The sequence below is a fragment of the Wolffia australiana genome, chromosome 8 (assembly GCF_029677425.1).
Source record: "Wolffia australiana isolate 7733 chromosome 8, ASM2967742v1".
In the NCBI taxonomy this organism is placed as follows: Eukaryota; Viridiplantae; Streptophyta; class Magnoliopsida; order Alismatales; family Araceae; genus Wolffia; species Wolffia australiana.
Window position 1 is genome coordinate 17,371,462 of NC_135842.1, and position 72,089 is coordinate 17,443,550.

General features: G+C 39.2%; 4 protein-coding genes and 1 long non-coding RNA gene across 8 annotated transcripts; all 5 read right to left on the reverse strand.

Moving 5' to 3' along the window:
* Positions 1 to 3,502: 3,502 nt before the first annotated feature.
* LOC144706379 (uncharacterized) lies at positions 3,503 to 6,535 on the reverse strand. The gene is made up of 3 exons (XR_013582247.1): positions 4,797 to 6,535; positions 4,651 to 4,721; positions 3,503 to 3,783 (listed from the first exon to the last, which is right to left on the reverse strand). It is a non-coding gene; the product is annotated as an uncharacterized LOC144706379 (long non-coding RNA).
* Positions 6,536 to 8,491: 1,956 nt separating this feature from the next.
* RIK (RS2-interacting KH protein) lies at positions 8,492 to 15,955 on the reverse strand. 3 transcript variants are annotated; one of them, XR_013582246.1, is made up of 13 exons: positions 15,800 to 15,955; positions 15,218 to 15,347; positions 14,898 to 14,996; positions 14,794 to 14,828; positions 14,631 to 14,706; positions 11,965 to 12,093; positions 11,801 to 11,887; positions 11,513 to 11,606; positions 11,326 to 11,443; positions 10,177 to 10,588; positions 9,901 to 9,943; positions 8,947 to 9,145; positions 8,492 to 8,855 (listed from the first exon to the last, which is right to left on the reverse strand). XR_013582246.1 is itself a non-coding variant. In XM_078579295.1 (12 exons), the coding sequence occupies exons 1-12, from the start codon at positions 15,862 to 15,864 to the stop codon at positions 8,788 to 8,790; spliced, it is 1,512 nt and encodes a 503-aa protein (XP_078435421.1). In that variant the 5' UTR covers positions 15,865 to 15,955; the 3' UTR covers positions 8,492 to 8,787. The 3 variants fall into 3 exon arrangements, 2 of the variants coding, with proteins under 2 accessions (XP_078435421.1, XP_078435422.1); XM_078579295.1 differs by lacking the exon at positions 9,901 to 9,943; XM_078579296.1 differs by lacking the exons at positions 8,492 to 8,855; positions 9,901 to 9,943 and having other exon boundaries at positions 8,953 to 9,162.
* Positions 15,956 to 33,314: 17,359 nt separating this feature from the next.
* LOC144706725 (flavonoid 3'-monooxygenase CYP75B137-like) lies at positions 33,315 to 35,963 on the reverse strand. Of its 2 annotated transcripts, XM_078579731.1 has the most exons (3): positions 35,046 to 35,963; positions 34,889 to 34,970; positions 33,315 to 34,110 (listed from the first exon to the last, which is right to left on the reverse strand). In XM_078579731.1, exons 1-3 carry the CDS (start codon positions 35,798 to 35,800, stop codon positions 33,463 to 33,465), a joined length of 1,485 nt encoding a protein of 494 aa, XP_078435857.1. In that variant the 5' UTR covers positions 35,801 to 35,963; the 3' UTR covers positions 33,315 to 33,462. The 2 variants fall into 2 exon arrangements, with proteins under 2 accessions (XP_078435857.1, XP_078435856.1); XM_078579730.1 differs by having other exon boundaries at positions 34,889 to 35,963.
* Positions 35,964 to 45,420: 9,457 nt separating this feature from the next.
* On the reverse strand, positions 45,421 to 47,953 carry LOC144707175 (uncharacterized). The gene is made up of 6 exons (XM_078580288.1): positions 47,720 to 47,953; positions 47,576 to 47,635; positions 46,952 to 47,440; positions 46,580 to 46,633; positions 46,140 to 46,266; positions 45,421 to 46,049 (listed from the first exon to the last, which is right to left on the reverse strand). The coding sequence occupies exons 1-6, from the start codon at positions 47,951 to 47,953 to the stop codon at positions 45,421 to 45,423; spliced, it is 1,593 nt and encodes a 530-aa protein (XP_078436414.1).
* Positions 47,954 to 48,088: 135 nt separating this feature from the next.
* Positions 48,089 to 48,865, reverse strand: LOC144707176 (uncharacterized). Its single transcript, XM_078580289.1, has one exon. It carries the CDS (start codon positions 48,863 to 48,865, stop codon positions 48,089 to 48,091), a length of 777 nt encoding a protein of 258 aa, XP_078436415.1.
* Positions 48,866 to 72,089: the final 23,224 nt, after the last annotated feature.

Consider the following 72,089-nt stretch of genomic DNA (forward strand, 5'->3'; position numbering starts at 1 on the left):
TCCATGGATGCACCGTCTGCACGTTGCCACAAACCACGACCCAGCGGCTGTGCGTGCTGGTGCCGCCACTGACTCGGTTGTCGCTGCCGTGTGACGTGCTCCGCCATAGCTGCGCCACCGCTGGCCGCCTGCACTGCTCATTTGGTCGCCTGCCTGCTCAGTTGATTGAATGCGTTGATCGGCAGTTGATCACTGCACAACGACTCCCGACCGCAGGCTATGTCACCTGGTTGCCTTCGTTACCCGCCAACTACCCGTACTTTCACCATTGCCAGAGCGCCAGTGAACCCACCAGTCACTCATGATGCCGCTGAACGACGGCATTGTGCCACCTCGGCTGCTTGCGATACCTTCCAACCATGCTTGACGCCCTCGGTCGCCCGCGATGGCACCTGCACTCTGCCGCTGCACCACTGCTTGCCACCGCGCCAGATCTGTCCTTCGTGTGGCCGCGTGATCGTTGCACCTCCGCCAGCCACCTGTGTGAACTGCCCATCTGCCATGTCGCTCGCTCGCTTGCCGCACAGGCTGCCAGGTCACTCGCCGCACTTGCCCAAACCGCAGCCAACATCGTGTCGCGCTGCTTGCATTGTGCTGCAACGGCCCATGCTGTGCTATCCCAAATCCTTGTTTCACTTCCTCCTTCCTACGTCATGACTCCTAACCGCGCCAGCACTGCCAGTTGAATGACGCCATGCCCCTCTTTGGCATGCATCCACCGCACCTGCCCGCCCTGGCAATTGCACCAACGAGTACACTGACGACATGTGACACCACCGGCAAGGTACGTTGTTCCCCTTGCTTGTCAGTTACATTATATTCTTCAGTATATTTAGCGGTTGTGCTCTACCGTGCTCGGGTTAGATTAGGTGAGAGGAGTTTATATCCTGAAATTTAAATCTTGAGTGAATTTTTAGGTATGGGGTGAGCCCGTCCATTCGTGTGAGCCCAACGAAATCATTCTACTCAGTGCCGTAGTCGCTGTCCTCACTCCAACGAGGGTCAGAAGGTTACCGTCATCGTCACCTTACGCTCGCCTGGGGGCTTGGAGCTCAATGAAACCCCATGAGTCGGGGCATGCATGTACATCCGTTTAGGACACTGCATCGCTTTGTTTCATATCCGTTGGAATTTACCCGTCGGATGACATCATCGACGACACCCACCATTAATTACAATATACTAATGATTTTCATTGTGTTGAGGAATAAAATAAGGGAAATTATTAAATAGAACTATTGAACCAAGAGATTGACAGACTAGTTGGTTGATGAAAACTAAATTATAATTCATTTCAGAAGTTCTTATTTGAACATTCAATCAACTTAAAGATTTATTTGAGAATTAATGTAGGCTTACAAAGGCACATGCATGCGCATAAAGGTGCATGTGGGTGCTCCAAGACATGTGACATGAAAATTAGCGATGCCGTGTCAATAATCGGTGATGTGGCAACATGTAATGACTTGGCAATAGCTGCTCACAAGGTAACAAAAGATGGCATAAAAGTACCGGGTGATGTGGCAATAGCCAATGACATGGTAGCAAAGGTGATGTGACAGTAGCCACTGATGTTGCATGAATGAGAGACATGACATTATGTGATGTCATGATGGCATGGCAGGTAGGAGCGATGTGGCAATAGGAGATGATGAGGAAACAATTGATGAAGTGGAAATAGCTATGGAGTCTTAGCTAGAGACGTCATGGAAGATATGAGGGACATTGCTATAACGTATGACATAGTAGGCATGAGTGAAATCTCAATAGGTGATGATATTAAAGAGGAATGACGTGGTAACAAATGGTGACATGATACATAAGAATGAACTGGAAATAGGATGAAGTTGTGGCATGTTGGAGTGACTGGTCAACATGAACGATATGAGGGATATGCCAACATGAGTTGTGGGGGTTGACATGAATGACATAGCAACCAAGTGACATGGACAAAAGACAACATGAAATTTGTAATTTTCTGGTTAATGATTGTGTGCAGAGATCGGCAAACATCAGCCATCACGACACACGCCACCGTGACAGACACGTGATGGTGACGTGACGGTGACGAAGTCTATGGGGCCTGACGGCGACGTGACGTATGAGGGGTTGTACGTGACAGTGACGTGACGGTGACGAGGTGGTCCAAACGCTTGATGTGACGAAAGGTCCATCACGAATGATGTCTATGACGGATTACTAATAAAATTTAATTATGAATTTGGGGATAGATAAAGTGAATTTTTTTATTAAATACATTTTAAGAATTAACTTTTTGTCGGGATATGTGAAAAAAATGAACGATTTTGTGACGTATGGTTTAATATGTTCTGATAATCAAATTATTGGCTTAAAATTGGGAATATAGATAAATTATTAAATAAGTTCTTCATTGAAAAATTGAAGAATATAGCAATTAATTTGTTGACAGAAAAGTGAAAACATTTATTTGTTTTTTATATACAGTTAAGTAATTAATTTGCTGGCAGGGTATGTAAGAAATTATTGTAGTAATTAATTTATTGACCGAGAAAGTAAGGATTTATTGACACAGACTTTAATAGAATTGAAATTTTTTTTTTACGGAATAAAAATTAATAGTTATATTTTTAATAATGCAAATTATGAGTATAAGAATGTAATAAATTAATATCCTGTTGGAAAAATGTAGTGTTTACTGTCTCATGGTTTGATATGTTGTGATAAGAAAATTGTTGATGTAAATTTGGGAATATAAGTAATTTAAGATTTAAGTTCTTGATTAGAAATTTTAATATTTAGCTAAATGCAATAATTAAATTTTTGACGCAGTCTTTCATAGAATTGAATAATCTTTTCATGGATTTAAAAGTCATCGTTTCATTTGATAATGAATAATATTAATATAGTCATTTGTCTTTTGATGATGATATACAATAAGGATGGCGATTCTACTGAAGATGACGACACTGATACTGAATATTAATGCTCCCACTTTTTGTAAGAAATTAATATTACCACTAAAACTGGCAAAAATTATGACTATGCTAATTATGTTGATGAGCATGTTGTTGATTCTAACTGAAAAGATGATGAAGATGAATAGGATTATGATGATAAAATACAGGACTAACATCAAAATTAAGGACCTATACATCACACCAAAATTATCCACATGAGCCAGTTCTGCCATTGACCCCAAAACATGGATACATCTGATGATCATATTTATGATGATGATGATTACTATTATTCGGATAATGATGATGGAATCGAGGATCAAAAAGAGGTGAATGGCCTTCAATATAAATACATGATCTACCGATTGCATCTAAACTATTAATAATTATTCAACATGAAATATGCCAGGAAAATGAAAAAATCAAGTTCAAAAGTTTCCAGCTTGTTCTTTGTCTGATATAGATGATGATGATGGTAATGATCTAACCAATGTCGATGTGAATGAGGTGAATGGCCTTCAATGATAATGAAATTGGGGATTCCAAAGACGCAGATGACGGTCAAAATGAAGCAAGGACCTTTACATCACATCTAAATTATCAACAAACATCTTACATAAAACTTACAGAAACATGAAAAATCAAGCTCAAAAGCTTGGTGCTGGTTCGGCCATTGAAGCCAAAAACATTAGTCCCCATCAACCCTGTTACCTGCCATTGAAGATGATCCAACGTGATGGCACTCACCCACATCAGGGTTGTCGCTCTTCTCTGTGTCCGAGTTCTCCGTTTGCGAAACTGTATTTGCGTTTCCACCTTGGGTTTGCCGAAATCGCCTATGATCCTAAATAAACCCAATGATAATTATCAGTCTGGAAGGATAATTTTGAACACGATGTTGATAATGTTAATAATGAAAAATGATGAAGATTATACTGATAACAAAGATGTTTGATATTCAAATAATGATGATCCTATTGGTAGTGATGATCCACCGATCTTGGATAAACAAGACAAAACCATAAAAGATGAAAAAGTCAGAGTGGGAAATCAGTCATCAAACAAAATTAGGAGAGCGAAGATTGGGATAAAACATAAATTTTGAATTCTGCCAATTAGAATTCATCTTGAGTCATCATCCACGTGATTGGGAGATTGTGCCTCATGCAGAACAAGGCTATAAATTCATCATCATAACCATATTTATCATTATCACCATTATCATTATCATAAATGACTATCATAATCAGTACCAACGTCCTCATTATCATAATCAGTATCAGCATCATCATTAGAACCATCATTGATATCAAAATAACCATTCTGCAGAAGGAATTACACTGAAAAATAATCCATAGGAATCATGGGAAGTGAAGCTTGGGAACATCAGAAAATCTTTTTATTGTGTCAGCAGAAAAGTAGGCATGAATTGAAGACAAAAATGGGTTTCAGGTATAGTTCTTTAATAATTTAATGAATGATTTAGTGACTCACCAGTCACCAAATGTCTTTCATTTAGTTTACTAGTCACAACTTTCATCAATAAAAGATATAATAAATTAATATAATGATAGAGAAAATGCCCAAAATTTTCTCATTCAAGAAGAATGTCCGCGTTGAGGAAGCAAAATGAAGATGTACTGTCCAACTTGAAAATAAAAAAATGGTCCAGGCCAGGGATTTTGAGATTGCGAGTGAAAAAATAAAATACTTGTGCTCGGGAAGACACCGATTGGGGAGGAAGAATGGACGAGTCGATTTTTCCCTCCAAGAATGCGACTGCTGAAAAAAATTGTCCATTGAAATTACGTTAGAACATTGGATCGATCGAATTACATTAAGAGTGAAGACTTATACTTGTCTTTGTCGTCAAAAATGTCATTTGCATTGTCTCCATCGCACATCAGAGCATTCTCGGCACGTAACCGACACTTGATTGTGACCAGGAGCTCGATGCTTTCAGCATTAAGACGTGCCCGCTTCAAAATGACGACTGCACGTCCCGCAGAGAATAAATGTTCTGCTGGGGCATTGGCTGTACATATTGAGAGAAACTCTTGCGCAAGCGTAGAAGGTCGCAGGTAGGTTCGTGCGCCTATGCGTGGCCACCATCCCAACGTTGTCTCGTTGCCCTTCCTCTCTGTTGATTGTAGATACGCCTCCAATTCCTCAAATGAAGTTGGTACTCGTTGTTTCTTCTCCCTAGGGGGCTCTATGCCATCAATAAGTTCTGCAATCCAATTGTCATCTCCGGGGTCGCTATAAATTATGTCTTGCTCACCATTTTAGGGTATATGTAGGTGGACAAATGCCAGCGCATCCTGAATGCCACTAGGATCAAGTGATGCTCCCTTGTTGAAAGGGTCAAGAATTGCAACTGTTTTTGTCGCTCGGTTTGTCAAAATCATCTTCTCATACTTCAGCATCTTCGACTTCATGCTCTCGCAAGCTTTGCGGATCAATATAATTTGAGTAGCGGTCATCCTTCTTCCCGATGTGAATATGGTAGCCATATCAAACTTCAGCAAGGCTGTTTCGATATGTTGCATGAGTGCCTTCAAGATGCGGATAACTTCCACGACTCTCACTGTCTTCGAGCCACTAACATATTTTGTCATCCTATAAAAAGGCCCTAAAATATCGCGAAAGTCTACCAATATTTCCCACTATTCACGTGAGATTCTCATGTCCTTATCTGTCACCGACATGATTTTTAACACCATAAAATCCACGACTTCTTGCTTCTCCAACGCGGCATGCCACATGCCATGCGTACTTTTCCACCGCGTTGGGTAATCTAATTGGAGTTGGTTGTGATTCTTCTGCATATCTCTATCCGTCTTTACGTACTGTTGTCGTCGTTGTGTCGATGCTCAGATGCTTGTCTCTAATCGCTGGAGACGGGCTATCACTTCCCCCAGGACGAGGTCGCTATCATGCATGACCATTTCTGCATGACTTGCCGCAGCCTTCCGCATGGCATCCAAATCGTCTGTATCAGCGTCGTAATCAAGGTCATAAGATGCTTCAGTTGTGCTGCTGTCAACATCATCGGAGGAGGTGTGGTCACCACTACACGTAATGATTGCAATGCAGCTTGGACGATGATGTTCAACACGTGGGCAACACACATGACATGTCGGTCCTCTATGAAATGGTCATTAATCACCTTGAGTTCCTTTGCAAGCAGTGGTATCATCTGCCCGTTACTTGATGCATTGTCCGTAGTGATAAATCCAACCTGCATGCTAAAAATGTTGGATTTGAAATAAGGTACTATGAATGGCAAAATAAGCCAGAGTGGATGTCGCCGACCTTCGTCTTCAACTTGAAGTCCTCCAACGCTTGGATCACTACTGCGCTCATATTCTCGCCATTGTGTTTACCCACTAGCTTGCGTATAGCAAGTACACATTTGCATAGTTCCCACCGGTTGTTCACCCAATGAACCGTGATGCCGAGAAGACCACATGAATTCTCGGCGGTCCACGCATCAACCATCAGGGAAACCCTGGGGACATTTACCAATAACTCTACGAGCTTCCATTTCATGGTCCCGTACAGCTTATGCGTCACATCCTTTATTGCCTTCGAACTTGGCGGGTCAATTTTCTCTCCCATTTACCTGTAAAAGTTCTCCTTAAGTTCACCAATGTCCGTACATTCAAATAAAATCCAAAGAATCCATAGGCTCAAAATATATATGATTTAAGGACTTTAGTGGTTATTTCATTTCAATAACAACATGTGAAATAAAAGCGCATTAATGAAATCATTAATTTGTGATTGTCACCCTTACAAAGATCTCAAGTTTTAAGTTGTGAGTTATCTCATTCCTACCCCATCTTCTATTCCTCTCCTTGTGATGGTGCATAATATCTTACAACTGGAACACTACCTCCCCCACTCTTTCTACTTTCTATAATACTTCTCCTTATTATTTCTTTATCTCAATCCATAATCACCTTTCAAAAACTTTGATCACATCTTTGATGTTAATTTGAATAACTGAGGTCTATTTCTTGGACATTACATTGAGTGAGCTACCATTATCGCCATTATGCACCAAAATAAATTTCTCTGATCTGCCTCATGGTGATCCATATCACAACTTTTGATGACCATGGCCAAATGTTGGATCTTCTAAAGTTGCACTCGGATAATGCTAAATCCTTGATGAAGGAACAAGCGACAAACATTGAAGGAACTTTGAGTTCCAGGTGGGGGCGGGGACGTGTCTTTGAAATTATGCTGTTATCTCATGAAGCCTCTCTCTCAAAGTTACCAAAGTAAAAGTTGGGACCAAATATTTTTGGACCTTACTGCATCCTCAGGCATATTGGTCCAGTTGTTGAGGTATGTATTCATAATCTTTTCCTAGATTTTCAGCTTTGCTAAGTGTGCGCGCATATAAGATAGTTTTTTTTTTTTAAAACAATGTGCATATAAGAGAGCACTGCAGCGATTCTATACTGCATCAATGAAGACACAGATCCAACAGACGGCCCAACAGGAGAAGACCAACATTAGGAACTATAAATAAATCTCATCTTTTCTCTCTGAAATAGGCAGCAGGCTGCAAATTTTGAGTTACCTCCTTGACATAACCCTCTCTTGTGATAGTGTAGAAGATCTTACCTGCACATTGCTAACATCTACCATCTTACCAGGGGTGTCATCTTCCAAACACTCTTAATATACATTTGAAGTTTACTTGAAGAATTGAGGTCATATTGGAGATCATATAAGTAAATCTTTGGTACGACTGGGGATCACTCATGCTTCGACATTATACCTTTTTGAAAACCATGCATGCCATATTGATAAACATTTCCCTGCAGATTTTCTTCACGATTCTGCTTCTAAAGTAAGATCTTGAAAATCAGTTCTGAAAGCATATAATTAGAAAATTTTCATGCAAAGGAACATGCTAACAGTGCTGACTTCTTGAAATAGAAGACAGTAAAACTTCATGAGGATATATACATGATACAAGAAACAGTGATAAGGATATACGGGCATTTTTTCATCTGTATGAACTCTGCTTAATATGCATAACTAATCAAGCTTGAACTTGTTCATATGTACTTGGGCTTTGATTACCAAGAAACAAGGAATTAAAAGATAGGTCCATAATAATAGGATTCCACTACTGTCATTTTTCGAGTTAATGATTACAGCTGCGTTGTCAGTGTGCCTTGAAATTCGAAAGACAGAACCCAATATTGGGTAATAGCAGACTAAAACTCAATATTACTGTATTTGAAAAATGATAATATTTACTAGGGAATCAAGAAAAAACGTTGATTTTATTTTTCAAAGAATGGAATAGAAAGTTACTCATGAGAAGCACCCCTAATGAAAATGTGAGCAAAAAATCAGCTTCTACTATTTCACCTCTACATAGCTTGAATATTAGGATGGTGAATATAGTTATGATTCAACCAGTAAGGTACAGTTCTTTATTTACTTGAAATAATTACTGGAGGCACTTTCCTGCACTTCAAAACCCAATAATAACAATCAACAAATAATTCAAGTGCGCAACAGTCTAAAACAAGGCCAGTTTCTCATTATCATGAATCAGCAAAAGTAGCAGATTCCAAAGTAGTTTCGCGTTAAATAATCACAGCAAACACCGATCATTTATTGATTGGTATTGACCCCTTATCCTTAGCTGGCCCACATTCTGTGCTGACCAATCATATTTACCGATTCTACGCCATCTTATAATTTTTCTCAAATCTTCCAGAACCCCAACCAATAGCTCAGAGGCAAAGAAGACAATGAACTGGACAGCTTACACAGACCAGAAACGTAAGAGAGCAGCTCCTGCGCTGGGCAGTGACTAGCCATCAGACGTAGCTTCCACATCGTCATCCTCATCTCCATATTCCATTAGCTTCATCAGAGGGTCTAAAAACCAAACAAAAATAGATGGTATGTAAGTATATAACTGTGAATATCATTTGATCTCCTAATGAGAAAATCTGGAGCTGGGAATTACATGGGACAGGCCCAGCAGTCACAGTCTTGGAAGACTGGTTGAGCTGTTCAGAGAACTTTGGAACAGGAGGCAAGTTAGTGTTTGCAGGAGGTGGCGATATCCCATTGGATGGCGATGGATCTGCCTTTGATGGCAGCGAGGATGGATGTCTCCTCAGCGGCAAACAATCGGGGGAGGAGTCCAAGGGCTGTCTTGTATTCTGAGAAAAAAGAAAGACTGAGTAGGGTTTGACCCCTAGGACAAATATGGCGAGTGGACAATGAAGATGATGATGACAATTCTTCACTTTTATCATCATGCACCTGCTTTTGGTGGTGAATTTGTCATTGTTTCATCATCTCATCATTGTCTTGTCATTCATATCATACCAAAAATGGATGACGATGATGAGTTCACCTTTGTCTGATGATAAGAGGACAATGCTGATGATGAATCACCCTCTTCATTAATATTTTTTTTAAACAATCATCCTCTTCATTAATACAAATCGCCTGATGACTAATTTGGCATCGTCTCATACCAACACAGATAATTATAACGATGGCAATGATGCATTCATCATTGTCTGCCAACCTAGGGATGAGTAATATCAAATATCTTAATTGTGACACAGAAATGATTTCCCTCGTGAACACACAGAAGACATACTCCTATATGATAGAGAGAGCTAAAACCCATGATGTTTCCTTGCGAGTAAGTATAATTCCAAACTATTCTGGAATTATATGCAAAAGACGCCACAGAGAGGGAAAAGCAAGACACTCGGAGTTCTAGGAACTCATGAGAAACCCTTTTAAAAATGGCGAGTGAAAAGATCATCGGCTGAGAAGAAATCGAAAACTGCATCAGGAGGCATCTTTTTTTTTTGAAAATTAGGAGGCATCTAAAGCGCCATGATCTTGGGAAGTTTCCAGTTCCTGTGAAAAATGCAAACCAAGGGACTGGAAGACAGACCCAGTGCCATCCTGTCAGCTTCATAGAGGGTCAGACAAAATACCTGGAACAACAGTGGAAATATTAGCAATTTTATCGAGTTAGCAAGCAAATTTTGAACAGATTTTCCGATTCAGCACCAAGCCAAGAGAATAAATTGACTGATCGTTTGTATTACTGGGCTGAATGAAAAATCTTTAAAGTTGAACATATCAAAATATTCCAGGGAATGCGCGCCCTCCTTAAAATGCGCCCCAACCCAACAATTTCAAAGGTCAATAAACAGCATTTACATACCTGATGGAATGTAGTTGGCCCATTCAAGACGACAGGCAGTTCTTGAAATTTCCTCCTTTGTGGACGTTTATTAGCTTCTTCACCAGAACATGAATTCTTCCACAATGATGTGCCACCAGTTGCAACCATAGAAGGGGGACTAGCAGAAACCAGCGTCCCTCTAAGAACGGAGGCAACTTGTTGCAAAGGCGTAGCTTGGGGATAGATTCCTTCATACCAACTACAGTTAGCTCCCCCCAGACCTATATTACCATTATCCGGAAAAGACCCAGAAACATGGGCTGCTATTGAAGGGTTTGAGAAAGAAGACATTGGCGCATTGATGGATGAACATGCTGGGACTGTACTTATAATACCATCCAACAACTGCCGTGGAGGAGGAACAGCTTTATACACTTTTGATGGTGCTATCCTGGTGAACAACAAGTGTTAGACAATGCCATAATTATTTCCTAATCAATTATCAGTGTTTGTGTACGATTCAAAACTTGCCGTTGTTCACAGCTTGAACGACAATGACGATTTTTCTTTGTCATCCTACTGCGGACGAATGAAAACGAAGATGATGATTGGCATCGTCTCTCATTATCTGAGCAAGATTAACAAATGGATGATGACGAGTGGCGAAGATGTAAAACAGACATTGTCATCCTGCCTGTGGATAACAGATGCTGAGATTTCATCTTCGTCATCCTGGCAACAGAATACTATCATTATTTTCATTGGTGTTGGCAAAGTCTTTTGTTGAGGCACTCACTTATGTTGTATTTCTTTAAACCATCTTTTTATTTTTGTAATGTGTCCCTGAGGACGATTAATGGGTCAGGCCCATTTGTCTTTGTAACCTGTAGTTGAACAGGTCATAGAGTACGAATGAAAGGATTCTCTTTTTCTACTGTAAAACCCTAACGGATGCCGGGACATGTCTCTCAATGAGCGAGTGTGGATACTGATAAAAAACATTAGAGACTAACTACAGAACAATTCATAATGTAAATAAACTTACTCTGGTTAGCATGGTTCGAGAATTATTTTTCACCGCTTATACTACAACATCTATTCTCACAAAAAGTTTTAAATTCTACACCAAGTAATTTAACTTTGTAAAGCACAACATAAATTTGAGAGAGGAGATCTTTCTTAGCCAACCGTGAAGCCCCAACTTCCAGAGCAATTGTATCCAACAGGTTTTCTGCAAGGATCCGTGCGGCTTCAAGATTCTTATGATTACAGCTCGAAATATACAAATGCAGAGGCTCTTCCATCTCTACAGTTTCATGAGAAAAGTCAAGAGATTGAACCCGAGGGTTTTATGATTGAAAACTAAATACTTTACCTCCGGAGTTTGAGATTCCAACAGTGCCGGAACCTTTTCCCCTTAGCATCACAGTTGCTCCTGTTTCATTCATTATGTGACTTATATACTGATCCTGCGCACATTAATGCAAACCACCACCAGCAGAAAAAAACAGTCTCCCCCAACCACATGGGGATGTTAGGGAGAGCTAAAAGATTAGATCACAGCAGCAACAATGAAACACAAAGACAACTGTATAGACTTATGAATATTACATGCTTATGATTAGGAATTTTTCACAAAAATGTCTTCCAATAAAGAACATACATTTGGTCCCCGAATGCGGGCTGCAATGTTCACTGATGGATCCGGGTCAAAACCAAGATACACGGATTTTGTCAGTGACTGAAGAACCTATAATGGTACCAATAAAAAGGATTATTGAGATCATAAACCTACTTTGACATGATCCTATACGCACCATTTTTTACCTGTGTCCCAGCATTGATGGTTGAGAAAGAAGTTGGAATTAATGTAGTACTATGACCTTGCTTCAAGATCTCTTCAACCATGGAAGCTGCTCGATCAACTGCTTTGATTCGTTCGGCAGTATGTTTTAACTACAGATAAAAAAACCAAGACATAAGCTTTCTGAGGCGAAGAGTAACAAAATCTGGTCCATTTACAAATGCTTTAGAGCATATGTAAACAGCCTAGATTGATTGGGTGACCAAGTAGGTTTTGCTATAAGTTACACATAAGACAAATGAGTTTATCCCCACAATCAAGCGTTACACTAGGTGAATGGTGTAATTAACTCGAATTTCAGGTATAGTTAACGTGCATGCATAGTGATAGGTTCTGCTCCACAATCTATCAGAGGAGAAAGATTCGGTATGACAGACTGGCAGCAGCATGTGAGCATAAAGTAGTCTGTACTGAGAGCTGATAAATGCAAGTCTGGTGGGAATTCAAGAATTCAGGACTTCAAGAAGTCTTCCCAATTGGGAAAGCCGCGAACAGCTGACGCTGAGATAGCAGAGCGGCTCCACAACCAGAAGGAGAGGAGATCTCCTAATCAATGCTGGATACTTCTTATGGAATAAAATCTGCCTCTTGTTTCTTCTCTTGTTTGTTCTTTGATTCAAGAACTAGATCAGTTTCTGCATCTTCAATTTACAATCACTATCTGTTCGTTTCTTCATCGACTCAAGTGCAGATCGAGGTCAACCTCTATTTTATAATCATTAAACACAAGCTGATAAGATGAAAATTAACTGACTAATGTCCAAACAAGTAGATAATACAAGCTTTAAATCCATTACGAAGGAATTTTATGAAAAAAAACAAGAGATGACTTTCTGGGATTTTACCTAGCCAGTTTACAATGTCTTTCTATCTTGTACACCCAAGAAACATTTGGAAAACCTGATCACGTAACCAACTAGGTTTCATTATAGCTTCCGCAGAAGGGAAATGAGTTGATGCATTCTATTTGATCATCGCAATAATCAGTTATAGTTGACATGCAAGAAGAGTCCTAGAATATAGAGCCAATAAGCTGAAATTAACTGAAGAACGTCTGAATAAATAGATGATAGAAGCTCTAAGTCCAATAGAAAGCGGATTTCTTCCAACAAAACAAGAGATAGCTCTTAGAAGGCAGCGTACAATTTCTATTCCTCACTTCAGTCGGGGTTTTATGAGATTGTACAAAAACTATAAAGGCAGACGAAACCCTCATATCAAGTGAGCCATTTTAACATTTATCTCAAGCTCCTGAGGCACGTGCTCCACCCGTTGCACTGCCTCCTCTTTCCTCCGTTTATTCAAAGATCAACATGGTATCGAGCAGGTTTGACATAGGATGATAAACGAAGAGTATAATTGTTCGTACACCACCACCAGAGTTCCCACCTCCACCTAAGAGGGCAGGTGCACAAGCAGAGGGATATCACTCAGGTGCACAATGCATATCACTCACACCCAGCAGGTGCTTGACACAATGCTGATATGGGCGTGGGCTCGTGGACACAAGGCGTGGCCAACAAATATTCACCCAAATGCACCCAAAGGCATACCATTACAGCGTGGCCGATTGCCACAGAAGCACATTGTTACGATCCCCATGGAAATCTAACAAAATCAAGAAATGGGATGAGGGATAGATAGGAGAATAGGAGAGATGGAAGAGGTAAGAGAGAAGAGGAGAGAGCGATAGGAGAACAAACTCTCAAGAACCTCCAAATCGGGGGTCCTTGCCCTCACGAAAGCCAGGTACAGCTACTCGTGCCAATAAACCACAGGGTAATCATTCATCAAAAGACCTTCTAATGACCTTACAAGGGGGTATTTATAACCCTGCGATTTCAAGAATCGGTTATCTCATCAGGACTCTAACACATATGCGAAGCATGATAAGCAGGAGCCCTGCAAAAGCACTGTCAAACTAATGTCTGCCAATTGTTACAGAAAATGATTGGGCATACCACAAGCATGGACACACCACGAATGGCACAAGCCAGGTGTTCGACAAAAATGCATTGGCAGCTACACTACCACAACTGAGCTGCAGTCCAGCCATAATAGGGCACACTCTCCGACTTCAACTGAGCTCATGGTCCATTCAGATGTAATCCGGGCCCACTAAGGCAGCCAAGGACCATAAGTTTGAGCCCAACTTTTCTTTGAAGGGGGGAGTATTGCTATGATTCCCATCATATCTTACGGATATTTTTGCTATCTTCTTCCCCTGCATGTTTTTCCTTTAAATAGGGCTACCCCCCCTTTAGGAGGGCAGCCAAGATGAATGAGTTGAGTCTTATTTTCTGTATCTTCCTTTTCCTTATCTTCGTCTCCTGTCTCCTTTCTTTCTCTCTTGCATTCCCCCCACTCATTAGAATGGAATTCAACCATTCTATTTTCGACTCATCAAGATTCATTTGAAATTGTCTATTACACTGGTCATCATCTACCAATGGGTTTCGAGAATGTATCCTTTCCCCAAAAAACTTAATGGAAATCAGGATGAGCCAAAAAACTATATTTGATGAGTTATCAATTGAAGATATAAAGATATATGGCAGGACTGATACAACGCAAAAAGGTTCACTGTCAGAAACATAAACAGAGATTCTTTGAATTTTGAATTACATACATTAGCTCCAGCCGAAATATGAAGATACAGTGGTTTCTCATTGTCAGGCAACACATTTGGAGGACGGTACTTGCCCCTGTACATTAAAGAAATCAAATAAACCACTGTTCCCTATCAATTGAACATATTAAAGTCATCGCCTCTCCTCTTTCTAAACACTCACCTGGTTATCACCACCGCACCAGTTGATCTTTGAATCTGAAAATACACATTTCTATCAATATTTTATTAAGCAGAGTGCAGGGAAGGAAATATCAATTGTCATACATCTTCTTGCATTTGACGCTTTGTAAGTTTAGCCCGCACAGAAGCATCGGCATCGTTGATGACAATTTCTCGGGCAATCAATTCATCTTGGATCTTCACCTAAATTTTTTCCAAAATACAATAACTCACGAAATACATAATATTGTGGCCGCATTTTATTTTCAACGAGGGAAGTAACGCCAGTAACAATCAACTCTGGTGAAACTGATGCTCTGGCTGATCTAGTTACTAGCCTCATGATTAAAAGGGGTCCTCAAAATACATTATATTCATAATTTAAACGAGAAAGGTTTACAGATAAACGAAATTACATAGCTCACCAACGCAGAGTTTAAAGACGGCGTCACAATATTTCCCTTAAGACTTCCAATATCAATAGGAAGAGAGCCAGATAACGCCAGTCCAGAGGAAAACAATGATTCAGCAGGTTGATCCCACTTTCTCTTTCTCCTGAAATCAGGAGATAGCTAGTCAAAATTTAGGATGGGAAATCTCTAATCCGAAATGTTAGCAACTTGTGAGACGTCCCTGATTCCAAGATAATTATCTAACTGCAGAACGTTAGGCAAAGAATCATAGAAACTCCAGTAAGAACCGAAAAAAGCTGATTGTTAATTTAACAGTAAGAATCGAAAACGGCGAAATCCATAGCCCTGGTAATAATTCATACAAATTGATCCACCATCACCCCCGACGATTAATAATTCAAACAAACATCATAGAAACTACGGAGGGATCCGCTCATCAGAAGGTTTAACCTTAACCCAAATAGCGCAATCGAAATATTTTATACAAATTCATGAGAGTTCTCCAAAAGAACCGAAATTTGAATATTCAGATCTTCCCCACGAGAATTCCGAATCGCGGAATCAGACATGATCAAGACCCACAAACCGACTGACCTTTGTTTCACCACTGCCGCCGCCCCAGCTTCATCTGAAAGCTTCGGGCAGCTCTCCTCCGTCATGGCAGAACCTTGTCCAACCTCGGCGTTCTCTGGGAAAATGGAGGCAACAGCGGAGAGGAAGAAGAAAATGGTAACGTTGGGAGTAAACTATATGTAAATTATTAGAGAATTTTATTGGAATGTTTTTTACTTATATAAAATTATCTATAACCTAATTTATCTTCCCCCCCTTTTTTTTCACAACCAGTGTTGGTAATTTATTTTGTTGAAATCATTTTCTGAATCACTTGAAAGATTTGGCAAATGACTCTCCTCGTACCCTTGGTAACTTTAGGAGTAAACTATGTGTAAGTTATTAGATGGTTTTAATGGAATGTTTTTGATTTTTAGAAAATTATCTGACCCTATTTATCTTCCCCCCATTTTTTACAGCCAGTGTTGATAATTTGTTTGGCTGAAATAATTTTGTGAATTACTGAAAAGATTTGGTTAATGTCTCACCTCTTACCCTTGGAGCCAGCTTTAAACTTGATACACTTGACATGCTAATATTTCTCTTCCAATGTTTTACTTAAATGTAAATGGTTTTTTAAAGGATGCAAGTTTGAAGAAATTTCAGAAAATAAGATGAAGATTTGTAAGTGTGAAGGTTTTCAGAAGGGTGAATTCCTATGAAACAAATAGAGGAACTTTGCAAAAACCAAGTCTTTGACGGATAAGTTCGCTCATTGGTCAACAAATTTATCTCTCATGAAGATGGAGAAAGTAAATCTTTCTTTGCAAAATGCAGGGAAAAGGTTTTTGGGTTAGTAAAGATGGAGAAAGTTGCTGAAAACCCCTGACTTGTCCCAAAATTTTGACTTTTTCTGATTCCCTTCTATGACCAAGCTCTTTATTCAAGAATGGTTTTAGTACTCCCCCATCATCGATTTCTATACTCTTTAATGTCAATGCAAGGTCTGGATCTCATCTTTCTGTCAAGCATATTATCATGCACTTGGAGAAAAAATAATTTTCTCAAGGTCTGATATCCTTAGAGTCTTCTACTAACACCAACAATGATTGTGATGGAAATGGTGGCAGCTATGCATTGGCAAGAGGTGGAGTGGAGTGAGTGATGTGGATGGTAAATACACGCCCATGAGTGACATAGTTTGTGGTGGTGTATAGATAAATGAGAACTTAGGCTATTCTATAGGATGACCAACTAGAAAAAAAGATGATGAAATGATATTTGATGAAATGCCAACCTCGTCACGAGGTGCCCAAAGTGTTGACTGGTACTTTTTATTCAGGCTTTTCTTTATTGCTGAATTTTTATTACTATTATACTCTTTTGAGAATTAATTATTTTTTAGGAACCATATTTGAACTGGTGACACGAAATTTTTTTGCTCCTTTTATCTACCAACTCAGCTATTTGAATATTTGACAAGCGTCATCTTATCATATTCCCTTTATTACTTCTGTTTGTGTTCATTAATTGGATCACTGCTTGTTCAATCCTTCACTCTTTAAAGTCAAGACCGATAAAATCACTATGTTAAAATTAATTAGGAATAAAATCTAAGGTTGGGCTTTTTTACATAGATGAGAGAGTAAATTTATAGTTCTGATACCACAGATGGTAGAGAGAGAAAGGTTTAACATGAAAATGATTCTAGATTGTACCTTCTAAGATTTAGGGTACAAATTTTTAACTCAAACATCATATCTAGTAGCTCTTTCACTATCATTGTGGGTTCATATGTTTTGGGATCACATTATAACTGCCTTCATCATCTCAAATTTATAAGTCAAACTTTAAAATGATAAAAACCAGTTCATAATTCTAGGTTTCATTTCATTTGAATTCCAAAATGAATTTTGATGTGGTTTAATCACTTAAGATAACCATCTTACCTTGTAATATTTACGATATAACTTTTCAACTGAAAAATCACATCTGGTAGGTCTTCATTTGTTATTGCGGCTTGATATGGCTTTTGGTATTGAATTATATCTGACCTAAATATCCAAAAGTTATATGTCAAAAATTTGAATGTAAAAACAAATTAGTGATTCTATACTTGCATTATTTTTTATTCAAGATGAATATTAATGTGTATGAATCAATTAAGATAACCATCTGGCCTCCTAATATTTAGGCCATAGTTTTACAATTGAAAGATCACATCCATTTGTTCTTGGTCTGTCATTATAGATTCAGAAGGTTTGACATAGAATTATAACTAGCATCATTATCAAAATTTTATGAATTAAAATTTTGAATGACAAGAGATTATTTAATGATTCCACATTTTAATTCGATATTATTTAAGATAACCATGTCACATCGTAATATTTAGGGTACACAATTTAAACTCACGTATCATATCTAGTAGCTCTTTCATTATCATTGTCGGTTCAAATGGTTTGCCATTGAATCATAACTTGCATCATTATCTAAAATTTATAAGTAAAATGTTTCAAAAATAAAGGCCATTTAATGATTCTAGGTTATACTTCCTTTAAATGCAAAATGAGCTTGAATGTGTGTTCATCAGTTTAAATAAAAACCTTACCACTTAACATTTAAGGTATTTTTTCTACCCAAATATCACATTTAATAGCTCTTTGTCATTGGTTTCTCAGATTGTTTGCCCTTCAAAAATAATTGGCCTCATTTTATCAAATATGTAAATCAAAATTTTGAATGATAAAGACCGTTTAATGATTCTAGGTTTTATTTCATTTTAGTTGAATATGAATATTGACGTGTATTGATTTATTGAGATAAAAATATTACCTTTGTAAGATTTAGGTTACAATTTTTAAACTCAAAGATCACATCTAGTAGCTATTTCTCTACCCTTCTGGTTTCAGATGGTTTACCATTAAATGATAACTATCCTCATCATCTCAAATATCTAAGTGAAAATTTGGAATGAAAAAAACCATTGAATGATTCCTGGTTTTACTTCCTTTTTGTTTGAAATGAATTTCAACATGTATGAATCCATTAAGATATAAATATTACCTCCAAAGATTTAAAATACATTTTTTGAAACAAGAGCACATCTAGTAGCTCTTTCTAGAAAAATAAAGTGAATGTCATGATTCTATCTGGGGTTTAACTCAACAAATTTTCTGGTGCAAAGTTTGATGCATCAGATATTATGTTGAATGGTAAGTCCCTAAAATACATTAAATTATGGTTCCTTTAGTTGATATTTTCATCTTTAAAAGGGTTGCCTCATCAATAAAAAATATGTTTGCTTTATTAATAGTAAATTAAATATCTTAGATAAGTTATAAACTGATTCAATAAAGCATTTATGTAAGTTGGAGTTTTCTCATATCTTTAGGTATGGTGATTTTCTGACTAACCCCGATTTTGGCTTATCCACTAGACATTATTTGAGTAAGATCCCTTATTGTAGCATGGAATAGGACCTTTAAAAGTTGAGAACTATCCTCAACTTGACGTAGACAGGCACAGTATTTTCCAAGTAGGAAATACATTAATGAGAAGTATGCCTAGGTGTGGTTGTCATCTATATAGATGCTGAATGATGCACCTGGAGAGGATGTCACTCGTGCCACTAAAAAAACATTTTTAGGCATTTCATATACTGAATGGATTTTACAAAAATATATGTCCAAAAGGGGATCATAAATTTCATACTCTCTTTTGCGCAGTATGCATCTAAATATGGCTATTTCATGAATATGTGTACAAGAAAGATAAATAAACCTAACCATCTCACAACATAGTATCTGGTAAAGAAATGTGATAGGAAAGCCATAGTATTAAGTAGATGAATTCAGTTTCTCGGAAACAATACACACATTTTATTTTGTGAGTAGATTAGTTTGGATATCATGTCTTCGCACTCTGTGTTAGTGATGTTTGATTTCTTCAAAAGGAAATTAATGATGTTAAGCTGATGAACAAAAATTAGCGCAAAATACATCCATGTGTAATTTCCAATACAAGTCTTCTGTTTTATACAAGAATATTTGTAATTTTCAGCACAAGCATTGGGTGAGTATGGGTTGAATCCACATGGAGCAAGTATCGAATACATGCATTTTATCTATATTTTCTAGTTTTTTGGATTTTTATATTTATTTTAGAAATTAAATTTATTTTATAGAAATAAAAATAGGTAAAAGTAATTCAAAATAATTATGGAAATGTCAGAAAATATTAATCCTATTTAACCTAATTTATTCAAATTTAATAGAATGATTTCGATAATATTAATTTTTTTTTGGTAAAGAATACTAAATATTAATTGATTCTAATTTGAAATACCTTAGATGGCATTTCGGGAGCACCGGAGGATGGTACACGGAGATGGACATTAGTGGTGTGGAATGGATCGAAGAGATACTGTACTGGTTGGGAAGAAGATGATGGTGGATACACGGTGATGGGCTGCAGAGCAGTGTGAGTGATAATAACTTTGCTGTCGCCAGAGTGATGAAGATGAGGGATGATATGCACTAAGGAGCAGTGAAGTTGGAGGTCACATGCGTGATAGTGAAACCTAGGCTATCAATGATGATAGCCTAGGAAAAAGGACGAACATATGAGTTGAAAAATGATGATCACACTAATCTCATCATGATATGTCCTACAGGCTAAGTGGTACCTTTTCTTCATGTGTATTGATCTAAATAGCACTCCTTCAATCCTTTGCTCTTGAAGTACAAGAATGGAACCAAATGAGATTTAGAATGAGCAAATCACTCTATTAATCATGATTAGGAACATAATCCATGGGTGCTTTGTTTTCAATGACGAAGGATTCTATTTATAGATCCAAATGGTGTAAAAATAGAGGAGGGAAATGTGGAACTATGCTGCAAATTTCAGCCTAAAAATCCATTTGGATCATTAGATATCTTTGTTTCAGTTTGAAGCAAACTGAGTTATCCGATTTTCCCTCTACAACTTTCTCTATACTCTGATTTGTGTGGCAGATTGCCAGTGTGGCACAGAATTCTTAGAGTTGAACAAGTAAAATATTCATTACAAATACTTAAATAAATTGAAAATTATTTATTCTGACTTATAAAACTATGTTATTTATGAATTTAATGTCAGAAAATTTCATAAAATACCAGAAAACCCAGAAATATCAGAATATCATTCTAAAAATATAAGTAACCATTAGAAAATTTCAAGTAAATCTAAATTGATATTTTTGACGTATAAAATATTTTATTTATGAAATTTACATCAGAAAATTATGTTAAATAAAAAAAAAATATAATAATTTTAACTTCATTCTAAAAATGTAATAAAACATTTTATGCCAGAATAACATGGATTTTTTATAATTGCAATGAGAATAAGCAAGGAAGATACACAAAATTACAATGAAGACTAGCATGTTTTTTATGATTATCATTAGCCATGGACTACTTTATTTTTAAATAATGACATATGTGGTTAGCCCTTAATGATTTCCTTTTACCACATCCCAAACCATAGGGTTAGCCATTATTTTACATCTAAAAATGTCTGTGACTATCATCTAGAAAATGTATTACAAGTTCACACAAAAGACTCAAAATCTTGAATTTCTTTAGGCCAAGAGGTCATATTTTGACAAAGTTTTAGTAAATGAAGAAATTTACCCATGAACCTCAATTTAATTTGATGAAATATCCCTAGGTCTTGCTGATGTGCCCTGGATATACATATCTCAAAGCCTCACATATGAATATGTTAGTTGGAGCTCCATTAGGAGTGGACTTTAGTCACCTATCTAAAATTAACCATCAATGAACTTGAGAATAACATTAACACTTTATCTGAATATTATGGCTTGGCCTATTTTAGTAAAATTCAGAAGCAAATGTTTTGATGAATGTTCAAAGTGGTTTATTAAAAGTGTATGAGCCAGAATTTTGCTTAAAATATGTCGTTTGATTTATGCAAAATATTTTAATTTTTTTTCTTAATACATGGTAAGAGTCCTATCCCCGCGGAATAGGTAATGAGAGTCCAATCTGAAAAATTAAAAAATATTTTCAATGAATAGACCATCATCATGTTCATTAACATTCCATATGAATTCATTCATGGTTAAGGTTGTCAAACCAAACCCTGCTGTTCATTCATCTTACAATAGATGAGAGCTAATTTTTATTATGCAGTATCTCATTCATCAATAACTCTCTTTTATTTATATGTCAACTTATTTTAGAACCTAAAAGGGAACATTCACCTACACCACCAAAGAAATACAGATAAACCTACATGATCTTTAGCAATGTTGTTAATCAAATCAATAATTAGTTCAGCTTTACCCACTCTAGGTCTCTGGTACATTTACTAATTGAGAATCTAACTGGACAAAGGAATGTTTAACTAGATAAAAAGGTGAGAAAATTCAAATCAGACATAACGGAGATCATACAATCCATGTCGCCACTTTCCCCAAGGGACAAGTGGTACTGTTTTCTTGAAGAATCTTGATGAAACTTGATTTGTCTCTCCCTCATTTTTGTAAAATATGAATGAATCAAATAAATCTGATGCACTAGGCCACCAACAACAAGATGAGAGCAGAAATTTAAGATGGGATACAAAGATAGGGGAGAAGAATTTAAATAGCAGTGCCCTAACTATCCTATCCATTGCATTTAATCAAGGGGGGGATTTGGAGGGCTAGGATTACTCTATTTCCAACATGGATCCACATCCCTTGGTTCTCAAATTTGAAATTAGACACTTCAAGTTCAAGTCGTATCATAGTACTACAACTATTGCTTTTAGTTGCACAGTTCTTAAAAAAGACTTAAATGGGCTTCAAGAATAGACTTTGAATGTATTGGGTCTCTTTTATGGCATAGGAGATGGCTTGGGCTTCTATTTTACTCCCATTTGGATCCAAATTCACCATTTTATTCCTCTAAGTGTTTTATTTCAAACAAAAATCCAAGAAGACGTAAGAAATCTGATTGAGTATAAGTAGGGAAGTGGGGTTAGTCTAATAAATAAATAAAATTCATAAATGAGAGATTAGGAAATAAATTATAAGCTTTTCATTTTATCCTTAAAGGGTGAAATATTTCAAGTACAAACCAAAAAATAAGCAATAAAAATGAAGTATAAAAGTATAGTTTTATTGAACTAATTTGATGTTCTCAAGACTCAACCCTCATTAAACTGTTTTACACTAGTTCAATTATTCAAATCAGGAATAATGCATATGAAGATAAATTACTTTATTTTGTTCAAACTATGCAACACATACATGCATTGAATGACTACCTTCATGTACATAAATATATGTGATTTTTGACCACCTGGTCAGCATGGAAAATCATTTATTTAGGCCTTGATAGTGTAATGACATGTTGATAGGATGGTCCTACGTCACTGGCCAGCTATTCATAGATTCCAACAACATTTGGCCACTGAAACATGGTGGTCAAGATTGACTTCTCTATGTACTTTGATTATTGATATCTGAATCAAGAGATTATTTTATAAGACCTTACATATAGTTTAAGAAAATTAAATACTTATATTTTGAATAAGATGGTTTAAGATAGCTAAAATAATTTTGTATGAATTTCAAATGTTAAATTAATTTAGAAAATATAGTTATTGGATTTACCTTTTATGGATTATGAAGTAAATGTCAAAATTGTAATTGTGCCATTTGAAATTAAAGCAGTTATCATGTCCAATCTTTCCTCATATGAATTACATTTGGCATTGGTTTTGTGAAAATAAAAAAATTTCCCTTTTCAATTCAAAATTTATAAAGGCATATTGATAACATGCATTTGTAGTAGTGTAATCTGACCAGATTTACAGATTTATTTGTTTTGGCAATGCCACGTGTCACTGTTTGATGCGTCGAACAATGACCAGCAAGGATTTAGGATAATGATTGGATACAACCCATCATTTAACCCAGTTAATGATTGGCATCAGCCAATCATTTAAACTAAATTGTTATGACATCACGGCTAGAGATGCAAGTATGGCATTTAAGGCTAACAAATTAAATGTTTACTTTTTTCTAGCACAGAGTGACATGGCTCAATAGAAAAAGGAGAACATTTTTTGCTATTTTATAATGCAAAAAGATTACTTTTTTCCTTCTCTCTTTCCTCTAACTGATCAACAATGGTGGCTATGCTGACATGTCACACGGCATATGGCACCACATGTACATGTAACTGGCATGTGTCATTTTCTGATATATTGTAAGAGAATGAGATGACGTGGCATGCACTGACGCACCACCACATCACACGCCCTTTTAATTAGTTATTTATTTTATTCCTTTTGTCTCTATTTTGTCTTTTTCCCTAGGGAGACACGTGGTGCGATGGGAGCTGTCAATCAGAAGGTAAATCCAATAACGATATCTCCATATAGTAAATCCAATAACTAACCTTAGATCCATATATCCCGACAGAATATATGGATCTAAGGTTAGCCTCTTGGAGCCCTAGAATGCATGTTGCCCACAAGTTTGGTCTAAATATCATACATCATCTAGAGATTTATACCAATGATTCTTGAATATTTATTGGACACATCAATTTGTTATAAAATTCATAAAATACATATTATCTAGAATTGTGTGATTTGATACAGTTTGAACGAAATTACAAGAGAATAATATAGAGCATCTCAAAATCACAAAGAAAAGGAGATATCCAACTTGTGAGGCAATTTACAGGAGATTGACTCAAAGAACCATCACAAAATTAACTCCTATTTATTCTTGAGGTACTCCTTATTTGTTAGATATTTTATTCATGATTTTAAATGTTACAAACAAGAAGAGGAAACATCTAGAAGCATTGTGACCAGATTTCAAATGAAGAAGATTTATTTTCACACAACTTCAACTGGTTGTGAATTTTATCCTGATAAAGCTTAAATTTAAATCATCTTCCCGTTCCGGGTGTGAGGCAGAGGTGCCTCCACAGAAGGGGAAATCGCAATGCATCTTTCTCAGCAGGTGTATCTTGGAGTGGGAGTGTCGCAAGTTCTAATTTATCAGAAAATTTCTTATTTTAATCAGAAACAATTATTTCAGAACCTATTGAGCGCAGCTAAGCTAATGTGCTTCGGAGAAAGCCAGGTGTCAGAGGAATCTTCGGTCCGGAGCATTGATTCCCCACTAGCTCTAGCTCTCAATTTCCTATTCTGTGCTCGAGAAAAGGTCCCGCTCGCTCGTCTTTATCTTCACGCTCGTCTTCATCCTCATATATGAACCGCTTCCGTGCCTCGAGTTTAGTTGTTTTAGTGGGTACCATGGTAAAATCAAGGAATATTGAACCATCTTGTTATAGTTGATGGGATATCAAATATGCTTGAAATTATTTTCATATTTGTGAGTATTTTAATGAACTAAATATATAAATGTCAGGGTATCCTACTAGACTTTGGGGTTAACTAGGTGAAGGTTTGGAGGGCCAAAGAAGAAAAAGGCTTTGGAAGCCAAGTTAACAGAGGTTGAGCATCATCACTCACGAGAGACTTTGGGGATCAAGGAAGAATAGTTTGCCAATTTTTTATTTCATTGGCGTCCTTGTTAAGCCTTATTTACAAGTTTTTTCTGTGGGCATTCACGCAAAAGTGGTTATGGCTTATCATCACCTTGAGATATGTACCCCTAGATAGAAATAAGGGCAAGCCTTATGTGTATAAATTTAAATGAGTCTGCCATTCCTATAAACCATTCCCTAGAGAGGCAGAACATATTTTACATAGGTCACTAGATTGGATTGAATAAAATTTAAAAGACCTACTTCACCCCCTGCCCTCCTCATATCATTCCTTCAACTTTATACTGGTCCTTGGTGGTCTTGAATCCCTCTTCTTATTTTTCACTATTTTAAACAATATGAGACTAAATATCCCTTGCTAGGGTTATGAACATATCAAAAAATATGATCTACAATGAGTTTGCCAAACATCAGTACTAACTAAAATGACTGATAAGGGTTTGGATGTTTACCATACCCTAAGTTATTTGGGAACTTCATAGAGATTGAGGATTATACATGCACATTATGGAAATATATGTGGCTAACAAGCCAATCATAGATTCCATATCTCGTTCCATGTAAAGTAATGGAACATGTTCATTAATTTGGAAGGCCAATAAAGGTTATTGGGCTGCTGGAGTCATTAACTAGGCTAATACATGGGTCTAGAATGTCACATGCAAATGGTCATTGGATGTTGGAAGATATACTTAAGTTTTGGGGTTTTTTATGAAAAATACCCATGAAGTATAAATAGGGGAAGACCCTGAATGAAATTCACCCAGGCCAAAATTGTATAGGGGCTTTCCTTCTTCCTTCTCACTATGGCTCCTCTACAGAGGTTCAATAGCGCTTGTCAACATGAAGGAGGAGATTCTACGTGCTGAGGACCGCATGGATACTTCTAGAGGCTGCACACATGAGCAGCTCCACGAGACTCATTTGAAGATTAAAGGAATTACGGAAGCGATCCGTACCGATGTCATTGGTTTCATGGTTTTGTTGATGCCATAATGATTTTTAAAAGTATTCTATTGCCGATCATTTTGAGTTGTTCATCTAAATCAAGGCCTTTTGAACCCCACAACATGATGGCAGATGATTGTAAAGATTCCTTTGGAGAGTTGATATAGTCCTTTATATCGTATAGAGCATAAGGTGTTAATTGTCACCTTATGAGCCAAAAACTCAACTTATCAAGTGGGTTAAATTTCTCCTTGACTAATTAATATATATTTTCCCTGGGCCATTGGGGACATGAGCACAGTAAATTTATTTCCCCTATCAGATATGCACGAGTGCACCAAGGTATCATCATGGGAGAGCTCAGTGATGGTTGCTGACATGATCAATCCCCCATGGCATGTCAATGCATGGCCTCCCTATTAACATCAGGGGTCAATTCTTGGAAGAATTCAAAGCATCAATTACTTATAGTTGTTCACTACTAGTTCTTTTACAACCTTATATCACAAGTTCAAGCTAGATGAGAAATGTGACCTTACATTTTATGCTAATATTTATGTTCTAAACTGGATTATTTAGAATTTTTATTTCTTTACATTACATTATCATCTATTAGTCTTTTATATGCATATTAGTAATTTTGTTTACAAGTTGAGCCAGAATGGTATGTAACGTGTTAATAGAATCTAGCCGAAGAGGTGCAATTTGTGTCGAAAGTTTCTCTATAACCACTGATTTGATGGTAGTAGTTATTGATAAGCCTAAAAATGGTGTGAGTAAATGCAAGTGTAATCATGTTTTTTGGATTTAAGCATATGAAATAAATTCATTACATTCCCTTTTTCAAAATATAGAAAATATAGAATGAGAAAGGGGTCAATTCATAGGGAGGCAAGTGTCCTTAAAATCTGAATCCATTTTATGGTTATAGGAGCTAGAAATTGTACGAAGGAATGTAATGCCAAATAAATATAGAGAGGATGTTGAAGGAGAGAAGAGAATCAACCCATCAGAAACTTCTCTTGGAGATTCAGATCCCCTGAATGAATGATGGGAATGTTTGTGGTGTTTAGGGCTTGATCCATTTGAAAGGATCGATACCTAAGTGATGAAATGGATGGAAAGAAATCTTATCCCTTCTTGATCTTGATTCTGCCTGGGGGAAACAAGATCTTGAAGAAAAACTGAATATAAGTGCTAAACAAGATGTAGGTACTAAATATCCAATCTAAACGAGATCCTAACAATGGCAGATGACCTATCTTATTTGATTTTGATTTTTGATTGTGCTCTTGAACTAATGTGATGCTCTCCCCTCAATAACTCATCCTAGAGTATGAATATTTTGCCCATGATTGGCATTTTGGCAACAAACAAGAAAAAGATCAAGAGGGGAATAAATCAAAAGCTTGATGTCTCCTTCCTGAGCTTGATGTGTCATTTTGGAAACTAGAATAACTCAAGAGCTGCAGAAAAAATTGACTCCAAAAGCTTGATGTGTCCTTCCTGGCGAACTATAGTTGGGGCAAGTTCAAAGTGGTTTCCCCCCTTCTTGACATTATTTAAAAATCCCTCAAGTAAATGGAAAGAGTAGAAAAAGACAAAACTACCCTGAAAATTTCAGGTCAATCTGACGGTTGGATCTCGAGATATCAAGATTTCAGTTTTTGTGAATCATGGCCAAACAAAGTCTTCATTTTCTCTCTCCTCCAGCTGTTGCCAGCTCATCTTGCCTTCCATGTTACGATAGGAATCTCCCAGAAAATATGGTGTTGGAAAATGTGAGAAAATATGAAAAAGTCCAGAAAAATTATGAAATACCATTAGTAATTATAAATAAGTAGTATTTGCACAAAAGACAACCAAATAATGAATCTAAAGTCAACCAAATCGGTAAAAATTCCAAAAAATCTTAAAAAATCATAAATTCACACAAAAGACAATTTTAATCAGTTTAAGGCATGATAACATGAAAATATCTTAAGAACCGCACAGAGCCTTGTTCTTTGTTCTGTTCTTTTTTTTTTTTGCGTAAATTAGAACAACTTTTCACACAATTCGCACTATTCGAACAAAATTTGCACAATTTGTAAAATTCGCACAATTTGAACAATTCAAAATTTTTTTGAAACATCTTAAAGATCATAGTTCCCTACTATTTCATCTCCGGTGCTTGATATAATTTTATCTGCTGGTTTTACCTCTTGTCAATTCAAAGCAGCTTCATGAATATCCTCCTCTAGATCATCCCTCTCTAGTTCGGGGCTGATTTCAGTTCCACCAACATCTGACAAAAAACTATTTCCCCAGCGACCTCTTCCATAGACAATCCTTCTACTTCAGGATTTTCAATGGTCAAAGAACAACTAATCTTCTTCTGTTCCTCTCCCGACCCACTAACTTCACTTTCATCGGTCCCCAGGGATGACAATTCTTGTTCTTGTTGTGCTGCCATTCCTAATAATCCCACATTGACACATGCGTCTTCTCCACCAACTGAAAAAGAACCTTTGCCATACCCAGAGGTAGAGATTTTCTCCCCCAATTGATCATCGCCGCTCATCATGACCCCAAAGTCGGCCTTAGAATCGACCTCACGTTCAATCTCTTCCCTCAACTCAAACTCCTCGGCGGTTCCAATTCAGAAAATGACGCTGCCGTGAGCCATGATATGAATCAAAACGACGCTGCAAAAATCACAACCATCACCCCCACGCACAACACAATTGCACCTTGATATGAATCAACAGCCACGTGAGGAGATCGATCGTACCATCAGCGGAGACGAGCTCCAATAAAGCGGTCGAAGCCTCGACGCAGTTGATGCTTCCTTTGAGCCATGATCTTTAAAAAATGATTAGAATAAATTTGCACAAAGCGACCAATTCAAACCGCACACCAGTGTGTCCAATGATCTGTGCGAATTTTTTAATGTTCTGTTCGGAAAATTAAACAGAATGAACAAAATGCGCAGATTTGCACAAAGCAAACTGAACAACAATGTCTAACTTCTATCTAGATATGACACTATGATCCTAAGGTATCTTACTTCTCTCTACATGTGGTGGGCCTCACACCTCTCATATTGGTGTCACTCTCTCTCAGGTAACGACTGCTTGATGCCTAATCTCTCTCACTAACCTTCCTTCTGCCTGAAACTAGAAGGAAGACACTTTCCTCCTAGTTAGCATAAAATATAAAAGTGCGATCCTAATAACATGTGGCTAATGAATATGAATGACGTAAGGCGACTAAGGTTTAAGGTGAGAAGAAAAGGAAGGTTCCACAACAAAGGTGGTAGGCTAGACAATGGATGAATAATGAAGGTTAATGTCACTTCAGATAGCCTACTCCCAAGATTTAAACAAATACTAGGGATATAGAATGAAAGAGGATGATAAATGTATAGATGTTCTCCCTAGACTTGCTAAACACGAAGATACAATAAAGCACGTGAAATGAACGAGCAAATAAACTAGGATTCTTATCAAAGAAACAAAACACATTTATTCCCTTTTTACTTTTTTTTTGGGTCCTTAGATTTTACTTGATGTTTAGGACTTCCATTTTTTTTCCTTTTTTATTTAATTTTTTGGGGCTACGGAACAGCACATAAATCATGTTCAATATTCCATTCTAAATTAACTAAGAAGGGATGATAATGGAAAGTTATTGGTTATTCTAGTGAGGACATTATGGATGTGAGATGAAAGAAAGGGGTTAAAAGGATGCAGAGTGAAACAAGACAAAGGGGGTGAGAAGGACAGATATCATAATGATATTATGGAAAGGGAGATAGAATAACTTGGGAGATGGCTATCAACAATGACATGCTGGTGGGTTAGATAAGGCTTCCTACATGTGATATGATGAGATGTGAATTAGAGAATAATGTTGGTTGGGGTAGGTATTGGATGAAACTAAGGACTTTAGTATTGTATTTTTTTTTGGGTGGAAAAAATAAATGGAGATCCTGTGCTTTAGGACTAAAAAAAAATTTTGGACTTTTTTACGCTATCATAAAATTTTTGACACACAGCAAAGGAGTATATTTTTAGATTGAAGGAACAATACCATGTTTGGTTGTATTTCTTCAACCAAAACACTTCCTTGGTGTCATCTTCTGCTACAATGCATTCAGCTTGTATCATCGGTCTGTAGAAAAGCTCAACATGTAACTCTTCCATGATACTACACCCCTGTTCAATTTAGATTTAATATCATCTGGGTTGCACTAGAAGCTTTAGTGTAACCCTCAAGCCTCATTTTCTCTCCTCCATACAGTAGAAATAAATTCTTATCTTTTCTCAAGGACTTAAGGATGCATCTCACGATTATCTACTGTTACTCTATTGTGTTTATCTGAAACTTTCTCATAAAATTTGGAGCAAATGGGACATTAGGTGCGGTACTTAGCGTTGTTTATATGATGGATCTGATTATCAAAGCATATTTGACTTTTTAGATTATTCATCTATCCTCAAGAGTCCAGGTGAATGATCTTTAGATACTTAAATTCCATATATCATTGGTATGAGACCCCTCTATGAATTCTAAGTGACAAACATTTTGAAAATGGTATCTATGTACATGGATTGGGATAATCATAGAAACATCCTTTATCTATCTCTATAGATACATATTCCCAATACACAAGTTGCTTCTCTTAAATCCTTAACATTTCCACTGAATAAATTAGTCCTGACATCCATTGTCCAGATCTTGTAGTCATAGTGTGCAACAATGGGAAAAAGGATTCTGACTGACATGATCATCACAACTAGTGAGAATGTTTCATCATTGTAAACACCTCATATAATAGGCATCAAGACACTATTAGTCACAATATCATAATTTTATCATTAATCACAAAGTTATTGTACACATTTAGGGACTTCATTGTAAATATCACAATTGAATAATAATGAATAAATATTTATTTTCAATGAAGTTAAAATGATAAGAAAGTATGATTGACTTGACATCCTCATAATATCAATCAAATATTGCAAAAAGGATTCAAAGTAGTTTTTTTGGATTTTCGTAGCTCCAAAATAAAATGAAGAGTATGCAAATGAAGATGAGATAATGACAAAGCTACGCTGAAATTTCAGCTTAGTTTGCTACTTTGGGATGTCAAATAGTTTGGTACTATGTTTGGTTAATTTGAGTCCTTGATGTTCTTATCTCCCTTTCATGCAACCACCAGCTTTGCCCCATATTCCATATCATGTGACTTCTCTGAATGGTACACCATGATTGGGCAAAACGTTTCCTGTCTTTTGACCCCCTCATTAAAGTTCCAATCACATGCATGCATGCTGGATATAAAGAAAGCTAAACATTTAGTTAATGGTTTTAGTGTGTGGCCTGAGATGAGTCATGATGGAACACATGACATTTTTCAGTCATTTTGAGAAAATGAAATCCAACTACATTTGCCAAAACTAGTTGGAATTCAACATTTATCACAGTTTAACTTGTAAAATTTTTCTCCAACAACAACATTAAGATCGGATAGCAGATCTCTGCGCTTAGAGGGAGAGGATGGCCGTAGGTTTCTTGAATATCGTATCCGCCTCGATAGGGATGGGAATTGTAGAGCTCAAAAACGTTGTCGTCCATCGTTTCCAAGATCTGTAGAGAGAAGACCGCCACATCGCGGTGTTCTTAATCTCGACGATGATCTATAACGATGGAATTGGCCGCTGGTGGGTCACTCATCAAACAGCGCAAATCGTCGCCTTTGTCTCTGTTGAGTCCCCCTACTCGTCTTTTCTAACTCACCCAGCATCAAATTACAAAGTTTTAGCGCGGAATATCTTGTGGGTTCTTTCCGTTTCCCTTGGATCTTCATTTTTTCAAGAAATTCTCTCATTGCCGCCAGAGGGAGGGACCGCCGGCGCCGACCGCGAGCCGCCCGGTCTGGGAACTCCATCCCGTCTCGCCCTCTGGCGGCAATGAGAAGACGCCTCGCCTCCCTCCCTCCCTCCCTCGCCCTCTGGTCGCCTCCCTCCCTCGAGAAAAAAAATCGAGGTAGAATCCCCCGAGATTCCACGGTACACGTCAAATTTTTTTTCAAAATTGAGAAATGAGGGGCCGTTTTTTTTTTAATCTGACGTGTACCGGTTGCCCGAGATTCCACGGGGGCAACCGGTTGCCCGCGTAGCAGGGTCGTTAGATTTAAAGAGAAAATACATAAATCCTCCAAAGCGCTCTACTACAGGGGCTAAATCTCATTCATTGCAGTACTAGATTGAATGATAATTACAGCCCTAGAGACATTTTCTATAAGCTACCAGTTAAACCCTGCAGTTTCTGTTGATTTGGACTCGATCCTCAGGTTAAACTTCAAGAAGTAGCAAAGGTCATTTGGGCATTGAATTTGAGATAAGATAGAAGATTAGGACCTGCCATTGAGGAGATGCTGTTGAGAAGATTTATTCTCTACCTAAATAATTTTTAGTTACAGATTTTATCCTATAAAAAATGCATCTTTAATTTTTTTAACGTAGACCTAATCAAACACGGTAGCTTTCACCATGTTATTTGACCATAGATTGTTAACCTTCATAGTTAAAGTTTGGGAGCATGGACCTTACAACTAGACATGGTCCAATGCCTAGGATTTTATATCTTCAGTATCATCTGAAAGCATCAAGACATGATGAAGTTTCTCCACAACTTTCTGGAGAGGCCGACAGAAGCTGAAAAGACGTTCAAGGAATGTCTTTTCAAGATGTTTCTACATTTCTCTCTCTCTCTCTCTCTCTCTCTCTATCTCTCTCTCTCTCTCTTTCATGAACTCTCTAGCTTAATCTAGAAATTTCTTCTCGTGTCTACATAAGCACATCTTGACCCTACTTGTAAGATGAGCTTTTGGAATCAACATCTTCTCCTTAGCTTTGTGCCACTTGCCTTGATCTAGAGAAGTTTAAGTCCTTAGCCTCGTTAGAGTCTCCCCCACTCTACGTCATCCACCGCTATCAATATCCAAATCGATGCTCCGGGGACCTGAATTCAGATCAAACAACTCCACTGGGAAGTTCAGTGGCGCAAATCCTTCGCCCAGCGCCAAACGGTAATCTACCGATAATGATAACCAGAAGAGCAACTTCTTGGAGCTCCACGGAGCCATTTATTACACCCTAGGAGCTAAGAGGGAGACAGACCTTACGAGGCCGAGCCATAAGCGTGGGGAGGGAGCCTGGGGATAGGACAAAGCTTAAGAGGCGCGGCCCTCTGAAGGGTTAGCCCGTAGGCCTCCTCCATGCTCAGTTTCTCCCTTGACTTCCCCTCCGGCAAGCCCCAATCAAACCCATGAACCAGCGTAGCGGCAACCAGCAGGATAACCCTCATAGCCAAGCTCATCCCTGCGCAAATCCTTCGCCCAGCGCCAAATGGAATGATTTCAAAGCTGTTCCCCTTCACGTCGACGTGCGCATGCTCGCCGCCCGGTAGAAACCTCGCTGGGCGGAACTCGAGCGGGTCGGTCCACACCGCCGGGTCCCGTCCGATGGCCCACACGTTAACGAGCAACGTTGCGCCCGCCGGCACGCGGTACTCGCCCGCGGTGCAGTCCTCGGCGGCTTGGTGCGGGAGTAGCAGCGGCGTTGGGGGGTGCAGTCGTAGCGTTTCTTTGACGATCGCATGAAGAAGAGGAGCCTTGGCGAGATCTCTCTCCTCCACCAAACGCTCTAGTCCCACTGCCTCGTCGAGCTCTCTCTGCACGCTTGTTAGCAGCTCAGGATGACGAACGAGCTCCGCCAGTAACCACTCCAGCGTGCTCGATGAGGTGTCCGTGCCCGCGTTGAAGAGGTCCTGCGTATAAAAGAAATGTAGACACGATAATATATTTCTTCATTTAAAGGAAATCTAGTCTTAGCGGTTTGGAAATTTCTCTCAATGTATCTTCTGTCCTATTAAAATGTAAACAGTTTTATTATTCAATGAAACCCAACAGAAGGTCCAGGTGCCACTCCACACGAATCAAACGAAATAATCATGAATAAATAAAGATACCTAAATGGCTAAGAATAAATCTAAAGATCGAAATACACAGCGGCCCTTAACAAAGATTAACCACAACAATAACGGGAGATAATGAACCACCCGTTTAAGTACAAGATTTTTTACGGAATCATTAGAATGGACTATGATCACAAAAGATTGATTCCACAGTCTGTGTCTCTCTCGCTTTCTCTCCTATTTGTCTTCTTCTTCTTCTTATTCATGGAGCTTGTTACCCCACAATAAGCCTAACATTTAACTACAAGATTTGTGACTAAATCACTTGCGGGGACTATCATCACGAGAGATTAATCCCAAATCTGTGTCTCCTTCGCTCTCTCTCCTTCTCTTAAACTTCTTCTTCATATTCTTCATGGATCTTGATTCCCCACAAAAGCCACACATTCAACTACATTATTTGCGGGGAGTATGATCTATAAAGATTCATTGCACAATCTGTGTCTCTCTCGTTCTCTCTTCTTCGGTTTATCTTCTTCTTCTCCATGGATTTTGATCCCCTACACTGCCAATTATCGAGAAGGACAATTATAAAACAAAGATAACAGAAACCTAGCCTAAAATAACTTACCAGTAGGAGGGCCTTGATGTTGATATCCGTGAGCTGAACACCGTCTCCTAAGCTATCCCTTCCCTTGAGGCCGATCAGCACCCTGAGCATGTCTTGCGCGCCGCACGCGGCCGGGGTAAGATGATCGCCAATAATCTTATCCAAAAACGCGTCGTACCTCTCTCCCAGTCGCTTCATCCTCCGAATAACGTCCTTAGAATCGAGCCAGCGAAGGGCGGGGACGAAGTCTCCCACCATGAACACGCCGGCGAGGTAACTCAGCTCGACCGACATCTCTCTAAACTGTCTCGCCGCGTCGCGCCCGCCGTCAGCTAAGTCCTCCGCCGGCGCGAAAAGCCGCCGACCCAGCATCGCGCGCGTGAGTATGTTAGCAGTGCAGACTATCAAATGGTCGCCAACTCGAACCCCCTCGGCGCCTCCGGCCGCGGCTAAGGACCGGGCCAGCTGCGCCACCTCGTCGTGCCTTAGCCGCGACGAGTCGTCCAAGGCCTTGGGCGAGAAGAGATGGTTCGAGCAGATTCTCCTCAGCATGCGCCACAGGGGTCCGTAAGGGGCCCAAACCAGGTCCTGCCGGTCGTAGGCCATGTAGTTCGAGCCCGTGTTGGGCGGCCGGTTGGCGAAGGTCGCGTCGTGGGTCTTCAGGAAGAGAGCCGCGGTGGAAGGTGAAGCGGCGACGATCACGGGGACGGACCCAAGGCGCAGACGGAAAATTGGACCGTAGGTTTGAGCGAAACTAGCGAGGGTCTCGTGGGGCTTCTTGCCTAGTTGTGGGAGATTGCCCACCACGGGCCATCCCCATGGCCCCGGAGGTAACCGAGGAGAAGACGAAGAAGAGAAGGAGATGAACCTGTTCAAGAAGAGGAGTATGACTGCAGCAGCTACAACTGTTAACGATAGTGGGAGGAGATCCATGCCCTTTCGCAGCTTTGATTTGCTCTTCTATGAGACGAGGAGGGGAGGTTCTCGGATACTTGAAGGAGCCAGAACGGGTAGGTTTAGGTTCTCGTGAAAGTTTGGTGAACCTAAGTGTCTTGGTCATGTCCTACAGAGTGGGACTTGCAGCCCCATTCCCCAATTGGGTCCAAAATGTTATCTGAAACTGCCTCTCTGTCACATCTTTAAACCCCTTTTTCTATTCGGCACGCCCTCTATCGCCATTTTGCACCGGAGAAATCCACTTTCTTGCTCTATATTGAGGCATGTTTACCGTATTTGCTTCTCCAGTACACTACCAACAAGTCAATCTCCCCGTTTTTTATCCCAACCATTACACATCTCTATCTGCCCATCAGTAACTCCTCTACTCTCTCTCTCTATCTAAAACTTCCTGTAAAGCCCAGAGAGACGACATTGGATCTGTTGTCAGAGACAAGAGACTCTCACGTGATCGAAAGAGTGGACGAACACACAGAGAAGTCTGGATTTGAATCTACTGGAGCTGCCCAACGGTGACACTGAGGCGACTAAAGAATTGACCCATCCACCGGCACGCGAGCCAAAGCTTAGAAATAATGCTGATTATGAAGTTTTTTATTATCTTATCACATTTTCCCCGTCTGATATCGAGAATTAGTGTCACGGGGTTGTCCTTGAGAAAACCAACCGACTATAGCTGAACAGAGAGTAAGTATTTTGATGTCCTGTTTTTGGTTTTGGGATACTCTATGCTTCCACCACTCGCATGTCAGCCACTTCTTGCTGCCCTCCCCTTGTCTCTGTTGAAAAAAACAAGCCTCTTTTCTTGTTTTTCGCGCAGAGAACAGAAGAGGATAGTGAACGAGAGAGATTGGAGAGAGGGAAGAACTGCACTTGCATTCATCAGTCGAAGTCTATGCGCATTAATATTGCACTGCTACAACTTTTCAAAGAAATTGTAATGTCATCTAGGATGTAGCCCAGGAATGGCTGGAACAGTCTGCTTCTCTTAATCAATTAACTGCTGCTTGTAACCTCCCCTTGTTCTAAGAAACTTAACAAAATTATTCTAACAATTCTTCCCCTCAATCTTGCTGTCCTTCTGCAAGATGCTTAACAACAAGGAGTAAGCATAAGTCCACAAACGTCTTTTCGTCTGCATCGTAAAACTTCTGGATAATAAATCTGGGTTGGTGGGTAGGTTAAAGTTGCTCCTCGATGGGTATGACAGCTGGCCTTTTCTCTATCATCTCCGATGAAACCATCATAGTATCGCCTAGCTTGAAGTGGAAATAATTATATTAACAGTCTTAAAAATGCCTCTTCCTTTTTATTCCTTCTTGGAGACTCCCACCGTGTCTCTCATTAGCTTCGGATCATTCACGATACTTCCCAAGATTTTCTCAGTTCCCTCATCCTTCTCATGCCATAGTGTTAAGCCTTAAATCAAAGCATACATTGTCTCATGTGGTACAGGATCATCTTGTAGTGATGTCCACATCTCTTCATTACTTGGTCAAGAAATATACCTTCCTGGATGTAAATCTTGAGCACACCATCTACCACTACAATCCTGCGGCCATCTTCTTCAAGCTGGCCAAGACATAAATGTTAGAAAAAAAATTGAAGTGGAAGAGGACATTACTCAATTTCAATGTTTCTCTATCTTTCTGTTTAACGACAATGTATGATACTCCATGGATTTCTGCCATCATCCATTTCAAATCTTCACTTTTCGAGCTTACATCAAACTCATGAAATAACTCCTTGTATCTAGTGATGTGATTACCGGTCATAGTGAATATATACCATGTATCAATGTCTTGCATTTTCTCATCAGCAGCTTGCGATAGAACGTTATCATCCCCTTTTTAGATAGCCGTTAGTGGTGTTGAGATAGCTGTGGCAAGGTTGACATTTTCCTCAATGTTGCGACATCCAGCAACGTAGTGCCCAAATTTATCACAATTATAACCCTCATAAAAGGCCCATGATATCTAATATCGCTGGAAATGCTTAAATGAGGATAGTGTTTATCTATAATTTTCACAAATTTATCACAATCAGATTATTTTATTCAATTATGCCCAAAACTATTAAAATGAGATGGTAGATATTTTAGAGAATTTAGGTAAAATTTTGCTATTTTTATAGAATTAAAAATGCAAAATACGCGTAAAACCAGTTTGAAAATGGGGAAATCCCAAGGTGTCCAATAAAATGCATGAAAGATAACTTAAATTCTTTAATGCAAAATTGTTGGTCGTATCTTACATTAATTTCATATTAATTTATGTGAATCATTCAAATAATGGATACCAGATTTCGTTGACGTATGGATGGCTGTCGTTGAACTCCAAACTGTCAGATTTTTGAGACATCCTCTTTCATGTTTGTCATCCACGCCGCTTTTATCACTCATCACCCACCCTTCCTTCAAGAACATGAGGATTCCACCCCCTCAGACCAAAGGGATCATAGAACAAATAAAAACCCGAAGATGATCCTCCTCTGTTCAAATTCATGATTGTGTTTCTTTTACAGCGAGAAAGATAAAATTTTAAATGACAAAAAAAACTTTTATCGGACAGGAGAGAATCTAAGTTCTCTTTTAACAAAGTTAGGACATTCTTGGTACTTTTCCGATAGCGTACATCTCTATTTCTGGTCTCCGGAAATTGCTCTTTCGACGACGAGAACAGTATGTGAGGGTGGAAAACTTGTGGTTTTACCATAACTGTTTGAGTTCCACCATTTAGGATGAAATCACAACTGCGGGTTCCCCCTGTCTTTCGTGGCCTTCATCTTTGTCATGATGCCCCATCAGCATCCATGTCATCAACTCAAGGGCCATTTCCAGCCCAAGAGAAGATAAATAAAAGGAAGAGATTGATTCTGACCATTTGATATTCTTATAGAAGATAAAAATGAAGATTAAAATGCATCTTTTTAAGGAAAGCCTACTTTGAGACGGGCTTTGGATCGAGTCAGCCATGAGCCTGTTATAGTGTTCGCCCGTCCCGATACTGATGCCGGATGCCAGTATCGGGACGGATGCTGTATCGGATACTGGAAAGAGAATTTCCGGTATCCATTTTTTTCGATATCCGGATATCGGATATCGGTATCGGACATTGGATGCTACAGTGCCGATATCCGATACGATATCCATCTCGATGTTGGCATCCGTCTCCCTCTCAGGGGGAAGGATGACAATACTGGAGATCGGGTGCGGATATCGGTTTTCGATATCCACATCGAATTTCATTAACTTAAGAATTTTTGTGTATTTTTTATTCAAAAATACACAAAAGAGGGGAAGAGAGCTGAAGGCAGCGGACGGCAGAATAGGCGGACGGCGGACAGTGGATGGCGTCGTCAGCGGATGGCAGCACCGGCGGAATCTGCAGACGGCGGACTCATGGGTATGTTCCAACATTTTCGTCAGTTTAGTCTTTGTATTTTTCGTCCGTTTAATCATATTCTATGCTGATGAAGATTTCTAAATTTTACTTGTTTTTTGCTCTTAATTCATCTCACTGCTGATTCTTCTTCGATTTTTTACATCTAATTCTAACTCTCTGATTCTTCTTCACTGTTGTACTTCTAAGTCTCCCTCTCTCTTCTCATTCTCTCGCACTCTCCAATCTCCAGTCTCCAATTCTCCCTCGCCCCTGTCTTCTCTCTCGATCATTCTCCCTTATTGTATAATTCTCCCTTTCCTTCCCCCAGTCGCTCTTACAATCTAATTCTCCCTCTATCTATCATTCTCTCTCACGCTCTGTAAATTTTTAACTTATAGTTCTAACTTCTAACTCTCCCTCTCTTTTCTCACCCTTTCTAACTCTCTAATTCTCCCTCTCTTCTCTCTTCTCTCCCTCTCATTCTAACTTACTTGGTAATTCTGACCCTCCCTCTCTCAATTTCTCTAACAATCTGATTCTATCTCTCATCCTCGTTCTTTCTCACACTCTGCTGATTTTTAACTTATAGTTCTAACTCTCCCTCTCTTCTTCCACCCTCTCTTACTCCCTAATTGTCCCCTCTCCTCTCTTTTCTCTCTCTCATTCTCCCTTACTCTATAATTCTCTCTTATCTCTCTCTCATTCTCCTTTTCTCTATAACTCTCCCTCTCCCTCTCTCTCAGTCTATCTTACATTTTAATTTATAGTTCTAACTTCTAACTCTCCCTCTCTTTTCTCACCCTTTATAACTCTCTAATTCTCCCTCTCTCCTCTCTCCTCTCTTCTCTCTCTCTTATTCTAACTTACTCCATAATTCTGACCCTCCCTCTCTCAATTTCTCTAACAATATGATTCTATCTCTCACCCTTGTTCTCTCTCACGCTCTGCTGATTTTTAAGTTATAGTTCTATCTCTCCCTCTCTTATCCCACCCTCTATTACTCCCTAATTCTCACCCTCACCTCTCTTCTCTCTCTCTCTCATTCTAACTTACTCTATGATTCTAATTCACCCTCATTCTCTCTCACACTCTCTAAATCTACAAATCTCCCTCTCCCTCTCATTCTAACTTACTCCATAATTCTCACACTCCCTCTCTCAATTTCTCTTACAATCTGATTATATCTCTCATCCTCGTTCTCTCTCTCACGCTCTGTTAATGTTTGAACTTACTCTCTACTTCCTCAAATCTCCTCTCGTTCTCTCTCAAAGTATGATCTTTTTTAACTATTACTTATAACTCTCCCTATCCTATCTCATCATCTCTTAATCTATAATTCTACCATATTCACTAACCCTCCCTCTCATATCCTCTCTTTTCTCGCTCTCTCTTCTTGTTTACCTTTTTACCACTAATTCTCCCTCTCTCCTCTCAATGTCTCCCACTCTCTATTTCAGAATCTCTACTCTCATTCTCTTCCGCTCTCTATGTCTCTCTCATTCTCCCTCACCCTATCTTACTCTCTATTTCTTCATCTCTCCTCTCATTCTCCGCTACTCTCCTCTATCGTTCTCTATTTTTTTTATCTTTTTTACCTCTAATTCTCCCTCCCCATTCTCATTCTCTCCCACTATCAAATTCTGACCCTCTCCTCTCATTCTCTCCCCCTCTCCAATTCTCCCTCATTCTTCTCATTGTGTCACACTCTCTATTTCTCCTTTGCCCTCGTCTACCATCTATATTGGTCTCCCATCTTTTAAAATTTTTATCATCTAATTCTCCCTCCCTACTCTCATTCTCCCTTACTCCCTAATTCTGCCTATCTCCTCTCATTCTCCCCAACTCTCCAATTCTCCTTCATTCCTCTCATTATCTCATACCCCATAATTACCCCTCATTCTCTCTCACCCTCCCTTAGTCTCTAATTATCCCGCCCCACTCATTCTCTTTTACTTACTAACTCTAAATATTTCCTTTTGAATTCACCCATCTGTCATTCTCTCGCAGTGAATTCCATGCTTCTATCATCCTACCTCAGTGCTCTGTTTATTTATTGTTTATATTCATTGTATCCGTTACTTTCTTCAGAGTTTAAAATGTAGTTTGGCATCATGCGATGCCGTTGTATTAAAAAATTGCTTACCAAATTATGCCTTCAGAAACATGAACCCACCCAGAGGCAGTGGCCAACCCAAGACAGATATGGGTCGGAAGCTATAGGTCCTGAGCGTACGGATGCGGGAACTTCTCGTGCTGTACATGAGTCACCCTCATTCAAATAGTTCAGTCATCATTGACTACTTCGAACGTATGGAAGATGGATTCTATGCATGCTTACTGTGGCGGGAGATGAACCCGCACAATAAGAGAAAAGTGATAAAGCGGTAGGCCGACAAAAGCATCAACATATTTTGGTGACATTTCAAAGCTTGCCATCTAGCTCGTCACGCGGAGCTTAAGGGCGAGGTGTCAGAGGACCCTGATCAGCCACATATATCGGATAGATTTCAAAGCAGACAACATGGAGAGCCAAGCAGACGAGGGCCGATGAGGGGGCATACGCTAGAGGAAATGAAGAATGTCATTGCACGGTTCATATGCATGAGTGATTCACCGTAGAGCATTGTTCAGAATGTTGCCTTCAAGGAGATGTGGCGTTATGCGACACTTCTCGACTTGGATCCTCCAAGTGCAAAGGTCATTAAGCAGTGGACCATCCAAATGCATGGTCGCATGAAACAAGATGTGAAGAAGCTATGGGAGAATGTGGACCAAGTCTCACTCACCTTAGATGCATGAACCGCTAAGAATGGTACTAGACTACTGGGCATCACTGTCCATTGGGTGGACGATAAATGGGTGCACCGAGAGTGGGTGCTTGCCATCTGAGAAATCGTTGGCAAGTACGATGGAGAAAACATGGCAGCGATCATTCTCTAGGCTCTAGAAGAATTTTGTTTGCGGCCGAAGGTCAGCATTCAACGGCAAACTTTATCTTATTAACTAACTTCGTGACTTCACATGTGACCGATATTTATGCAGGTCTACGCCGTGACTACTGAAAATTCCACGGCGAATAAGAAGATATTGGCCTTGATGGCGAGGAAGATAAAGATCGTTAACCCGACCTTTAGTGCTAGAAGGCACATCCCATGTGTCGCGCACATTCTGAACATTGTTGTTCAAGCGGCAATAAAAAGCTTTGACATTCATTCAGCCCAAGCTGTAGAGCCCGAAGAGGGCGATGTGACGAGGACAACAGACCACTACGACAGTGACCAGGACAACGAACTTGGAGATATGTTCTCAGCATCTGACGACCATGACAGAGCATGCCGGCCGTTATGTTTGGATGATGCAACTACAAAGGTGCGGACACTAGTCCGCGGTATTTGAAGCTCTACGCAATGGAGAGAACATTATGCTATGGCATGTGAAGACGACCCTGAAGTTGAGGACTCCAACATGGTCATCCTAGACTGTCAGACCCGATGGAGCAACACTTACGCTATGCTAGCGACTGCCATGAAGAAGCGTGATGGTATTGATGAAGTATCGAAGGCTTTTGGCTGGAAGGGGATGGCGACGAAGATGTCGAAGGACAAGTGGGAGTTAGTGAAAGAGTTTTGTCGCATCCTTGGTAGTTTCGCGGTATCCACCGACCATGTTTGCAAGATAGTGACGCCGGCGATATGTGACGTACTATACCTCATAGACGGCCTCAAAGAACACATGGGGGAAGTGGTCCTGCATATCGAAGATGGCAATTTCTTCATAAGCGTCTGACGGTTGCATGAGACAGATCGTTCCACCATGGCGCAAGCATGTAAGGTGATACATTGGATGCTTTCACAGTATGCAAAGATCTTATGGGCGAATGAGGCAATCACCATCGCGATATTGATGGATCCATTCCACAAAGGGTCAATGCTCCATTCGGGCATTCGAGAGGCAACCATTGCATACGTACGGTCCTTGTTACCATGTGACTCGTTGCGGCGTGGACTGAGAGGGGACGCTGAAGAGGGATCCGCAAGAGATAAAGAGTTGGGAACTTGGCTTTAGAGCATTATGCAGAAAGTCCAACCAACACATGCGTCAACGAGGTCAGCGTGGGACGAGTTCAACCAATACCTAACGGAGGTCGTGCCTGATGAGGGAGTGTCCACTCCACTCTCCTGGTGGGCCAGCACAGGGGCGAAGCATTTCCCCTTACTTGTAGCCGTTATGAGGGAGCTGTTGTCCGTATGTGCGACAAGCGCTCCTGTCGAGCGCATGTTCTCGGGGGGCAATGCTATTGTCACCTACAAGAGATCACATCTGTCACCGATAAGCATCAAAACACTAATCACTGTGAAGTGTTGGCTTCGTGTGGACAACAAACGATGGTACACTGACGTTGAGCTGGATTCGGATGGCGATGATGAGCAAGATGGTGTGGTCGCCTGTGCTAGAGGTACACATCAAGTTCATGAACTACATGTTTCCCATTTTTTACGTAATCATTTTATTTTATTTCTTAACTTTCTCTACGCATGTGATGACCAAGTACAAATCTCTGATAGCGACGTGGACAAATGCCTAGGAGATGAGCGTGTTTTTGACATAGCCTCATTTGTTTAAGACTTTGCACCGTTGTCCTATATATTCAGTGAATTTTGTTAAAAATTAAGACTTGTCCATGTCTATAATTTATATATTTTTCTATTGATTTCTGTAACATTTTCATGAAAATTGTTCAATTTCACTAAATTAATAATTTGCACCTAATCAAACAAGTAAAGTACTTAGTTCAAATGTGCACTTTATTTAGTATTATAAATATTGGTTCCACGGACCATGGTAAGCACCACAAGGTGGGGGAGAATTTATTAAATATTTTTCCAACAGTTTCTGAAGAGGTTCTTGAATTTTCAAAAATTAAAAATTCACATTTAACTGTCCAAGTAAAATACCTGATTCAAAACTGCACTTCATTACTTATTATAAATATTGGTTAAGTCAACTTATTGAGGCATCTAAAGGTGGGGAAGAACTTAATTAAAAATTAATTAAAAATTTTATTACAACTTAATTAGAACTTGATTCTCCTGAAATAATTGTTCAATTTCCCAAAATTAACAATTCTTTATATCCGTCATTAATATATCTCTCTACCCTATTGTTACACGGTCAAATCTCGAGCTAGGTCTCTTGGCTCGGAATTGATGTGCGCCGGCCTCAGTGCTTGGGCAGAACACTGAGCAGCCTTGATCTCTTGCAGCGGAAGCTCTTGGAATTGCTTAAGATCGCTTAGAAGGGGTTGAGGGAGATGGTGGTGCTAGGAACTGTCAGTGAATAGGGTCATTGCATTAATATCATCGAGAATACATCGTAGATTACATGGGGGAAGACGAGGGGTGTTACAAAGAACGAGACGAGGCACCTTGCGCCGAGGTAATGTCGCCGCACCGCCTCAGGGTCGCGGCTCCGCCTGCGCGCGCCTGCTCTACCGCTCATTCGTGTGTCGGGCGGGGCGCCGTGCGCCCGCGGGCGTGGCGATCACACACGCCACCCCTACCTTGACGATCACACACGCCACCAACACCCGTGTCCACACTCTAGCGCGTAGTCTGCGCGGCGCCGCTGCATCCGGCGTCCCAGAGCTGGGCGCTGTGCGCCCAGCATTACCCGCAGGAGTGCCACGCGCCCGCTGTGCCGTCTTGGCGCTCTCCGTGCGCCACATGCCTTAGTCTCCTGGCGGGGATGTCTCCCAGCCGCGTGCCACGCACACGCAATGCGCGCGCCGCCCGCGCGGCCGCTACGCGGTCTCCCGCACAACTCCGCACGCTGCGCCCGCGGCATGCCTCCTGGCCTGCGCGTCCCGCACCCGCGTGTGGTGCTTCCCGCCCCCGCGCACAGCTCGGCGCTGGCGGGTAGCGTTGGCGCCCGCGCGTAGCGCTTGGCGTTGGCGCGCGGCGCTTGCGCGCGTGCACCTGGGCCGTTCAGCCCGTGCGCCCAGCACGCACGGACCGTACCTGATCCGTCCCACCTTGGGCGTGGACGAGCGCGTGCGCAGTCTACCGTGAATCACCACCGGTAGTGGCAATGGCCTAATAGATCAGGTATTTGGATATCGCTATCCATAATGACTCAGTCCTTAGAAATGTCGTGAGCCAAATACAAGGGCTTCCCAATAAGCACGCAGGCCTCTGGGCAAGGAATGCCGACTAGTTAGGGGCCTAACACGCCCCCACCGCCTGAAATTGTCGACGCCCTCGTCGATGCTCGTTGCTCCGCTTCGTATGCTCGGAGTAGATCCTCAAACTGCCATAAGTCTGAGTCGCGCTCCCAGGTGGCTGATTCCTCTGGCCGGTTCTTCCACTTGAGGAGGTACTCAATCTTGTGATAGCAGCCGTGACGTCCTCCCCGGTCAATATCCCGCTTCGTTAGGACAACTTCCGCTTCCTGATCAAAGTGTGCCCGCACATTTGGTGGTGCACGCTGGGGTTGGTTCCTCGCCGCGTCTTCGGAGTCTGGTACATATTTCTTCATGACCGACACATGGAAGACCGAATGGACCGCCAGCCGACGGGGAATATTGAGTCGGTAGGCAACCCGGCCAATTTTCGCTACCACCTCGAAGGGTCCATCGTAGCGGGGAACCAGGCCCTTGTGACGCTGCTTTGCTTGCTTCGTCTTCAACATTTGGGCATTGGTCTTCAGGAGAACCTTGTCGCCCACTTGGAACTCAACGTCTCGTCTGTGTTGGTCTGCATACTTCTTCATTCTTTGAGCAGCACGCTCCAACGCCTCGCGAGCTTCCTCAATGCGGGCATGATATTCGCGCGCAAAGCGGAAGGCTATGGGGAAATGTCCATTCCCTTTTCTCTTCACAACTTATGGAGGAGTCAGTGGCTGTCTTCCCGTCGCAATCTCAAACTGCGAATGACCTGTAGCCGAGCTCCGGTTGATGTTGTGCGCAAACTGTGCTGCATCTAGCAGCTCCACCCAATTCTCTTGGTTGGCTGAGACGTAGTGCCGGAGGTATTCCTCGAGCATGGAGTTAACCCGTTCCGTCTAACCATCGGTTTGGGGGTGGTAACTCGTAGAAAACTTGAGTTTGGAGCCCATATACTTGAACAGTGACTCCCAAAAACGACCAGTGAACCTTGTATCCCGATCATTGATAATGTCCAGTGGGAGACCCCAGTACTTCGCCACATAGGACATGAACAAACGAGCCACGTCATCTGCGTGCACCTCCGAAGTGGTGGGGATGAAGGTCGCATATTTGGAGAAGCGATCTACGACAACCAAGATGGCGTCGTGCCCACCCACGCGGAAGGCACGTAATGAAATCCATTGAGATGGACTCCCATGGTCGACTCACCCTCGGGAGAGGTTCCAGCATTCCGGCAGTCTTAGCCTTCTCCGTTTTGTCTTGCTGACACACCAGGCATGAACGGACATAGGCTTCTACATCACGTTCCATTCCCGGCCAATGGTAACTGCTGGATAGGAGCGCGAGCGTTCGGGCCTGCCCTGGGTGTCCGACATGGGGTGCGTCGTGGGCTTCGTATAGGAGCTTCCGGCGCAGCCCACCCGCACGTGGCACATACGGTCTGTTCCCACTTGCGAATACAATGCCGTCCTCAGTCCAGAATCTCCTTGTCTCGCCCGCAGCAATGCGCTTCATCAGGAGTACAGCTTCTGGATCATCTTTCAGCGCCAACTTGATTTCGTCGAGGATGCTTCCTTGGACCGCTGAAAGAGCTGCCACAAGCACCTCCGGTTCCTGGCGGCTTAGGGCATCGGCCACTTGATTGGCGCGCCCCGGCGTGTACTTCAAGTTGAAGTTGAACTCCGCCAAGAAGTCTTGCCATCTTGCTTGCTTCAGGGTCAGCTTCTTCTGGGACTCGAAGCAGCTGGTGGCCACGTTGTCAGTGTAAACCACGAATTTCCCTCCAAGGAGATAGTGGCGCCAAACTCTCTGGCAATGTAGCACCGCCGTCATCTCCTTCTCGTGCACCGAGTATCTTCTCTCTGCATCGTTCAGCTTGCGGCTTTCGTAAGCCATGGGGTGTCCATCCTGCATCAAGACACCTCCAAGGGCGAAGTCAGAAGCGTCGGTGTGTACCTCGTATGGCCTGTTGAATTTGGGCAAATGGAGCACCGACTCGCTAGAGACTGCGCTCTTCAGCTTTTCAAAAGCTCTCTGGCATCGGTCCGTCCACTGCCACTTTGTGTCCTTCTTCAACAAGTCCGTCAGAGGGGCAGCTAGTCGGGAGAAGCCTTTGATAAACTTCCGGTAGTAATTTGCCAACCCAAGGAAAGATCTAAGTTGTGGCACCCCCTTTGGCTCCATCCAATTTCTGATGGCCTTCACCTTCGAGGGGTCCATGCGTACACTTCCCCTCCCGACTAGATGTCCACGAAACTCAATCTCCTACAGTACGAACTCACACTTTTTCGGGTTGACGTAGAGCTCGTGCTCTTTCAGCTTGGCCATCACCTTCCTCAGGTGCCTCACATGGTCATCCAAGCTCTGGCTATATACGAGAATGTCACCCAGATACACAACCACGAAATCATCTATATAGTCCCAAAAAATATTGTTCATCAGGCAACAAAATGTAGCATGAGCGTTCGTGAGCCCAAAAGGCATCACACAAAATTCAAAAGATCCATAGCGCGTCACGCACGCCGTCTTCGGTTCATCCCCCTCATTGATCCGCACCTGGTGGTACCCGCTCTTCAGGTCCATCCTCGAGAAGTAGCGAGCCTCGCCGAGCCTGTCAAATAGCTCTTAAGCATTCGGTACAGGATATTTATTTTTCACTGTTACCTTGTTCAACGCTCGGTAGTCCACACAGAGTCAGAACGATCCATCCTTCTTCTTCTAGAAGAGAACTGGAGCGCCGAAGGGGGCCTTGGACGGCCAGATGAGCTTGTTCTCCAGCAATTCTTGGAGCTGCTTCCTCAGCTCCTCCAGGTAAGCGGGGGGCATCTTGTAAGGCGTCCGCGTAGGGGGACGTGTCCCAGGGAGTAATTCGATCTCGTGGTCCACATCCCGCCTGGGCGGTAACTTTGCGGGGAGCTGCACGGGCATCACCCCGGCAAACTCCTGCAGTACGTCTCGAATTGGCCCCGGTAGTCCACCCATGGCTGCACTAGGGTTGTTGTCGTCGTCGTCACCCCAACTGAGTGCCGCCATACGGGCTGGTGCGCACCCCTGCCTTTCACCCTTTTTCCGGGGTGCCGACCCTCGTATGGTGACGAGGAAGGTCTCTTCCCCCTTCCTCAATCCGTCCTTAATTTGCATTGCGGACAGGAGAGCGGTATTCCGCGGCTTCTGAGCCCCTTGGTCCCTCACGAAGCATGGGTGAGATCCCTCCGGGAACAGTACACCGCGGTACTGGGGGAACACGATGGCACGTGAACCCATTAGTAGGTCGAGACCCAGGACAACCGCAAAGTCATCCATGGGGGACACCATGAAGTTGGTCTGGCCTTCCCACGTTCCCACTTGCAGCAGTACCCCCTTGGCCACGCCGACAATGTCTCGCGCCTCCGAGTTGACGGCCTTGATCTTCCCCGCACTCGGGGACAACTTCAAGCCGAGCTTCTTTGCTTCCTTCTCGGCAAGGACGTTGTGCGTCACCCCCGTGTCAACCATGGCTGTGGAGGGCTTGTCGTTGATCAGTACCGGTACGTGCAGTAGGTTCAGACCTTTGTACTGGACGGGGGTTCCGCCCTGCAATGCCGCTAGGCACTGGAGGGGGTTCAGGGTCACCGTGCTGCTTCCCGGGGAACATTCGGTTGGGGCGGCGGCACGACCATCGCGTTGACGTTGGTGGTCGCTGCCGTCCCTCTTGAGCAATCCCTCATGAAGTGGGGTCCTCCGCAAGCGAAGCAGGTTAACTTGTTGCCCCCACCGCCTGGGCTCTGCTTCCACAGTCTTGGGCTCTTGCCCTTATCTCGGCTCTTGCCGTGGCCTTGCTTGAACTTTCTTTTTAGGCCTTGACTGCTTGGCGCTGCCGGTGCCTCGGCACGCTCTTGGCGCGGCTTGTACCCCTTCGTGGGTCTGTCCTCAGTCTTGGCGGGTCTAGCGGGACGGAGCTCGGTACTTTCCACGACCTTGTAGGCCGAGTTCAGGTCTCGGCACTGTCTCCTTTCTAGCTCCGTCTGGAGCCAATGCGGGAGACCCTTGGCGAAGCGGTAGAGCTTGTCCGCCTCAGACATGTCGGTGATCCTCCGGATTATGGACACGAACTGGCCCACATATTCCCTCGGATTGCCCGTCATCTTGAGGTTTTCGAGCTCTCCCCTCGTGATCCACGCCGTGTTGTGCGGCATGAAACTCTCCTTGATTTCCCGAACAAAGTCTTCGTAAGTCGGGGGTGGCCACTCTCCACATTCCTCCCGCTGTCTCCACCACGACTTCGCTTCCTCTGTTAAGAAGTAGCTGGCCTGGAGGATTTTACTTTCATCTGAGTACTTTCCCTGGCCGAAGTACCGGTCGCAGTCGTATAAGAAATCTGCCACTACGTCTTCCCGGCGAGAGCCGTTGAACCGCGGTTCGGGGAGGGTATGCTTCCTCCCAACGTCGTTACTAGGACGACTGCTGGCACCCTCCTCCAGTCTCTCCATCTGGAGTTTCAGCATCAAGACCATCTCGGTCAGTTGTCGGATGGTGTCCTCATGTTGTCGAATGGTCTCCTCGAGACCTTCTTGCCTCTCACGGGCCTCCGCTTATGTCTACTTTCAGATCATCGTAGTTCTTGTCCACTTGGGTCTTCAAACCCAACATGTTCTGGTGGAGTATGCGATTTGTGAGTCGCTGCTCCTTCTCTTTCCGTCGTCTTTCCTCGCTCAGCTATGCGCGCACAGACTCCATCTCCTCAACCGGAGTTTCAGAAGCCATGGGAGGCAATCCCCACCTGGCTCTGATACCTCTCCTATGTATAATCTAAATATCACGCAAAATGAATAATCATTATCATTAAGTATCATGCTAAGCTTAGTATCCTTCGTCCTATATCTTAACTACAAGTCTAAAATAACCCTTCCACTAATATCTTACACTCTCCCCTTATTATTAAATCATCAGATTTATTATTCCTCTTACTAACTACTTCTATTATCTACTAAAAGTAATACATTATATTTATTTCTTAAAATTGTGCACCTTTATTTTCTTAAAATTACATTATATTAATTTCGTTAAAACATTAACTGTAAGTCTGAAATAACCCTTTATATCTTATCTCTCTCTCTCTCCTTATAATAAAACCATTTATTTTTCCTCTTACTAACTAAAAGGTATTAATTATATTATGCACTTTGTTAAATCATTAATTATAAGTTTAAAATAACCTTCCACTAATATATCTTACTCTCTCCTTATTATTAAAACTCATTTTTTATTTTCGCCTACTTACTACTTTCTATTATATTAAAAGTATTAATTATATTATGCACTTTATTTTTCTTAAATTACATTATATTATTCCATTTCACTGATATCTTTACACTCTTCCCTTATTATTAAACCTTCAGATTTATTATTCCTTTCTAATCAATATTATCTATTAATTAAAAAAATAATAATTATTGTGTGCACCTTTATTTACATTATATTAATTTTGTTCAAACATTAACTGTAAGTCTAAAATAACCATTTCACTGATATCTTACACTCTCTTTATTATTTAAAACCAAATTATTTATTATTCGCCTTACTAACTACTATTATACTATAAAAGTATTACATTATATTGTGCAATTTTTTATTTTTAAAAAATTTATATTATTATTTAATTTTGTTAAAATAAAAAGTCTAATAAAAAATAACCTTTTCTATCTTACCTCTTCCTCTTATTGAACCGTCAGATTTATCATCCTTTTACTAACTACTTCTATTATCTATTAATAGTATTAATTATATTATGCACTTTTATTTTCTTAAAGTTCCATAATATTAATTTTGTTAAAACATTAATTATAAATTTAAAAGAACCCTTCCACTAATATCTTACACTCTCCCCTTATTAATAAACCGGCAGATTTATTATTCCTCTTACTAACTATTTCTATTATCTACTAAAAGTATTAATTATATTATGCACTTTCATTTCCTTAAAATTACATTATATTAATTTTGTTAAAACATTAACTGTAAGTCTAAAATAACCCTTTCACTTATATCTTACACTCTCCCCTTATTATTAAACCGTCAGAATTATTATTCCTCTTACTAACTACTATTATCTACTAAAAGTATTAATTATATTGTGCACCTTTATTTTCTTAAAATTACATTATATTAATTTTGTTAAAACATTGACTGTATGTCTAAAATAACCCTTTATTATCTACTAAAAGTATTAATTATATTGTGCACCTTTATTTTCTTAAAATTACATTATATTAATTTTGTTAAAACATTAATTGTAATTCTAAAATAACCCTTTCACTGTTATCTTACATGCTCCCCTTATTATTAAACCTTCAGATTTATTATTCCTCTTACTAACTACTATTATCTACTAAAAGTAATAATTATATTCTGCACCTTTATTTTCTTAAAGTTACATTATATTAATTTCGTTAAAACATTAATTGTAAGCCTAAAATATCCCTTTCACTGATATCTTACACTCTCTCCTTGTTATTAAACCGTCAGATTTATTATTCCTCTTACTAACTATTTTTATTATTTATTTAAAGTATGAATTATATTATGCACTTTTATTCTTAAAATTACATTAATATTAATTTCGTTAAAAGATTAATTGTGGTCCACACGTATGTTGCAAATTTGACATATTAATTTTTACATTTGCCAATAATAGGGACATATCTAACTTTTTCAAGATGTAGCATCTATGGGCGCGCGCTAGGGGATTTAAATGATAACAGCTGAGTTAAATTTTAACCTCACAAGAATTTAGAAATTTCCCATATGGGATTGCGATGGAATGGGAAAAAATATGGGGATATTGGTTTCGGATATCTGGATATCAAAAACTGATCTCCGGATATCGGAAATCGATATCCGATAGCCGGTATCTGTCGCGTCCCTATACCGACAGTATCTGGTACCGATATCCGTCTAAACCTCAGAGACGGATATCGTCTGATATGCGATATCCGATATCTGGCACCATCCCATTTTTTCCTGGATATCGGATATCGGTTGTTTGACATCGGATGACAGGCGGTTATCGGTTTGGCGAACACTAGCCTGCTAAAAAATGATATTCTTATGTCTCTTTCCTAGGGTCCTGCTCAAAAACAGTTATCCCATATGGAAGAATACTAAAAAATGAAAAACCTATATAAATGCAAAAAAAAGTATAACATGAACTCAAATTTGAAATACGACAAGGGACCCAACATACACACATGTGTGTGTATATTTTTCTTTTGGCAAAAGACACGGCGTCGGGTAGGACCAACCCAAAGGTTGTGCTCCTAGACTGATCCAAGTGTGCCCTAGACACCACCCAGGGGGGTTTATATATTAAAGCTGGACTATTTATAAGAGTTTGTAAGCATGGAGCAAGTGTAAATATCCCAATTACACACGGACCCTACCCTCCCAAACCATCATGAAACTGAAAAATGATAAAATAATGACACTGCTGTAGTTTGTGGGGAAGAGCTCAGGCGCCTACAACACGTTCTTGTCCCTTGGAATCATCAGGTATTATCGTAGAGGTGTGTGAAGGGCAAAACATCTTGCTAGAATCGCATTTCTCATTGTGACTGCCTTGGTTCTGCAGCTGCAACTGGCCGCATGGCTTTGGTGCCTTAGCACTTGCGATCTTATGGCAATGGCTGCCTTGTTGCCTATAGTTGCTGCTTGCAGTACTTTAAATCCATTTTTCCCCGCATCAAAGTCTTCTATTTTAGAACAAATTTTATTACCAAGAAAATTACTAACACATCTTAAATTTGGCGCAATCAGTGTTGTCTCATTCTTGCATGAATCATGCATACATTATAAAAAAATTAAAAAAATTAAAAATGGAAAGGATTTATACTCTGTGAGTTAATGCATAAAACTGGATTATTAATTAGACACAAATACATACATCAGAATTGAAGTTTTTAGACATGTTATTACATTTAAAATCATAAAATGCACGCATGAGTTTTTACATATCAAAGCCTCATCTCCCTTGATGGCATCCCACATGGTGTTTGATTCCAATATGCAATCCATTCTGATTGCCCAAAGGTGATATTTATATTTCTGACAGTGAGAGATTGAAATGCCGGTTTATTATCACTCGTGATGGATAATGTGACTCCTCATACCTTTAAAGCATGGTTGACCTCCCTCAAGCTTCCTCACTCCCAAGTTGTCTTTAGCTCTCTATCTGTTTTTCACACAGAGAAAATAAAGCCATTGGAGAGGGAGAGAGACATGATAAAGGGAAGAATTGCAGTTGCATTCATCAGGCACATCCTATTAATATGTATATTTCATTTAAACGACTTCTCAAAGCACCTTTAGAATAAAAGTTTTGAAAGAAATTTTAACGTCATGGAAGAAGTAACTTCTCTTCATCAATATATAAATCCAGTAGGCTCTCATCCATATGCAGCAGCCTATTTCTTATTTTCAATCATTGTGTTGATTGGCCCTCCCAATCAAGCCCCATGCTATCTCTGATGGAGGAGCATCCAGTCGACCACGCCCTGACCTGTCGCCAGCCACGTCGTGAAGCTCGAGCGGACGTGAAGAATCTACAATTTCGCTACCAAGCTTGAGAACCGACATCGTCTTATCACTTTGTGTCGTGTATCTTTATGTTCTTTCATTCTTTTGTCGTCCTTGGATTATCGGGAGGCCCCTCCTGCGTGAGCACCGGCCTCCCCTCGTGTGTGTTTTATTTTTAAGGGCAAATATTCCCATATATCCCAGGTTTTTTAAATCGTCCGCGATTGATCCCACGTCTTTTTTTTTTCACGCGATCTATCCCTCGGTTTTTAAAAGTTCCGCAATCTATCCCCCCTTTTTTAAAATTTCCGCAATCTATCCCAGGGTTTTTCAATGCTGACGTGGCATCCGACGGGGGCAGCGAAGTGGGCAGCTGGGCTGACCGTAATAGACGTGGCATCCAAGTCGGACGCCACGTCCGCGTCGAAAAACCGTAATAAGTAGTCATCTTCGCGGAGAGAGCGAGGGAGGGAGAGAGACCGCAGAGAGAGAGAGAAGAGGAGAGAGAAGAGGAGAGAGAGAGAGATCACGGAAGAGAGAGAAAGAGGGGAAGAGAGATCGCAGAAGAGAGAGAGAGAGACTGATTGCGGAGAGAGAGAGGGAGGGAGAGAGAGACCGCAGAGAGAGAGAAGGGGAGAGAGAGAGATCACGGAAGAGAGAAAAAGAGGGGAAGAGAGGTCGCGGAAGAGAGAGAGACTGATCGCGGAGAGAGAGAGGGAGGGAGAGAGACCGCAGAGAGAAAGAGAAGGGGAGAGAGAGAGAGATCACGGAAGAGAGAGAAAGAGGGGAAGAGAGATCGCGGAAGAGAGAGAGAGAGCTCGAGAGAGAGAGAGAGAGAGAGAGAGAGAGAGAGAGAGAGAGAGAGAGAGAGAGAGAGAGAGAGAGTGAGAGAGAGCGCGAGAGAGAGAGAGAGAGAGAGAGAGAGAGAGAGAGAGAGAGAGAGAGAGAGAGAGAGAGAGAGAGAGAGAGAGAGAGAGAGAGAGAGAGAGAGAGAGAGAGAGAGAGAGAGAGAGAGAGAGAGCAGAGGGAGAGAGAGAGTGGGGTTTTTTCCCGACGATGACGTGGCATCCGACTTGGATGCCACGTCTATTATGGTCAGCCCACTTTGGCGTCCGCGTCGGACGCCACGTCATCGTTGGGAAAACGCGGGATAGATCACAGTTTTTTTAGAAAATCGGGGATAGATTGCAGAACTTTTTAAAAAATTTGGGGATAGATGGGAATATTTGCCCTATTTTTAATTACTTTTAAATGTCATCGTTAGGGGGAGGAAATCCATGTTGGACTTCTTCTCCCCCTAAAGAATCCACTTAAGGGGAGCCCAATAGGCTCTCCCTTAAGAGGAGGGCCCCAAAAGGCCCACCCCCTCCACAACTACCACTTCCCCAGTATAAAAAATGGAAGAGTGGACGTGGAGGGGGAGAAGAAGTCATTTTGTTGTCTTGTTGAATCACAGATCTCGTTGTTTTGAAGTTGACAGTTATTTTGTGTTCAACGTTCTACCGTGTTTCTGAGGAAGAGGAAGGGAGTCATCGCAGGAGAAGAAGAAGCCTTCCACAAAGAAGAGGAAGTAGTTGGATTTGATTAATCAGATATCGTTGCAAGCCTTCCACAAAGAAGAAGAAGAGGAAGGGATTCGATCGTCTTGCATTCTTCACCAACGGAAAGATTCTATCGCCATTTGTGTGATTGTTCCTTCTCCTATAGAAGCAGAAGAGACCCTACAAGTCTCTCATCACTGGACGAAGAAGAAGATCATCCCGGAAGTCTGATATATGTATGTTGTTGCTGACCAGGAGAGGTCCCCGTGAGTCTCACCACCGGGTTATTGTTATCACTCCGTTCGGGTCCAGGAACAGGAATTATTGCTCGGAAATCTCAACGGCCTCTTGCTCTCGCCCAATTCTCATCCAATCTGAAGTCCGCTAAGACTTTCTGAGTCTCGCTGCCGTCGATTAACTATCCCTCATTTGGTGATGGCGAAATCATCTTGAAAGCGATCGACCGGTTGAAGAAGAAAAAAAAAAAGAAAATCAAGAAGCAAATCAACACTGCCTTTGCCGCAAATCGGAGTTTCATTTCAATCCGCCGTACCCTTCTTCTGGCGCCGTTGACTCCAGATCAGCGTTCTACCCCTTGGTTTCTGGACGTCGACGGCATAGCTTATTTCCCGCTGTCCCTCTTTGTTGTCTGTGCACGAGGAGAATTCCTTCGCGGTCAAGCTCTCGAACATCTCTTGGCGCTCCGGAGTTCTGCGAGCGCTAGGCAAATTTTCTTCTGTCGCTGGATTACTCTGACCTGCAGTCGAAGCCGATTGTATCCAGCCTACGACCAACTCCAGGTCATACATTCCCCTTTCCCTGTTCATCTTGAAGTGTTATTTACCTCTGTCAGTATCGATCTCTCAAGTGTTCATCGTCACGAGTGAAATTGAACAGAGTTTTAGGAATAGCCACTCATTGTGTTAGGAATCTTCTTGACGGTATCGGATTTGATCTATTACGTTGACGGTGTTGACGCTCTTGGACGAGAAGTCGTTCCCCACTACGCTGTCTTTTCGAATCGTTTACATTGATCATTAGGAGCCTGATTAAGACGAAACCCATCGCGTGTCGTATAGTTGAGCTGTGCCTCGGATCATTCAGCGACCTACGTACTTCCCGTTATTATTATTCTTTTTTTTCTCGGATCACCTTACTATTTCATGTTATTAACAGATTATTTAGTGTTCATCATCTTGACGTGACACGGGATCTCAACTTTGATCATCGTGTTACACCAATCTCTGATCATGCTGTTCAGTTGTGAATGTTAATGTAGAATATGTGAGAGACTACTAAATTCGTTGACCCTGCTTGGAATCAATTGAATCATTTGTGATTTCACAAATGACTTAAGCGTTGCATGATGGTATACCCATCTCATTTTTGTCTGTTAAGTCTTATTCTATTTAGTTTACTTATGTAAACATCTTTGACCATAGAAATATTTGGGCGCACTGAACTAAGCCTGGCCCTATTCAATCAATCACATGAGTTTTGATTTACTTTTTACATTGAGATGCACTGTACCTTATACACTGTCTTGTTTATAGTCTGAATCTCCTTCATGTATTGTCTTAATAAAATCTGTTTAAAAATACTATCGTTCACTCATTAATCATCATCCTGTATGCACATTCAATTGGAATTTTTGTTCATGAAAAATCAGTCTGGTGTAATGATGAACGCAATCAACTCGAAGATTGCTAGTTTGCCTCGTTTTAAGATTGTCACTGTTAGTGATATTGTGGACTGAACCCATCATATCAAGTCGTTTATGGGCAACCTGAGGATAACTCATAACCATAATCGGCAAAGGATGCCTATAATTCCTAAATATGCATTTAATCAAATAGGAATTTTGTTCCGTTCAATGGCCCTTGGAATCATGGCGATCCATGTGGGAGTAAAAACTGGATAACTATTTTTAGTGGTAAAATATGTCTAGAAAATGAAAGGTTCATTTTCCAGAAACAAAACTTGGAATCATAGAAGAAACATATTGAAAGATGCTCAAACATCCCTTGTAAGCCGAGAAGCTGAGCTTGTGGAGAATAACACTTGGATATACTTCAAATATAAAACCAGAAATAAATCACTACCACTTTCCTAAAAGGATAATCTCTCAGATCAGTGACACAATTTATCACAACGTAGTTACTGATCATTGACTATACACCTATGGTATATAGATGAGGATCATCGTGTTATTCTTCTTTGCATCAGGAATGGCTCAACTATCTATCTAGAAAATGAGCTATTTCTCATGAGTGCCATCCACCTTTGAATAAGCCTATCAAATAGTAGACTACCTTGAGTGGTACAGCATTTCTCATCCTATAGATTATCAAGTTAACCGTGCTAGTATACCCTTGCACATCACTCCACCACCACTTAATTGAATCACCCCCGTTCTAACAAGTCATGTGAGGTGACAGTTCCTCAATCCAAACCCTTATTAATTTTTAAGCACACCTTGAAATATAAATAACTTTTGATTTTTTCAATAGGAATATGAGGAAAACTATATCTTTGTCACCTTCCCATGATAAGAACATGAAAAACATCTGTTTCAAATTGAAGGGTTTTGTTTATAGGGCAGCTCAATGACTCGCTCGTATTCTCATGGTATAACATGTGAGCTGGACCTTGAGAATAATTCAACACTCAAAAATATAATCATAGGAAGAATAACATGAACTTGAAAGTAAAGTTGTTGATGATCATGTGTACGATGATGTAGTAGCAGGTTTCATCGCAATTAGAACTTCATTGCTGGCTTTGACTCACCAATCGGATCTGTCCCAGGTTTAGACATCACTCTCAAAATTCTGAAGAACATACACCCAATGTCAAAAAATTACAAGCATCTATCTTTTAAATATGTCCTTTAATGCAGGATCAAATATATATTATCACCATTGGATAGTAATAGGTTTGTTTATGCTGTATCAAACAACTCACTCTAATGTCTTAGATTACCTTTGCTTAATCATTACACTACATAAAAAATCCTGGATTGATTACACTTCCATTCCTATTCAGCATCAAAGCTTACTAACCCTTCAGGTTCTTTGATATGATGATGCACTCCTATGTCACAGACTATTGTTAAAAGTTTGCAGAATTATGTTAGGATGTCTGTTGTTAAATCCCAGCATTAGTCTAAGAAAGGACAACACTTGTAACATCCTATATAAAGGTGATGATTTCATGAAGCCTCCCTTGTACCTAGATTTTCCTTGCACAATGTAAGTAGATCTTCTCAAGGGTTTTATTTAATACTCATGAAATAACTCATGAAGGACATTGACTTTGGCACATGATTTTCTTGTAATATTTTGGAGATTAATAAAAACAAGATGTACATCCCTCCTAGTTTTATCACTGTATTATTTGATGAGTTCAGTAATATTTGTGGCAAATGACATACCTAACCATTGCCCTCCTGTGCAGGGAATTTAAAATGCCATAGATTTGATTCTGACGTCTTCTTTTCTTAACCTACTCCATCATCATATAGATCTTACCCAATGTAATGAGCTTATCTCACGAAATAGAAATATATGTGTCCAGAAAGCCAATCAAACATTCCATATCTTTTTTAATGTTGATTAATATAACTTATTCATTTTAATACTTGTGTGATGTTTATAATGAAGTCCATGAATACATGATCCGATTTAATGAATTATTTAAAGGTAATAATATACGTCACCAAGTCCATAAAATATGTTCTAAATATTCCTATTCAAAAGTTACTCATGAGGGACTTTGAAGTATCCTGATACAATAGTGCTATCTACTCCTACTCATATAATGATCATGAATATTTAAGGTGATTATTTTCAAGCCAATATATGATTTTGAGAAATTTAGAAGTGCAAGTCTACTTGTGACATTACATGGAATGATTACCAAAGTTTACTTGATGCCAAACATTACTAAACTCATGGTCAACACATTTGTAAGACATAGATAACAATACATCTAGAATCCCAAATACATTGCATACCTGTGTTTGAAGGTAAGGTCACATTTCATACATACATAATTTGACCCCAATTTTTCATGGTCAACAAAAGACTGATGTTTTGGATTGTCTTCTGATAAAATGGTTGAATATAAAAAATATATTAAATCATAACATATCTTTAATTTTTATATTAAAGGTTTGGAGCCAAAAACTATAAATTAGTGGTTTTAATTTACTATAGCCGTGAGCAAGTTGTTTGAGCTTAGTAAAAAATAAAAATGTTTTTTGCCTCAGTATTCCATGAACTTAAATGAATAACAAATTAACTAGACAGATTTGCTACAACTCTCCTCTTTTCAATGAATTTATACACATATGCATTGATGATTATGTAAATTCTATACAATGACTGTCCTAGTTCTATCATCCATTTACTTTTTATTTTTTGAGAAAAAATAACATGAAATTTTTTTTCTGATGACAGAATAGTACAAATTCAATATGTAATCGATCAAAATATATATATGGCAGACAAGCCAACGGCACATTCCACATATCATCCATTGTACATTAATATGATGTAGTCATTATTGTTCACATGTGAGGCTTATAGTGAAGTCCATGAATATATGTTCACACTTAGTTAATTACGACGATACCATAATCCAGAGATCACTACTCTTCAGGCTTGTGTTCTAAATATTCATATTATTAGGATACTCGAGAAGGAGCTAAATGCATCCGTATAAAATATCACAACCTAGTCTAACTCATATGATGAGGAGGGCTGGTCTCATAGCCATTAGTTTGGAGACACCAAGCATAGATAGTTTGTGCTATGTAGCGGAAAGAGCTGCACTGAATTTATCTGTGTGAATCATAGAAAGGTATTATACCAAATTCTTAATTATGTTAATTCATGTCATGGTTGTGTAAGTGGTCCTTTGGCAAGAAACACCAAAGACGGCTTGTGGATGGATGCTTGTAATTTAATTTATGATTTCAAGTAGTTAATAATGAAATGCTAAATAGTCTTTGTTCAGATTCAGCAACAAGTTCAGAAATATGGTTGAGTGTTTAAGATGTGATGATTCACCATTGGCTTAAGAGGAAGCAACTTAAGGAAAATGATACAATGAATTCTGGCTGAGGCAGTAGAATATTAAATAAGAAATAGTTTGGACACATGAACATCTCAACCCATCTTGCATGAGGAATAAACAAATGATGAATCTAATCCATTCATAGGTGATTTGATCATTGGTTTTATAATTTTATTATGATTTAGCTCAAAATATTCAACTATGAAAATTGATTGAGTTCACCTCAATCAAGTCTCTTGAACCCAACATCATGTACATGAATTAATGAGAAAGGATTTATTTCATATGACTCAGTTCATGTTCCATCCTCACCCATCTAGGTTGAAAAAATGGCTATTGGAGAATATGTGAATATAGTAAAGAGATAATTAAAACCATAACCAAGTGTAGATTCACAATCCCTCAACTCAGTATCGTGTTAGGTTTTGATAGCTGGTGCCAGTGTTTTCCTATGGAGATATAATGAATGTTGGAGAATTAGAAAGTTACACCAGTTGGACTATCCACCAATGTGTGATCAACTATGCCATTGGTGCTTAAAGCAGGAAGAAATATTTTCAAATATTTTGATGACTCAAAAACCCTTAGTAAAGATCTGTTTGACCATATCGTCCTGCCTCTTGAGTTTTTGAAGCCTTATTCATTGAGTCCCTTTCCACCGAAATAGAAAATCACTCATTTATGAACAATTAGGTTTTCGTCCTTGGCTATATTGACTCATAAAGTCTTATATGATCAGATTCCCCTAGAATTTTTAAGTATTTTAAATTGGATCACATGTTTTAACATACACATGATTCATAACTTTAATGGACTTTGTAACTTCTGCTCCCACCTGATCAATAATTTTAAGAGCATCATGTCCTCCTTAACCATTTGGATGAAAAAGTGTACTTTTGAATTATTAAGATCCGTGATTAGGTTTTTTTGATATCAAGATTAAGTTGAAACAAGCCTAAAAAATTTATCTCACAACCTCCATAAGATTTTTAAAATTTATCGTCATGCATTACATTGTGGGAAAATGAGCTACCCCCACCATTTCATGAGACATCACAATCTATGGAGGAGACTACTAACAACTGTATCATGCCAGCCCATGAGAAGATATGTGATGCAAACTTCATTGGTTATAAGAATTTCTAATCATTAGTTTTATTTAAAAACTCAAAATTTAGTGTTCTTTCTCTCCTCCAAGGCCCTAAAAATAGCCCCTAGCTAGAATATATGACTTGGTAAATTTTGGAATTGACTTTTGTTCTAAGAATCTACCCTAAAATCTCCTCTATAATCCTGTGGCAATGGCCACCACCACTACAAATCTTTGCCTCCACTGCCTTAGTTCCTGTTCATCTCCTTTCCCACTACTGAGAGGGTAACTTTCATGTGCAGGGCATCCTCATGGGTATCTTGCTTGCATACATCCATCAGACTACCATTCACATATGTCCATCTTATCATGTGAATATCGGCTGGCGCAAACTATCGCCCTCTCATATTGTGGGTCACCATGAGTCTGATAGAAATTTATGTGGCCATAATTCTGGTCACACATTTCAAATCTCATTTAATTATATTTGATACAAAATATTCATTATAATGCACATGTAATGCAAATAATGAAATCCATCAATATATGTAACAATTAAGTGAATTGTGATGATATCATTATATGGATATAATTTGTCTTTAATCACGTATTCGAGATATTCTTTCTTATGATATTTCCAAGAAGGACATTGAAATATCTAAATAAAGGAACACTATTTAGTCCCACTCATATGACGAGTATGGTCAAGCCCATAGCCATTAGTGTGGAGAAATTGATGACATATTAGGTGCTCTATATGGGTAAAGACTTTAATAGATTGATCCTGATGAATCCCTAAACAGTGTTGTGCATAAACTTAAAAAGGTGTCATGAATTACGTTGAACTAGCTTGATTGACATCACGGCTGTGTGAATGGTTGTTAGACCTGTGGCACCAAACACATATTGTGGATGGATAGATGTGCTTTTCATGTGATCTATGAAGATATCCAATCATTGACCTTTGTTTTAAACATATATAATAAGTTCTATTTCATATTTTTTACTTAATATTTTTATTTTTAATTGGCATTCAATAACTTTGTTGTTTTGTATTAAAGACTATTATGATAGAAAATATTTATTTTGGTTCCCTTGTCAATCTGTAGTGAAAGGAATCAATCATTCCATCAAGGGTTTCATCGTCATTAGTAGATATCATTTTTGTGGCCAACACCTTTTGGACTCCAATAACATCAGTAAATGACTTTATAGTATAGGAGATCTAATGGGGGGATCAGAAAGTACTCTAATAGATATAAAACAATAGGGGGTATGGGGAATGATTTTATTGAAAGAAAAAAAATTATCTGCATGATTCTGTTACAGTTTTTGATGATCATATAGATAATGATTAATTTATGCCATTTTCCAAATTTTTCTTTACATATAAAGTTGCTCACAATTGCTTTTATGAGATCACCTACCGGCATGGTTTTTATATAATATTGCTTTCCCAAGAACCTATGGTTTGATGGATATGTTTCTTTCACTAGTTTTCCTGTCAGATACCATGATAATAAAAAAAACTAGGTAAAATTTTTGACCACCTTTCACCCCGAACCAATTTTCAATATAAAAATAAAACTAGAACAATATGGAAGCTTCCTAGGGAATGGTTTGGGGAGAATCTCTTGGCCTAGGAAATGATTCTTCCACACGTGGAATTGTCTTCTGAACACTTTGCATATAGTTGCGACAATCTAAATCGCACCAAAAATATATCATGTTGATAATATTGTAAAATGTTTTTGATTTGATTCTTATATATTTACATGCTTATGTGTGTGTCTGCTCATGCTGAGTTCTTTGTCCATTATATCAGAGACCTGTGTGACACCATTTTCAATCATGTTAGTTCCATTAATGTAGCTAAAAACTGAAGATGTCTTGGACCTACATAATTGATTTTATTAGTTTAAATGAAGAAATATTTTAATGAACAGAATCAGGCCATAGAAATTCTATTTCAGGAAACTTTTATGTTCTAGGCTCATAGTGTTGACCCTCATAGATTCTTAAGTGACTCAAAGAAGCCATATGTAATTGATCTTGCTACATACTTGGGAATCTTCCCTACCTTTAATGTCTTTATGTGATTGCATTTGAATCCCCGACTTAAATTTCATGTGAGCTTATCAATCCATTGCCGCTAATTCCATTTAATCTTGAAATGAATATTAAATGAAATAAATATTTATGCAATTGAGGGAAACATGATAATTTGTTATATGATGAAAGGGTGATAAAATATCTAATGACTCATGGATTTATGAGGCAGTCATTAGGTATGTGTTCCTAGGCATATGTATCATATACTTCACTCTGCAATATTGCTTGACATAATTGAGTTGTTCACCCAAATTCCCTGGTGCACTATTAAGCCACATATGTGTGATGGTTGCGAAGCCCATCTTCCATCGTGTTAACTCTGCTTCTTGATCCTTCATAGACACTATGTTAATCACCTTGTAGCATCAATGCTTGCACTATCTCTGATCATTAAGGTAATTTACATCTCTTAATAAGTTTCATCGATGGATCCGAATCTAAAATGCTTGATTAATTCTTAATTCCACTTCCCCATCTGCATGGATGTAATCTCATCTACATGTCTATCATAGCACATTGACCTCAACCTTACTTTTTCATTAAAAAATTTAAATTTTTGTTGGGTTTCTACATTTGGATTCCTCATAATATGTGAATCATCTGGTTTAGATGCGTATGCTTATTTCTGTAACGTGTCCCCTAATGGACATATAAGTGGCCGACAAGAAAATCACACAGTCCATATCTCTTTCCATCTTCATTAATAGAACATATTCATTATAGTGAATGTGTAACGCTGATAATGAAGTCCATGAATATATTATCGGACTTGGTGAATTATGATGAGATCGTAATACGAAGATCACTAGTCTTTAATCATGTGTTCTAAATATTCCTATCTTAAGGATACTCGAGAAGGACATCAAAATATCCAGATAGAATAGCACTATCTAGCCTCACTCCTACGATGAGTATGGCTGGTCACCTAGCCGTTAGTGTGGAGACACTAATGATAGATATAGGTGCTCATAAGTGGAAAGAATTCATTGAATTGATCCGTATGAATCCCTGATTGGTAGTATTATATCAAAATATCAATCATGTTGATTCACATCGCATTTTTGTAAGTGGTCCTTAGACCGGAGATACCAAAGACATCTTGTGGATGGACAATTGTACTTTGAGTATGACTTATGTGTTCCTAATAATGGGATTCTAAGTAGTCTTAGTTCGGGTGCATCAAGAAGTTCACGAAGACGATTGAGTGGTCAAGATGGGATCATCCACCCTCGATATAAGAGGCGACAGCTCAACAAAGATGATGCGATGAAGTCCTTGGCCAAGACAACGAAATATTGGGAGAAGAGTTCTCCCATGATTTTTCAATGCATCAATACTAACTCGGATGACCGATTAGAGTTTGACACTTGATCATACCCTAAGTCGTCCAAGGGGCGTCAAGTAGATGAGGGACTATACTTACTGGGTAACCAATGATGAACAAGTTTTATGAAGTGAGTCGATACACACTCCTTTGTATCTTCTGGGACACGAGGTGTAACTTGACACCCCACGTGTCATAGACTCGACCTATTGATTGAGTTAAATCAATCTAAAATTAATTAATCTATATGATGATATAATTAATTAATTTAGAAGGCCAATAAAGGTTATTAGGCCGCTAGAGTTGTTAACTAGACTGATACATCGGCCTAGAGGGTCACACGCAAATGGTCTTATGGACGTCAGAAGATATACTTAAGTTGTGTGGTTTTATGAAAAATACACACTTAGTATAAATAAGGAAGGCTTTGAATGAAATTCACCCAGGCCAGAATTTTTCAGCGCCTTCCCCTTCTTCTCCTTTCTCCCCACACTTTCTCTCCACTCTCAATGCGATCGGGATGGCGTAATGACGAGAACATAGATTGAACAGGGTTTGTCAATGAGGAGGAGATCCGACATGCAGAGGATTTTGTGTGTATATGTCTAGAGGCTGCACACTTGAGCAGCTTGACTCATCTTGCTCTAGGATCCAAGAAATCACAGATGCGATCAGTGCACAACTTCTTAGTTTAATATTTTTAATGATGCTGTTTGATTTCATTTAATTCTTTTGGTGCAGATCATTTTGAAATCTTCATCTAGATCTAGGACTCTAGAACCCAATGTCCTCATCTAGTGCCCCTCTTTCTTATGATACATCTCATTCTCTCTTCCTTTATTATCCCTTCCTCTATTTCTATTGATCAATATATTACTCTTACTTCTATTTTGATTTCCCTAGCTCTGCTTCTATATCTTAATTCTCATATTTCTCTATATCTGTATATATCCCTCCTAATATGCTTATCTCTCTACTGTTTATTTTATAGGTTAAATTGTAAATCCAAAATTAAATGAATACAGTGAGATATGTTAAAAGGAAAATGAATAATGCTGGAACAATTTTTTTTAGAGTTTTGTATAAAATTTTACCTTAGAAACTCTACTATTGCTAGGTTTCTATGATGACTCTCTTCTAGTCTTTTAGCTGTGTCGCTTTGAGAAGTACCCACCTAATCTTCATTAAATTTTATTTTCTTATCATCCTATTGAAAAACACTGCTTGAAATATGTAACTGTTTCCTCAGAGTACAGTATTACTAGAAGGAAAATTTGAGAAGATAGAGGAAGTCTCTAATGCCATTTTTGTATTAGACACAAAAATGGGCTCCCTCCCCTACTTTTAATATTGGAGTCCTTCACATGAAGGTCCATAAAATTATAGTATAATGTGAAACTTCAATCTAGTGTGACCCTCTAGGCTTATATGTCAATATATTGAATAATTGAATGTCTTAATAACATTTACCATCAACTTTACCGATGAACTATATCAAGATATAGATTGATTTAACTCTAGTTGGTAATGATCCATGGAGGGATACATTGGAGAACACATTCTCTATTTATGCTACCCTGATGAAGATTTAAATTTATCTTACCTATTGATTGGATTCCCTATTCTAAAAAGGGAAATGATTGTATCTTGATAGTTAATCACCTACGTGGACTTCTTGCTACAGCCAAAAAATACTGATTAAAACTCATGGATAGAGGCTTTCAATTCATAGTGAAAACACAATCATCTAGTCACATCATGTCGTTGGTGTCTCAAGTCTAAGCGAACTTACACAACCATTAAATGAATTAACCTAATTTATATTTACAATTACTATCTTTCCAAATTCAAAGGGATAAATTGAGTAAATTATTCCCCCAAAGGGCACCCACTATTTATCATTCCTATCCCCACCCTAATAATTATATTACCAACTATATCTTATGAGTGGGAGAATATAAGATTATTCCATTATGATACTGTTTTAGCCTTTCTAAATTAAATTATGGGATTATGATGTGATGAATCAAAGGTGGTGAATGGGTGATAGTTTTTATATTATAATAGTAATATGAGGAATAGGTGGGAGGATGTGGATAGATCAAACCGTAATTAGTGTGTGAGATAGATGAAAAGTGAAGTAATGATGGATGTAGAAGATGGGATGGGTGAATGTATGTTATTGGATGTGGATAGATGATGGTGAAATAAAATGGAGGAAGAAGAAATAATAATGAGCTAACCAATGGACGTAATGGAAGAATGGATAGCTGGTTGTGAGATGGAGAAGTGGATGATTTAGGGTTTCTATATGAGACTAAGGTGACAAGACTGAGATCGGAGATGGTTGTGGCAGGCTGAGATAATGGAAGATAGTGATGAGAATGAGATGATGGAAATAAGGATGTAGATCTACCAAAAATGATGTGATGGAGAAAAACAAATGCAAGATAAGAGAAAAACCTTAGATCCCTATGTTTTGACATCATAGAGCCACTTTTCAGACGCAGATCAGCCTCTCCACTTTCCTGTTGATCTTTCACAATCACTTAAAATACCATGAACACATTTATGGACCTTCAAAACCAACACTCTTTCAATCAGCCTTTTTTAGAAGGAAGTGAGTTCAAAGACAGTTTTTTTGCAAATCTCTGTCTCTATTTATAGATTCAACATAATTTCAGCCCACAATTCCTTTAGGATCATCAAGTATTGTGATTTTAATTTTGTATTATTCTCTCTCCTCTGATTTTATTTCTCCTCCAATTTCGGAAAAGTCAAAGAGCCATTACAAAATTCAAAACCATAGATATTAATCCATAAAAGTGTTAAAAATATATTTTTAAAATTTTAAAACTATAGTTCTTCAAATATAATGCCAAAAAATGCAGGAAACTTTATATTCCATCTCCAAAAATTATGTTATTTAAGAATAGAAAATTAGAAAAGTCATTAAAAACACTTAAGAACTCATAAAATTCAAAATATGTTTGTTGAAATAAAATAAATTATTCTTGGCTTAATAACACACATATGTAATAGATTTAATTCATTTAAAAAAATGTAAATATGGTCATATCAACCCTCCTAAAAAATGTGTGCTAGAAATATGGGAAGGGAAACAAAACCCAAATCCCTCAAATAATTTGTACAAAAGTATTCTAGTTGATAAATTATGTATTCTGATGAAAACCACATGTTTCTACACTTAGTTGAGATAAAAATAGAGATAGGCACATATATACATAGAGATAAAAATTTATTATTCGCAGAGAGAAATAGAAATAGAAATAGAAAGGGAGGTAGATATAGAGATAGAGATAAAGTCAGAGATAGAGAAAGATAATAGATAAGATAGAGATAGACACAGAGACAGAAAAATATAGAGATCAATATAGAGATAGAATTAGAGATCAGACAAGTACAAAAAGTATATTATGACTTAGAAAAAGTACATTTTTTACTTATATGAGGTCACCAAACTAAATGAAAACGCCATAACATTTATAAAAGTTTGTGTATGATCATAAATGTATTGTATCATTTTAATCTCAATATGATGCACATATAACTCTTTCAATGAAAATAAACAAGAAATTATAGTTATCTATTAATAAGATTTTTATCAATAGAAACTCCTTGAATATTTTAAGGAGGCTTTAGCATAATCCACTATAGTATGCAATTAACTTGATTCTTAATTTTCATAAATACTTAAAATATTTTTACTCATCGAATATGACATTATATATTAATTTGTAAAGAATTAGTTGAAGAATTTTGGATCAAATTCTTAAAAAAGAAGAGCTCCTTTTGTTTCATGGATATAAGAGATATTTCTAGATTCTTATTAGAGTCAAATCATTATTAATTATCTTTCTGATTCAAATTTGTAACTCTCACCCTCTTCCCTGATTGTTGTACCCACCTCGCACCTAAACGCTGACACCTGATGAAGACAGGCAGATCAACACACTCCATGCACCACCATCGCTACGAGACAACAGCATGCTACGGGCATCAAGCAACCCTCTCCCGGAATGCCTAGGTACCACTACTGCATCATTTCTTTTACTTCATCCTGGGTGGGCGAGTAGGGTCCATGTGTAATGGAGACATTTTACACTCGCTCCACGCCTATAAACATTGATAAACACTACTCTTTATAAATTCAATCCTTTGAGCTGCGACCAGGGCAGGACTAGATCAGTCTTAGAGCACAACCCTAGAGTTGGACGTACCCGGCATCGTATTTTTTGCCAATGTGTTTATAAAAATTGGAGACCTAGAAGCTATAGTTTTGGAATTTGATCTTGCTGATGGATATACTTACATCCTTACGGGACATTAGAATATATCATTATGACAGAAGAAAACTACAGTTCTAGTGAATTGTATTGTGTCATCTAGAAAGGAGACTTAAAATATGAATCATTCTCTAATCATTTCGGGTTGACCCTTCCTTACCATTGAAAAACATGGAACAAACTAGGTTAAAGGAATCTGGTATTATAGGGGTAGGATAGCTATGTCTTTATACAATATATCCATCAAATTCATATATCTGTAAATAAGCCCCTATTGATGTAAAAAATGCACCCTTAGATTTTGTCACTAATTAAGTTTAGTGCATTCCTGTTTTAGTGAAAAGTTTCTTTGGATCTATTTTTTATCATTAAGAAAAAAGTTTCAAGGAGCATAAAATTCTGTTAGGAGCCTTAAGAAAATCACCACTATGTTCATTACGTGCATGACAATGAGGTCACTATGGTATTCTATATTTTAATCCTGATAGCTTAATCATTTTGCTAGGTTCTTTCCGAGTTGATGCCCAAAGCCATCCTTTTTCTACACAGGATCACTTGCTCATTTCCTAAATCCTGTAATCCACCATCTAGTTCTACAGTTTAAATGGAACTTGTTCACTCAATCCTCCCTATTGCTAGCCACCATTTGCCCCTCTAAGAAAAATAAACCCAAAACTCTGTTAAAATATGTCATTTTCAGGCTATGATTTGAGCAACAAAGTTTATATACTACTGTGAACTACTACAGCTTTGTAATATCACAACTCACATTCTCTAAATACAGAATGGACATGTATAAGAAGACTTCATTCTCTAAATACTTTTTTTTGAAATTTATATGTCTTTTTCTATACTTTTGGAGAATTTTTAAGCAATCTAGTTACTAATTTCAATGAAGATGGAAGTATAATAATTAAAACTAATTGGGATGAATGAAATATATATTTATTTAAAAATCTTAAATTATATAGTATGATTGAATAAACAATTGATATTTAAAAAAATATTTCAAAAAAATATATCGAGCTAAAAATATGTTTGGTTCGGTCTATGTTGGTTTGGGTCTGTTCTGTATGAGTCCTTACATCGACTTTCTTCAGTCCGATTCCTATTTTATTTATGTTTGGTGAAGTTCACTCAGTTTCAGTTGTGTCGAACCAATTAGAGCATCCTTTCTATTATCATGATGTATTGGTTTGGCTGTAAATTAGGTTAGCTGGTGGTTTGAGGCCGTAGGTGATGGTGGTTCAGTGGTTGGTAAGGATTGGTAACGATTTTTGTGGATGTCTGTCATGGGGAAAAGTGTGGTGTGTAGTATGTTAAAATCACTATAACTAGATCTTCAGAAGTATGTCGCATGGTTTTCCGGTTCAAGTCTGGGATGTGACTTCGACACTTTTTTTGTCCCATTTGCATCTTGAAACTTCTACATAATACCCTGAAGCCCTGAGAAACATCCAGTTGACTATTATGAGTCAAATGTGTACCTTCGAAATCAATAAGATGCAGAAAAATAACTTTTAAAAATAATAATTGGGATCTTCTCATTTAACCATAAATGCTGAATAGTCCAAGTGCATACATAAAAGGGGAAAACTAAATCATCAAGACTCCTTTTATTGACTTAATTTAATGTTATCAATCGGGTTTGGTGTTTCACAATCCCTGTTCTACTCGATTCATACCCATTCTGTACATGGGCCAATCACTAAGGATTGAGTAATATTTTCTAATATACACTCCAAAAGATGTATAAATTATGTTTAATAGTATAAAATTTTTATCACATAGAATAATTATTGTCCCTAGTTTTATTTCAATAAATTAATTCCAATAATTATAGAACTGCAACAAGATCCATAAAATAACAAATAATTCTATGTATATTTAACCCTTGCTCACTTTATACTTGTTGTAAAAATTATAATTATTTGTGCATTCAATGGGCAAGAGAGAAACGACCACTTGTTGTCTACAGAGACCATGTCAAATAGAAGCATGATTCATGAAACTAACTCCAAAATTTAAAAAATTTGGCTGTTTTTTCTATTAGCATAATGATCACAACAAAGGTCAGTGGTGGAAATACATATATTAGGGATGATCCAAACGTGCGATCGATTCCTTTTTGTGTGATTGTGTGGTGCGGTGCAATTTTTGCACCGCACTTCACATAGTTTATGCGGGAACCACATCGTACTTCGCACAGACCTCTGTGCGGTGTGAATGTGAAATTTTTTGATGACCTATTCGGACTCGGGACTCTGGAGAGTCGGAGAGTGAGTGACTGGGTGAGTGCCTTCATGCCATTGCGATTAAGGATTGTAACAAGGGTCTGGTCTCTCTGCATCTCTCCCCAGGAAAAAACTTGTCTCTCTCTTTCTCGCCACCTCGCTAAGAGAGAAGCGTCAAACGACGAAAATAAAAGGGAAGCAAGGCAGTGAGGGACATTGCACTCCATGCTCAGGCTGTGCTGGCAGTCACAGAGGAAAGAGAAGCAAAAGATGTGATATCTGGCTTTTATCAGTTTTTTATCTAAGTACCTAAGCGGTAAGTCCATCAATGATATCTCATTTTTTTGGACAACGTGATATCTGGTTTCTTTTTAAGTGGTTTGTTTGATGATCATTTGACTAATTTCATTGATCAGATCACCTACCAAGATTAGAACAATAAGGGACTGGCCTAGTATTAAAGATATAGTGCAAGAGAAAGG

Excerpts from the sequence above, each read along its gene's own strand:
- RIK (XM_078579295.1), bottom strand. The coding sequence starts at position 15,864 with ATGACGGAGGAGAGCTGCCCGAAGCTTTCAGATGAAGCTGGGGCGGCG. Across the intron at positions 14,707-14,793 it reads GGTGCGGTGGTGATAACCAG|GGGCAAGTACCGTCCTCCAA; the intron begins GTGAGTGTTTAG and ends TTTAATGTACAG. Across the intron at positions 8,856-8,946 it reads GACTGCTGGGCCTGTCCCAT|ACCCTCTGATGAAGCTAATG; the intron begins GTAATTCCCAGC and ends TTTGGTTTTTAG.
- LOC144706725 (XM_078579730.1), bottom strand. The coding sequence starts at position 35,800 with ATGGATCTCCTCCCACTATCGTTAACAGTTGTAGCTGCTGCAGTCATA. Across the intron at positions 34,111-34,888 it reads ACATCAAGGCCCTCCTACTG|GACCTCTTCAACGCGGGCAC; the intron begins GTAAGTTATTTT and ends TTTTATACGCAG.
- LOC144707175 (XM_078580288.1), bottom strand. The coding sequence starts at position 47,953 with ATGGACCTGAAGAGCGGGTACCACCAGGTGCGGATCAATGAGGGGGAT. Across the intron at positions 47,636-47,719 it reads GCCAGAGCTTGGATGACCAT|GAGATTGAGTTTCGTGGACA; the intron begins GTGAGGCACCTG and ends TTCGTACTGTAG. Across the intron at positions 47,441-47,575 it reads TACGCATGGACCCCTCGAAG|AAGGACACAAAGTGGCAGTG; the intron begins GTGAAGGCCATC and ends GACTTGTTGAAG.
- LOC144707176 (XM_078580289.1), bottom strand. The coding sequence starts at position 48,865 with ATGGTTGACACGGGGGTGACGCACAACGTCCTTGCCGAGAAGGAAGCA.